Source organism: Lonchura striata, chromosome 8 (assembly GCF_050655825.1).
Source record: "Lonchura striata isolate lonStrDom1 chromosome 8, ASM5065582v1, whole genome shotgun sequence".
Lineage (NCBI taxonomy): Eukaryota > Metazoa > Chordata > Aves > Passeriformes > Estrildidae > Lonchura > Lonchura striata.
In genome coordinates this window covers 4,950,652-5,011,599 of record NC_140710.1, presented here as the reverse complement: position 1 = coordinate 5,011,599, position 60,948 = coordinate 4,950,652, and the positions used below count along the sequence as shown (strand labels likewise).

The following is a 60,948-nucleotide window of genomic DNA, read 5'->3' as shown; positions in this document are numbered from 1 at the left end:
AGTTTGACATGAAACTTTAGTAAACCCAGGAGCTGGAATTTGATGATCCTTGTGGGTCTCTTCCAACTCAGAAGATTCTGTGATTTTATGTAGTTGAGGGAAATTATCTACCTTTGAGGCTTGCACCTCAACATCCAAAAGGCTCAGGTGGGATCGCACGGACACGGATGCATCCCAACAGCCTAACTGCTGTAAGGAGGTTAATGTGATGTGGCTGTGCTCAGGAAATGAGATATTCTTGAGATCTCCTGGCCTGCTGGCAGATATGCAGGACACACTGCCCTCCCTTGGCCGTGGATCTGGGCTGAGGAACTTGCCTTTCCTGAGCATCCCTGTGGCCATGGAAGATTACTGGAACCTGGTACTGGCTGTGATTTATAAACTCAGTCAGAGGTGCAGACTTTGTAGGTGATTCCAACATTCCCTCCAGGAGTTCATGACAAGATTTATGTGAAGCTTCAGCACTGTGTGAAATCAACTGTGAGAAAAATAACTTAGAAGTGATTTTGTCTTTGTATGCAAGAAAGTGATGTAAGAAACCACAGAAATCTGCTAGACTGATTCTTGAGCATGCAATGGAAGACTTTCATCTGGTTTCGCTTGTAAATGAGAGTTTTATGTAAATGTTAGAAAGTCATAATTATGACATAAACCTTTCAGAGAATTTGTACTTCGAGATGTAATGGGGATGTGGGAGCAATCTGGGAACAGAGGCTTGTTTGAAAGAGACATCTCTGACTTACCCCTTTTGAGGTTATGCTCACTCAGAGCCTGTTCCTGGTGCTGTGATTCAGTGTGAGGCTGAGCTCTGCACTGGTCCATGCAGGGATTCTAACAATTGGGATGAAACGGAATTTCCCATTTTCCCCCATCATTTTCCCATTTCTACTATTGTTGTACTTCTTCCTGCCCTTGTGTGGGTTATGTTGTCCTGGCAGAGTCTGACATTGTATTCAACCTTTTTCATGGCCCGGATAACCTCATTAACATTCTCTGTCTCTTTTTTTAGATTACTGAAATTTCATGTTGCAGCAAGATGGAGGTGAGGGGGAGGAAAATCAGCTGTTTCTCAGTATGATAGTGTTCTTATGTTTTGTCTCTTATCAAAATAATTACTATCAGCAAGAAAACTCTCTGTGACTTGGAAGTGCATGTACTCAGAGCACATACCCTTGGAAGAATAGGAGCTGGAAACAGGCAGTGCTTGGGTCACAGTGTCTCAGAGCAGCCACTGGTTGATGGATATCTCCATATTCACATGGAGCCACAGGGCTAGTTCTAAAAAAAAAAAAAAAAATAATGAAACTGTGATCCCAAATATCTCAGCTCTCTTACCTGCCTTGCTCATGGGGTCAGGTCCCCTCACTGTGCACACAAACGTGGGCTGTAGATCACCCTGTGTGCCTGAGCTCTGGGAAGCCCCCAGGGATTATGCCCACAGTGTGTCAAACTCCAGGCAAAGCCAAAATCTTAACACCTGCGCAGGCAATGGGAGGGTTGGGTGTTTGGTGCTGCTGGGGAGTTCCTTCACATCTCCCAGAAACTGCCTGCATCCATGAACTGCTGGAGAAGGCTGAGGAAGGGCTCAGGGAACTCTCCCTTGGAAGCAGAGGTGAATACCAGGGCAGTTACCCACATGGGAAAGTTTTGTGTGCTCTCAGCTTGCTTTGAAAAAAAAAAACTCCTGACATGTCTCCATTTAGAAACTCACTGTCCTGGGGCACAGAACACCTCCTCAGCACTCTGCTAGTTACTTTCTTATGCTTTTTAAAGGAAAAAAAAAAGTCACTTCTGATCTACAGAACCACACAGCAGAGAGTGCGTGTCCCTGAAGAGAATTCCCAGCCCCAGATGTAAAGAAGCCTGGCTGCACACAGTGTTCAGAGCAAGGGGCATTCAAATGATGTCTCAGTTTGCTTGCCTTTCACAATTGCTTCTCAAAAAAAAATATATTATTTGTGCCTAATTCTTACAGATGGGCCTGAGGTGCCTGATTTTGGTTTCTGGCAATCCTGGGCTGGTAGGTGCAGAGGGACATTGGGTTGACATGGAACCGGTTACCTGACCCAGTCCTGTTGTCCTGTGCCAGCTAAACCTCAGAATTAGGTGTGAAAACCTCTGCTGGCTAACAGGGCTCATCTGGCACTCACCTCCCTGATGCTGGGGAGCACGGGGCAGTCACACTGGCAGCACCCTTGGCATGTGGGTTTGGTGAGCAGGAGAGACACCCCATGGCCTTTTCTGGAGTCTGCCTTTTCCTTGGCAGCCTGCAGGTTTTCTCAAGCCAGGATCTACGCCTGGCATTCTTACTCTGTGGTCCCCCGGAAATCAGTTTATGATGACAGGAGCTGAAGTGCTGGGAAGGGAAAGTGTAATAAAAATATTTCAGCACAGATTTGCCATCTTTCTAGTGATTTACAATTTCTGAGGTTGGGCCTTTGAACCAGAACTTTATTTAAAACTGTAATGAAAAGGAAAAACAATCAGAGAGGTGTGGGGTTTTTTTCCCCCTCTCATTTTTCTCTTTTTCTTCTTTTTCTTTTTCTTTTTCTTTTTCTTTTTCTTTTTCTTTTTCTTTTTCTTTTTCTTTTTCTTTTTCTTTTTCTTTTTCTTTTTCTTTTTCTTTTTCTTTTTCTTTTTCTTTTTCTTTTTCTTTTTCTTTCTTTCTTTTTCTTCTTTTTCCTTCTTTCTTTTTACTTTTCTTTTTCCTTCTTTTTCTTTTTCATTTTCTTCTTCTTCTTCTTCATCATCTTCTTTTTTATAATCTTCATTTTGTCTTTTCCTTTTCCTTTTCCTTTTCCTTTTCCTTTTCCTTTTCCTTTTCCCTTTCCTTTTCCTTTTCCTTTTCCTTTTCCTTTTCCTTTTCCTTTTCCTTTTCCTTTTCCTTTTCCTTTTCCTTTTCCTTTTCCTTTTCCTTTTCCTTTTTTTCCTTTTCCTTTTCCTCCTCCTCCTTCTTCTTCTTCTTAATCTTCTTCGTCTTGTTCTTGTTCTTGTTCTTGTTCTTGTTCTTGTTCTTCTTCTTCTTCTTCTTCTTTTTCTTCATCTTCTTTTTCTTCATCTTCTTCATATTTTTTTTCTTCGTCCTTTTCTTCATCTTCTTTTTCTTTTTTCTTTCTTTTCCCCGGTGCAAGCAGGTAGGATTTGAAGCCAGGCTGGGATTGCTGCTGACAGGGGACACCGTGGCAGCCTCCCTGCTATGGGATGGGCTTGTGCAGCTCCGGCTGTCGGTGCCAGCCTGGCCAGCCCCCAGGTAACCTCGGGGAAGTCCAGACAATTTCATTTGCAGTTCTCACTCCTCAGCTTCACCAAACCCATACCCTGACCTTACAGCTGCGGGCGAGATCAAAATGACTTGACAACGGGTTGTTTATTCACGTCCACGAGTCGCTCCCGTGATTAGGAGATAAGGAAGGTGTGCTCCCCGGCCACCGCGGCTGCCGTGGCTGCTGCCACCAGAGGACACTCTTGGATAGCCTATGGATCCTCCCCAGCCCGGCAGGGCTCTCTCCCGCTGCGCTCGGTCTCAGCTCCATCATCCCGCACTCCCGAGTCCCGGCTCCCTCTCCGCTGAGCGCGCTGTCCTTGGCACTCTCTCTCTGGTTCCCCTGGAGCTGCTCCTGCAGCCCCGACCACCCATTTTCCGGGGCAGTTTTATCGCCCAAGGTCCCCGTGTCGCTGTATCCGGTGCTTTGCTCTGTCTCTGTCCCCAGGGGCAGGTAGCCAAGGCACCAATTTGCTGGGAGTGTGTCAAGGACCTGCTCGGAGCTGCAGCACTTGGCACGCTCGGACCAAGAGACATAACCCAGACACAACCTGCCCTGAAGTTTGGAAGCACTCAGAGTAGAGATTTGGGTATGGGCCTGTTTAGGAGATTAAGTTCAGTCTGGGTTCAGATCACTCCAATTCTCCACGTTAAAAAAATAAAAACTTCTATAATTCTATTCCCTGTAATAAGCGTGAAGTGTAAGGTTCATTGCTTTTGAAGTTAGTGCCTTGATGGTTTGTGCAATAAGACTGACATGTCCTTACTTGCTTGAAATAAATTATAATAATAAAATAAACGTGTCAGATTGCTTTTTCAGATGGAAAGAGGCATTCCTTAAGGAGCCTGAGCAGGTGGGTGTGTGTTGTGGTTCTTTTCCTTCTGAGAAAAGCAAGTTGGGTAATTTGTGTGTGTAGTTTAAAGTGCCTCCTCTCAGGGAAGGTCACTTAGGGAGGGCAGCATCCATTGCTGCTGGGAAGAGGTTGTTCTTAGCATCCCACCCCAGGAAGAACATTTTCTCTGTGCTGGCTTTCATACAGGCAGCCTTGGAGAGAAGGGAATGGAAGAGAGACTGTGAACCTTGTCTGGGGCTGGTCACTCATGGTGGCAAAAATGGATTTTGCTCCTTACAAAGGCAGGGCTTCCTTAGGTCCAGATTCAAATGGACAAAACCACTCTTGAATCCCAGTTAAATCCCAGTGGCTGGAACTTTGCTTGGGACCTGTCTCAGTGCTGGCTGCCCCTGGCTGCAGCTACTCTTGGCCTTTGGAGTCACCTAGCAAAGTGATGAGAATTGTCCCTGCTCCAGGCAGCATAGAAACATTTTGCAGGGTTTCATTCTGAGTGTCAAACTGCTTAGTCTGTAAGGAGTTTTGGGATTATTATCATTTTGGAAAGGATGTTCCTTATTCTCTAGGATCCCTCAAGGCATATCTTCTGATTTGCACTGTTGTCTGAAGATCAGGACAGTGTTGTTGCCATCCACTCTTCTGGCTTTCACTGCTAACACACAGGTTTAGAGGAAATATAATTCTGTATCTCTGCTCATGTCACTTGGCATAGCCTTGAATTCAGACTTTAGTCCATCTGAGAATCTGGTCCATCTTGGACACACAGGATTTGTGTGTTTGTTGTAGTGTAGTGTTTGTTTTATGTGGTGGTGTTTCTCCAAACACCTTTGCCAAGTGCTAATACTGCAGCAGAGAGAAAATCCATAGTTGTGCTTTGGTGAGAACCAGCATGTTGAAGAACTCCATGCCTTGTGCATAGACCAACAGGGCTTTAAGCCCCTCTGGGAAGAGTTTTTAGGTGTCAGTTTCCTTTCTTTTTGGGAGATGTTCTCTTCAGACAGTGCCCACAACAATTACTGTAGGAGAATTTCAGTCATAAGTGCTTTTATACTTGAAGTGTTTAAAAAAAAAGGGAAGGTGATTTTAGGAATGAAGAGTAAAAATGGTCTGGCAGTCAAGTGATGTTTGAGGCTGAATGTGGTGCAGGCAGTGTTCCCTATTCCCCAGTAGTATGTCAGGAGGCAGGAGGCAGCAGTCTCTGTTAATTATGCTTATGGTGAGCAGCCAGTGCTTCAGCTGGGACTGACTGTGCTGACTATGATTGATTGAAATTCCAGAGAAGGCTCAAACTCAGTGTGTCTTCTCAAAGTATGCTGAGATGATGATAACAATTCATTAAAGTTTTATATTCTTCATGGTGCTTCGTCCCTTGTGACAGCACAAGCATTTCTGTAATCCAGAGCACGTTGGATTATTCCTAGAACATCAATTTCCTAAAGAGTGTTTTTACTCAGAAAACTGTTTCAAGTCACTGAAAGTGAAACTTTCCTGCAAAGCCCCAGATTTCATGCTCATGTAGCAATCTGGAAATTGATGGAAAGAAAAGGAAGGTGCTGAAACTCATAAGAGAAGCGCCCTTGCCTCCCTGCATCCCACATTGCTTCCTGAAGTGGCCAAGGTGTTTGGCAGGGCCTCCTGGCTCTCACAGAGACACTGAAGGGTCCCATGGCACTGAGGTTTAGGCCATGTGTTGGAAAGGCAGTTTCCTCCTGTAGTTAAAGAAGAAATAGATATTCTGATGTGAGAGTGTCTGCTCTGAGGATAAATTTCTCTGGAGAATTTTCTTGGAGTTGGAAACCATGCTGTGGAAGACAGGCTGTTTTTTAAAGTAATGCTTTTTGTCTGAATTGACCTTTTGCAAATGTCTTTGTAAACATGTGCAATATGCAGACAGAGAGAGACCAGGGCCTCATGGCTGGGATCTGGGGCAGAGGAGCAGGAGGACACCAGGGATCTGCTTTCATGGAGCAAGCACATGGAAGCCCCTCTCTCTGTGCCTCAGTTTCTCCCTTTGCCAAGAGGGAGATTTGGTAACAGATCCTGCCTTGCAGGATGATTCCCACAGTGTGGCATCAGCATCTCTGTAACAGGGCCCCAGCAGAGCAGCTCTTGCAGTAAGATGTGATTTAAATTATTTAGGGTGTTGTCATGTGATCACAACTGATTGAGTTCCTGTGGCTTCACAAGTTGCCATCTGTTATCATCCCCATTATGAATTATGCATTAGCTTAAATCAAGGCTTAAACCAGAGGAGTTCAAACAGAGTCCTCACACAGTGAGACCATAAAACTGTCTTTAGGGTGTTAGTACTGGATCCAAAACATTGCAGCCACCAGAGATCATGCTGGTTTGGTATCAGCTCTCTCTGCTGGTTCAGACCATCCTGGAAGATTCTCTTGTTAGTGGTAGGATTTATGCTGGGCCAGGTGTCACCTGCCTCCTTTGTGATGCAGGCTCATAAAACTGGTCAAAATCCCATTGCCTGTGTTCTGGCCAAGTGGGCAGAAGTGAGACCACAGTCCCACAGCAGAGCCCCAAAGATCTCAGGATTGTGTGGTCAGGGAGCTGCTGCTGAAGGCACAGTGACCACATGCCAAATTGTAGGCTGGCTGGGTGTGAGGCTTTGGGGAGCTGGTGGCTTTGGAAGTGCCACGAGCCCTCCTGTAAAACCTGTCAGTTTATGCATGTGCAGGGGTGTCAAAGTGGCCATTTGCAGTAAAACATATCAAGACCAACTCAGACATTTGTCAGAGTCCACTGGCCTGGAGGTGTCGTGGTCTGAAAGTGGGTTCCTCCAGAGCATTCCTGCTCCTCAAGCTGGGCTGCAGTGCAGCACATATCCAGTGCCCTTTTCCTGTGAAGGAGAGGTGCCTCAAGCCACTCCAGCTCCTGAGTGGGTAACTCTCTCTTAAATCAGTGTGCTGCTGCTCCTCCAAACCTCTGGAAACTGCTGCTGGCCCAGCTATGGAATCTTTCCCTTTTGGTTGTGTAGCTTATATTGGATCTGCATTTAGGGCCTGCTGTCCTTCCAAGGGTGTGATTCCCTGATGCTCCATCCTCTCTCAAGCCACATTTAGAGGCCAGGCTCTGTCTGCCTGTGCTACACCAACACAAGGCAGCCCAGGGTGATGGGGCAGGCCTGGCTCTCACTGCAGCCCTGGGGCATGCTGAATTTATCCATGTTTGCTGGGCAGCAGATTGGGTCAGTGACCTTTTTCTGATGCAGAGGCAGGCAATTTATTACCATCCATTTGAGATCCTGTAAAATAAACAGTTCTCTTTGTGGGAACAGGCATCAGAGATTACTGTAGCTAAATCAAGACTTGCTTGGCGAGTGTGTGCAGTAGGGAACGCAGAAAATTCATGGCATCCCCAGAAGCCAAGTGCTTTCACATAGATTGCCTGGCTGTCCTAGGGAGGACCACTGGGCTCTGTGAGCCAAGCAGGATGGATAGGCAGGGAATGAATGTCTCCTGGCATTAGCAGTGGTTGCCATGATAATTTCTGTTTGAATTTTTGAGTCATAAATCAGTTTGTGTCTGCAAGGACACTTCCAATGGCTCCAGCTTTATCCTAGTGTTGGGAGCTATTTTGCTACAGCTGGAGGGTGCTTGTTCCATCAGCTGGCACCAGGACTGACTCTGGCTCCTGGTTTCTGCCCTTGGATATCTGAGGGCAAAAATTTTTTGGCTTCAGAGGCAGTTGCTCACACAATGTCTCTGCTAGAATTAGAACTGTGTCCCTCCTCTTTAAAGCAGGGCCAGATTCTCTGTCTGCATCTTGATGTGTAAAGCCTTTCCCCTGGGAGGGAGCCAGCCTTCTTTTTTCTCCCAAATTCACAAGTGTCCATACCTCTTGCAGTTTGACAGAGGGCTGAACAGTCTCTTCAGCTGAGACAGGAATTTGGAGTATTTCCTAACCTCTTCTGGAAAGAGGGTGGTGGATAGGACAGCAATAGTGCCATGTTGAGGTTTTTGTAAAATGAGTTGGTGATACCAGAGATCTTCTCTAACATTTTGTCCCTGTGACTTTGCAGTTTGGAGGTAAAGGGAAAGAATGGGGAAGCTCTGGATGCTGGGACCATAATGGGTCAGGAAGAAAGGAGTAAGAAAGCAAAGGAAAAAGACTTGGGATTTAGTGTGGACCACCAAGATGGGAGAAAAGTGAGACAAATTTTTAGACTAAAACCTCAATTTCTCCAAACCATGGGGTGCTGTGCCTGAGGGAGACAGGGAGGGAATGGTTATGCAATTTTACCCTCAATCATGCAAAGGCAAAATACTGGACAAAGGGATTGCCTTAGATATATTGCACTTGGAGCCTGGAAGAGCATTTAATGCAGGGTCTTACAAGATCTTGCCCTCCCTCTGAGGCTGTTTGGCTTGTTTTGAATAGGAGCTCAGTTATGTGCATTAGTAGAAATGACAAATGATACAGGCTCTGGTCATGCACATTTTCAACCAATGTGACTGATGAAAGTTTTTGATTCATCCATTTCACTGAGGGCTCCTCCTGTGCATTAGCAAAGCAGTAAAAATCATTTTAATGACAGTTTTAGGTGCGATGTTTTTCAGACATTACTGAGTACCTTGTTCGTGAAGCATGGCAGAAAACAGGAAGTTTGGTCATTTTGGTGGGAAAGTGATGGAATATTAGAGGAGTAAAAGTAGTTTTTCTATATGAGAGAAACATCTGAAAGCAAAATTCTTTTGGAAGGAGGAACCCTTAAAGCTTTAGTGTGAGAGACAGCAAAGTGAGCCCTTGGGTGTGTGTGACAGACTGACAGCAAGATAACTGGAGTCAGGCTATTGGACTGGGACTGGGAAAAGTGGCATAGCTCCATGGAAATTACAGAGATTTGGCAGTTTATCCCTGCTGAAGATACAGCCGGGGTAGAATTTGCTGACACGAAATTAGCAATCAACTGGTTTGAAATCAGAGCTGAAAGTATGAGAGACGAGTTAAATAAATCTACTTGCCCCCACTTCTTAAAGACTGGAGTCTGCTTATTGCAGCCAAGAGGAGAAGGAGAGAGGCTGTGCAGGAGCCTGCCAAAATCTCTGAGGTGTGAGGGTATTACTGAGTAGAGTGGGAAGACTTGGCACACTTGAAAGGAAGTGGAGTGTGGCACTAAAGCCCATTCCTTGGGAGCAAGAGGGCTGGCTGGGAGGCAGCCTGGCTGACCAAATCTATCTTCCTACCTCATCCTAGCATCACAGCCAGTCCATCCCAGGAGATAACTGGGTGGTCAAAGAGTTACTTTTGAAAAGACTTAGTTTTGTATCTTTATTTTGTTCCTCTCTTTGGGATTTCATTCCCTAAAAACAACAAGGTTGTTGAAGGCTGCATTTGTTAAGCAAGGAGTAAGCAGCTGGGTTTCAAACACTCACTGAGCTGGTCCTTCAGGCAACTCTTTGAGAATTTTGCACCAAAGGAAAAAGGAGAGAAGAAAGGAGAAAGTGGAAGGGAGTGTTTATATTGAAATCTTTATTTAAATCCAAAAGCCTAGAGCAAAGCATCAAAACACAGAGTGCCTCATACAAGCCAAGACAGGGAATAGAATTTCCATTTTATTCCAGATGAGAAGTAGGTCTTGTTATAAAGGGGGTTGGGTGACAAAGCTAAATGTAATTTAAATTTCTACTCCAATCTATTTTTAATTATTCATGTGTAGATTCTTTTGTAGGGTTAACAAGGAATTTGCCAGGAGCCAGGCCACAAAGGCTTGAGTCGTAGTTTTCCAGCAGACATCCTGAAAATACACTGTCACAGGCAATCAGTGTCCTTGGGGAGGTGGCCTGTTAGCAGGGTGTTTACTAATTGGGATCATTCCACAGTGGATAATTGTTTGTGACACCCACGCTGATTGGACCCACAATATCTTCCCATCCTGCAAATGGTCCCTGACAGTTTTGATGAATTTGGAGTTTGGAGTCTGAATAAATCCAAGGAAGGAAAAAAGAAATGCTTCCACTGGAAAATACATGTAGAAGAGCAGAGCTGTGCCCTGGGTCAGCCCCCAGGGATGGAGACACATGAGCACACAGGGAAAGGCCACTGGTGGGTCTTGTCACGCTTTCTGTTTTTTCCTCTTGTGTTAATTAAGAGACTGGAGGAGGACCAGCCATGCCAAAAGAAAATGGGGAGAACTGGTTTATTTTGCACTGGGCAGGGGTGCCCTAACCAAGGACTTTTGGATTTATGGGGAAACTGCAGATTTATTGGAATATCTGAATGAGTTCAGATGTGGGTCAGGCCTTGCTGCCAGACAATAGCAAAAGTGATGCAGGTATGCCCAGCAAACCAGCAGCTCTCTGGGCTGGGAGCAGTATGTTAAGGCTGTAAATACCATTTTGCAGAGGAGTTACAGAGATTTTTAAGATTTTGCTTCTGGGGTCTGGACAAAAGGTGTTTGATATCATTTACTATTATTGACTGATACATGGGAATTTGCTTTTATGGCCAGTTTGACAATCACAGCCTTGCAAGAGCCTGTCCAGCCCCCTGCTCAAAACTTCTCTGTTCTTCTATCCCGAGCATTAATTGAATTTTCACGCATTTGACAGAAACAGAAATGTGGTTGTTGTGTTTTGTCTGGTTTGTATCTGTACTGCATCAAGATGAGCAGGAGAAGCAGAAAGTTTATTCTTTGCAGTTCAGAGCCCAGAGCTGCAGTTGGATTCTGCAAACTCCATGCAAGTGAAAGTGCACAGCATTTCCAGATTTCAGTCTAGGGATGAACTTGCAGGGCTGGTCTCTGGCCATGGATAATGGTAAATATTCTGGGCTTCCCTGCTCCCAAAATGTCCTCAGTGGTCAGTAATTTTCCTGTACATACTTCAGCAAGACTCTAGGAAATGTAGGACTGAACATATATCAGGTCTAATAATCACTGCTGCAATTCCCATATCCACTGCCTGGACCTTTTGGTTGGGAAGTAAAGAATTAAAGAAGCATTACTCTGTAACAAGCTTGGCAAGCCAGGGAAGATATTAGTGCTCTTAAGAGAAACTATATCCATCTCCTGGCTAGTAATAGGCTAAAATAATGGCTAAAGCATAGAAGGCAAGGATTCAAAGGTGTCCAACAGCAAGAGAGCTCATATTCCTGTCCAAAACAAAGGTCAGTCATCCTCTTAATCCAGAAATTGTTCCTGAAGAGAGAGCTCTCCTGCTGCAGTTGTCATGTGTGGTAGTCATGCTCCATTCCACAAGCAAATGAAGTTCCAGATGCAAATTTGCATGGAAAATTATGAGAAGCCATCTAGATCCAAGCTTTGAAAATGGGAACTCTTCATATAATCTCTCATTTCTCCCAGATCTTCCCTGCCCAACCCAGTGTGAGAGGCGTGCCATGGAAGGGAGGCTCACTGGGTGTTTTAATGGTGGTCCTTGTAGAAGTAATCATAGTGAGCTGAGTGGTGGTGTGTGATAGAATAGAAAATCCCTCTTTTCAATGGTCTGATCCAAGTGGAAATAGTCCTCTGAAGGTCTGTCTGGATGCTGCAGAATATTCTCCACAAACTCGTCATGCTGGGGCCTGTGGTTGCACTGGATGAGTTCAACAGAGTTTGGCCAAGTTAGACACTGGGAGAAAAACCAGTGCCTTGTCCTTGAGGCAAAACTGAAGGTGCTTCTCAGGATATCAAAACTGTGACATTGAGTAACAGTGCCAGGCCAGTTGTGTTGGTTCATTATTTATGCAGGTGTGCTGTTCAATTCCATACGAAATCACCAGCACAATGAGAGCTGCACCAGCACAGCGCTGGACAGGTGAGTGGAAATGCACACGACCTGCAGGAGGAGGAGATCCACTGCCACAGAAAGGCAGGTAGTGCCTGGCAGATACTGACCATTTAACACTCTATTTAAGATCTCTCCAGGGAAACCCTCCAATCAAAGAAGAACTGTATTCCCTAAAATAAAACTTGCAGGGTTTTCTCGGGACCTTCGTTAGCCTTGTGTTACGTTGTGGTGCAGTGAGGAAACTTGCCCAAGAGCCATACAGAGAATGAAAAAGTCCAAACTGGAAGCGCCCAGGTGTGCTTTACAGTTGTCCCTTGTATGCAACAAATGGGGTTAATTAACTCTTTCTAAAAATATGCTAAAGGTTTCCCCAGCAGTGGGAGCTGGGACACTGCTCTGGTCATGCAGCACTTCCCCGAAGCCGGCAGGATCACACAGGAGTGGTGTGGTCCAGCTTTCTGGCTCCTATCAGCAGATTAGGACTTAAATGGGATCAAGGACTCAGACTTTGGAGTGGGAGCACTGGTTACATGAGATGATCATTTTTATGGGTCTTAAGAGAGGCAACCCATCTCCTAAAACCCGGCATCCCGCACATTTGCTTAACTCTGATAATCTTCCGGAGCTTTAGGAGATTCACAGGAAAGGGTGGACCTGGAAGGATTCCTGGAGGCTGTCAAATAAGTATCCAGTGTTTCAATTGCAATGAGCTCCAGTGCATCTTCTGTAAATCTGTTTCAAGCTGTGTTTTTGGGGTCAGTGGAACACAGTATAAATCCCAGCTCACTCAAGTCCTTCAGGCAGAGAATTTGTGGAATACATATGGAAATACTTTTGCTTGGTGTTCTCTGCTCTGCACCTCTCCCAAACAGAACTTACAATTGTGTTGCAGAATAAAAGGGAAAAACCTCCGAGCCTGGAGTAATGTATACAATTCAATAATACATGAAATTCAAAGCCGCACATTAATCACATTCATGTTTAACTCTCAGATTTAAACCCCTGCAGGTTGGCTGCCCTTTGTTCTGCTCAGTGGAAGGGGGCATTCCAGCCTTTCCGTGCAGAGTTCAAAAACTGCCTTGGGTAACAAGTGCAATTGACTTTTTAGGCCTCATTGTATTCTCCCTTCGGGGCATAGTGTGAAGCTACTGCACAGGTTGGCCCCTTATCAAGCTGTTCAAAGGGAGAAAAGTTTGGATAGCAAAGGTTTGGCAGGTCACTGAGAGGGGCTGCTCGCAGGTTCAGGAGGCCAAGACAGGAAAAGTGATGATGCTGCAAGTCAGAATCCAGCTGCATTGGCAGGTCTGGGCAGGAAGGGCAAGTTATACAACAGCCTCTCCTTTCCTCCCGCCACCATCCAGCTTCCAAGCCCCTTGTTTTCATTAGTGTCAGCTCATTTGCAGATTTTTGTGAGCAAGATTTTGGATGGGAATGCTTGCCTCTGACATGCCCTTGTGTGTGTTTGATTATTATGAACTGTTCCTGGTGGTTACCTTTGTACCTTTGTCCAGGATTCACTCATCTGAGCGCTGCAGCTTCCTTGCCTCTGGACCCCTGTTCTCCCTCCCTCCTTTCAATCCATTCAAAATGCTGTTGCAGTATGGCTTTATCCCTACCCTTTTCCAGCAGCCTGGCTTTCCAGGGCTCCACACAGGCAAATTAAGCCACAGGGAGCAAAGACTATTCTGCTGCCCTTCAGAAGAGTGCTGCCATAGGAACCTGCCTGCTTGCTAATGCCTACACTTGGTTATAAACACCATGGGGTGCTGTGGCTAACTGGAGAATGAAATTATTTTCAGTAGCTGATTTGCATCAGGGTTATAGTCTGGGCTGATCCAATCACAGCAAGATGTGGCAGCAGATACATTGGGAATTGGGTTGTGGCTGCAGATATATTAGGAGTAGCTTCAGGTGGATGAATCTGGGGGCTGGTAACAGTCCAGCTCTGATACTGTGGATGTTAAGCATGTAGTGAAATCCTCACCAAAACCCCAGTCAGTGACAATTAATCTACAATATTTTGGCTATCAGGGGGTTTAAAATGCATCCACAGAGCTGTAATGTTGTCCAGCTTCCGAATCATGGTTGGGTTGACAGGAATCTTCCAGATGATCTCATTCCAACCTGCTGCCATGGGCAGGGACACCTTCCACTATCCCAGCTTGCTCAGGGCTCCATCCTGGCCTTGAACACTTCAGAGATGGGGCATCCACATCTTTTCTGGGCAGTGCCAGTGTCTCTCCACCCTCATAGCCAAGAATTTCTTCCTAATTTCCAATCTAAACCTGTTCTCTGTCACTTCAAAGCCATTCCCCCTTGTCTTGACATTCCAGGCTCTTATCCAAAGTCCCTCTCCACTTCTCTTGGACCCCCTCTAGACACTGGAGAGTGCTCTAATGTCTCCTAGAGCCTTCTCTTCTCTTGGCTGAATGACTCAGTGTGTGTCCACAGGAGAGGTGCTCAGGCCTTGGGTCCCTGTATGTCAGCCCAGGGAAGGTTGTTCTGTCTGAATGGAGGAGACACAATCCGGATCCCAAGAGTGCTTATAAACATCCCAGAAAGCAGGATATGGAGCAGACAGTTTAGGAGTAAACAGGAGTGACTCAGTGAGACTACCCATCACCAGCCAAATGAGGCTGAACTTTGAAGTTAAATGGTCTGAATTCCGGAGAGTCCGAACATTTTACACGCTGAAGTGAAATGCCAAGTTCAAGGCATATAGGAGGTGTAGTGTTGGATTAAGTTCTCTCCAAACAGTGATGACCTCTTGCTGCTGGGTCATCCAAGGACATTTTCCATGCTAAATTCAGCTTCTGATGGTGCACACCATTAATAGTCATCAAAGAGGTGGAGGAGTATGATCCTGAGAGGACCTCTCCAAAACTTAAAGGAGGAGAATAAAGAAGTCTTTTAACAGGGGGTGGAATTTAAATGTTTGTTAAGATTGAGTGGTAAATTCGTCACTCTCACCTGCAAAATTGTGGGCTGCCAAATTGGGCTGGGCCCAGTTGTGGGCTGAGCCCACCAGCCGACAAAGACAGTGTGGCCTGAAGGACTTTCATGTAGAATACAAATATTGAGGTGCTACAGAGGGCAAAATTTTCTGGTGTTGCCAGTTGAAGAGAGAATATTTTATGCAACAAGACAGAATTCAAACTGCAGTTATAAAGTATATACTGTTCTTGTAGGGCCACACTGGGGTTTTAATAAAAAAAATGGCAAAGTTCCCACTGATAGAGTTTGGCCCACAGCGACTTCAGCTCTGGAAGTGATTCCGCATTATATGGAGAAAGAAGAAAATTTCCAACCTATTAAGCTTTGATCCAATCAACTTTTCCTATTTATGTCAAAAGAATGATGACTGTCCTGTAAGCAGCGTGCAAAAATTTCCAAAAGGCTGGATTACTGAATAGTACTTTGGAGTTGTAGTGAGAGATCACACAAGCGACTTTCCAAACTTACTCCCTGTGCTTCTGCACTATCAAAATATATGGAAAAATGTGGAGCAGGCTTTCCAAAGGCATTAAGCACCCCACTTGAAATCCATATAGAGCCAGGTGCCTAATTTAGGGAGTCCCTGGTGTTTCATAGCTGCCATAAGGAGCAGTGTTATTTAGGACATGGTGAAAGATCTCAGAGAAGTTCTGTTGACTTAAAAAGGAGCAGAACTCAGCTAAGCTTCTGATCTAAAGGTTTTGAGACAGGAGTAGGCATCTATCAGCTGCCCAGTAATAACTTGTATTCTGACCCTGTGACAGTCCACAATAAATGGGAAACAATTAGATTCAGTCTTTTAGTCTGTAACTCATGAGAAAGCGACCCCATATTTGAAAAAAAGGCTCCCCAGGGACATGAGTGTGCATGTGGACTGAAGGAAGCTGCTCTGTGGTAGTTTGTTGCAATCACTCTCATGATTTCTGAGTCAGAGTTCTGAGATACAGCAATTTCCATCTCCTCTAACTTGTCTTGATTCTGCTGTTCCCTCCTTTAAATTAATTTTTCCCTTACAGAAAAGAGGCAAGATTTCTGTCATAGGCCAGTACTGAAATTGTAAGTTTGATGCCCACATACCATTTCCTTTCCCTGTTTCCCTGACTGATGAAGATGAGCTGTATCCCACTTTCCTAAGGAACAAGACCCATGGTGGTGGTTTTCTGCATGCTCTCTCATCTTTGAACAGCACAATTTGCAATTTGGAGCTTTTGTTCATGTCCATAAGGGTTGGATGGATGCTCACTCAACCACTGGATGCTCCTGTCCTTCAAGGAGGGTCACAGCTGGAAGATGTCTTTATGATCAGCCAAACTAACCCAGGTTCTGAAACTGCCACATTTGGTTTAAAATTTATAATTAGTGGACTGTAAAGAGGGGCTCAGTTCCTATTACACTAGGGAGAAAAATAAGAGAACAATTTTTAAGGTTCAATCTGTGGGAAAGGAAACTCCCACAACATTCTAGGGAGGAGAAACCTGAGTCTCTTTGCTTTACACCAAGACAGAGCTGACACATTCTAGAAAGCTGAGTAGGCCTTGCCTGGGACAGGCTCAGCTTCCTGACAGAACTCCCTCAGAGCAGAAAATTGGTTCTAACATCCCAAATGTTTAAAAATATAGATAGGAATAAATTTTGAAGGAGCATGAAGTAAATCTGAGGCAACAGATTATATCTAAAAGGACTTCTTTCTTAAAAGGCAGTGTCTGATGAAAGACTTGCAGTCTCTCTTCTGTTCATATGATGGGAAAAAAATATTCTGGCCACACTGAAGGCAGCCAGATAGTTCACAGAAAGATTCAGTAATTTAACATGATCTTACGTGTACAGAACTTGCTGTTCTTTGACCTAACTCAATCCAGGAGGGTTTTAAAAGGCACGAAATAAGGTGTTTCTAATTAAAAAAACTGAAAAAAGAGAAGTTTTCAAGAAGAAAATAAGTAAACAACAGAAGAACATCGATTGAAGAATTATTTAATTTAAAAAGTTGCCTAATTCTCCCCAGGTTTCGACATGAAAGGTGGATCTGTGGCCAGCTTGGAAAGTGCAATCACTTGGCTACTGGCCCACACACATGGGTAGCAAGTCAACTTCTGCCCTTCCTCCCCAGCACTCTGATGTGCTGCAGCGTGGCAGGAGGAGGCAGATGGATGTGAGCAGGAGCAGAACTGGCAGAGTCAGCACTTGATTGGATGCCATTTTTACAGCTGTTGGATGTTTGTGTTTGGGAAGGGAAAGCTGATTCCTGAGTTTAAGACAAGGATAATTCCAGTCCTCCCAGTGCCTCAAGACGGGAGTGATCAGGAGGGAGTCACAAAGCCTTTGAGATTTTGCACAGCTCTTAAGGTGGCAGACTGGGAGAAAGGCTCTTTTTCTTGGTAAATCTTTGGAGGGGAAAGCATGTAGGATATTTTAAAAATAGGTTTTGTTTAGGGAAAAACTTATTTGATCTCGAGTTTCACTGCAATTTTGATCATTCTCTCTGGCATCTGGTGCCCATTTAAAAGATACAAAGTAAGGAATCAGTTAAAAGCATGCACAAGCAAATGTGAAATTTGTGCTAGAACAGTGCACTTGGGGATTTTAATACAATAATTGACCCCTTCCTTGTTTGTCTGCCTAATGCTCACTTTGTTCTCTCTAGATCTCACATGATATTGAATTTACTGGCTAGAGAAGGGCTGCAGACTAGAGAAAACAGAAAAAATGCTGAGAAGGCAAAATAAGAGGTTAGTGAAAAAAAATCTTGTTTTCTCTGGGCAAACAGTACTTATTCTCTTTGTGATCAACACCAGACACTTTCCAGCAATGGTTTCTTGTTTTTCACTCCACCCTGAAAGAGTTCTTATAACCAGAACTATTGTTTCAGTGGCTTTACAGATTTGACAAAAAAAAATCCAGAGAGCCATACAATCCATGTCAGATAACAGTCAATCAGTGCTGAAAACCTGCCACCTCACAACTTCCCAGCTACCAAAGAGATTTACAGACAGTGGGGACAGACAAAAGCTCTCTTCCTCTTACTCTGTGTGTTTGTCGTGCTGCAGGCTTTTTATGTTTTCAAGGTAGATCTTAAATTTGTATTGGAAAAGGAAGCTGGTGAATATTTTGTGCCTGGCAGGCTGGGAGGGAGAAACGACTCCTGGGTGAATTGTTGTGCTCAATACAAAATAAATTATCTGTGCTGCAGAAGCCCCGGTGCTTCTCTGTGATGTGGGCACTGTGAAGCTTTCATGCTGCCACTAGAGCTGGAAATGTTTGTTCTTTGGCCCAGAAGATGCAAATTTTTGTGGCACCTGAGAATATAGAGTGCTGGTGCCATGTCTCAGAGCCAGGGTAGAGCTGGGGATGGACTTCACTGAACTGCTCTGAAAGAGGAAACAGGGACAAACCCCAAAGTTTCAGTGGGGTCATTTCAGTGGTGTCTTCTTGTCTCCACCCTTTGCTGGTGTCCCATTGCACCAGACTGTTCCCTCCCAGCTAGATCTGCCTTTTCTAGGCAAGACTGCTTCAGTCAAGGAATGCAAGATTTTGGTATTTCCTATTCTAACACTTGGACTAATGTTTATGTGTCTGGCCTCTGATTCAGTTCTGTGCTTCTCAGGTGCCAAGTAGCTATCTGGATCTTGTAACCAGGCTTTCCTTAGGCTGGCAGCACAAGTTCCCATCATGAGCTCATTCCTATCTATAGCCATGCAGCCTCTTTGTTTCTCAGCCTGTTGGTTTTACCTGTCCCCAGGAGCAAGAGTTGGGCAGAGGAAGGATTGCACAGCCAGGCCCAGATGCATTTGTGTGGCTGGGGAATCCCGAGTTCTGAGGTCTGATAATTAAGTGTTTCATTATGCCTGACACTGTGGTGGAGCCTGGAAAAATATGTGATGTGTGTTAGAGCACTTTCATGTGCTGGAGCACAGAACTCTGCTAGAAACTAACACTGGGGGAGAGCTGAGTCTGCTGTGTTGGATTAAACCTGGTTCTAAAAGGTCTAAACCTTGTTCTGAAAGGATCCAGTGGGTCCTGAGTGAGGACAAGGGACAACTGATGGCAGCTTGTCCCACCACAGGCTGCTCCACCTGCAGCCTCTTCCTCAGCCTCTTCCTCAGGAACTTCCTCAGGAACTCAGAAAAGTGGAATGAGCTGAAAAAAGAACAGAACTATCCTTGGGGGAGCAGAAGAAGACAAAAGAGGATGCTGAGGAGGGCCAGAAAGTCCCAGGGAGCTGGAAGACTGTCAGAAGGAAAAGACATGACTGGAAGAGTCCTGAAGACTTAAATGCCGGAGGAGATTTTCTTTGCAGCTTTAGATGAACTGAAAGGCATTTGAGCATGGCTGGTTCCCTGTCAGCTCCTTATCACTGTATCCAGGCATCTCTCCAGAGCCTATCAGCAAAAAGAGATTTCTCCATGAATCATTTACACTGAGAAATTCTGCTGCAGAGACCATCTCTGCATGACACCCTTTGGTCCTGTGCAGCTCTACTGTTCTACATCACATCTGCCATCAAAATCTCTTTTGTCCTGAGCGAGACCCTGCTCATCACGATCAAAACAGTCTCATTCTAGAAAGAACAAAATTTAATTTTTTGAGAATTAAATGACAAACTGTTCCAGCAGAAGGAATTAAATCTTAGAAATGGAGTCAGGTTGTGCTGGAGTCAGTCACATCAGAATTGAATTTTCCCAAGTGCCAGCTGGGTTTATGGGTTGTAGGAGAAAGAAAAGCCTTATATGATGCTGAGAATTCCCTGTCCAGGTGCCCATGTGTGGACAGGTGAGCTGGATAATCATTGTTAGATAAAAGCTAAAGGGTGTTCTGTGGTTGGAAGGAAACACTGTGCAGCTTTTCTTTTACACTAGTGGAAATAACTTCTGGTCTCTGCTTTTCTATTCAGCCTGACATTTATTGCTCACAAACAATGGAAATAGCTCACATTTAAAGTGCTTGCTCATCTTAAAACCAAGACCCAATCAAAAAGGAACTCTTTGAAAGAAGTTTTCAGCAATAATTTATTTCACTATAATATGAACAAGCTTGAACTGAAACTTTTATGACCTATGACTTGTCAGATTTTTCTTCACATACCTTACCCTTTAGCACATTTTTCATGATAATACAAACCAATCTGTTTATTATTTTCAATTTAAAAAAGTAAAAAAAGTACTGCATCCTCATGAAAATTGCTTCATTGTTGGGCTGTTTGAGTGGTCAGTGTAATATATCATTGTTTGATCTGGCAGAACCATCTATTTATAAGCTAGTATGTGTCAAACTATTTTTTTGGCAAAACTGGGAAGACACCTGGTTTAGTTTAGATTCCTCGCTATGTAATTCCAAACATCGCTCAGTCCTCTTGGATGGAAAACGTGGGCTGGGATCCAGACTTAGGAGTGCTGCTGTCATTCACAAGATGCTCAAGGGCCTCTGCTCTCAAGGTTCATGAGATCATAAATTCTTTTTTTTCAATTTTTCTTTTTTTTTCATAGTACAAGTCTAGGCATGAGCCCAGTGCAGGGCACACACGAAATGTGAGCGAGGCGCAGCCAGCCCCGCCTGCTGTTTCAGAGTTGCCTGGATTGACCAACAGAGCAGCAGCAAGGCAGCCACTGCAGGTTTGCTGGTGAGATCAGGAGGAGTGGCTCACCTTTGCAGAGCTGACATAAAACTTGGGCAGGCAGCGCAATCCTGGGCCAATATTGGGAATAGAAATTAGAAACGCAGTAATTCTGCAGCTAAGTACATTTAAGGGAACTGGTGATTGATTTGCTGTTGAAAGGCACGATTCAATAGCAATGCAATAATGCCTTTACAGAGGTGTCTTTGTAGTTTGTTCGTTCCCCCTTGTTATATATGACATGTTATATATGACATTTTATATATGACATACTGTAGCAGTACTGTATTTTAATACAGTTCCCCTTTTGAGTCAGCTAGATCGTGTTATTAGAAAAGATGCAGGCTGTGCCTGTCACTGTTCCATGGTTGTAAAGCTTAAGAGCTTTATATTGATGGATTCATATTGATTTCAGCTGTAATTGGTTACAGATCTCATAAAGGGTGCTGGGATCATCACTGTCAAGTGATTGGTGTGATGAGAGTTGTAGTGTGCAGTACTCCGTGTGTGTTCAGCACTTCCATAAATGTAGTAGTAAAGATGAGGGAGAAGGCAAGGTGAGGGCCAGAGGAAGCAAGGAGGAGGAGGAGGAGAGAGGGAAAAGGAAGGCACAGACCCTGACCATAGACTGCTCCTGGTCAGACCCATGAAACTGGTCCTTTCTGTCCAGAAACATCGGAGCATTCAATCAGCACCAGGACCAGTCTTTAGCAGCCTTTGTTTTGCCTCTGTGGTGGATCTTCTGCCTTCTACCCGAGAAAGAGCCCTTTGCAAGGAGCTGACCAGTTGTCTAAATAGGCTCCAGCCCCTCTTGATTATTTTCTCTTCATCCTCCTGGTGAGGGACATAGGTGGTCTGGAAAACAGAGGCCAAGTGAAACTGTTCATGCCCAGAGCAGCTAAGCAAAACTATGCTTTGAGGCCAACTTATTTTTCATAATTTATCTTGTAATGTAAGCCAGTTCAGTAGTTTCAGGCAAACTTATTTAAAGCCTTAAAGGGCAAAGGACTTGTATATTTAACCACAGGCTAAGTCTGACTTAAGTACACTGAAGTCAGCAATGACTGTTACTTCAGTGGCTTCCTATGTCCTGTTAGGCAAAGTCCTTCTACTCCTGCAGCCCATCTTTAGACCCCTCAGTAATGCAACCTTGACAGTGCTCTGGAAGGAAGAAATGGAGCTTGGATGTGAGTGGTTATTTGTGATATCTGAACATTTATCAATGTAGTGAGTACCCCTGCATTGCCATTTCCAGCATGTGTGGGGCACTGAGTTATGTGCTGAGTGAAGAGTTGGTCACTCAACCCCAGCACTGACCTCAGCCAGCTTGCTGAGGGCTCAGAAAGGCTGCCGGGAGAAATGGCAAAGAGGAAAGGATGCCTGAAGTATTTCCCTTCTTGATTTCTCAGGGTTCCTTCAGGCTGGGTTTAACCAGCTTGCTGAGGTGCTCCACAGCCCAAAGTGTCCCGGAGATCCATGGTGCTGCTCCGCTCCCCAAGGCAGCCAGGGGGTCACAGCAGGGACAGACCACAAGAGTAAAACCTGATGAAGTGGGAGAGGTACACTTTAAACCTTCTTTTGCCCAGGGTTAAACCTTCTTTAATCCTCCTGTAGCCCTTCTAATCCACCTCTTCCAATTTCATACTAGAAGACAACTTAGGACGAGGGAAGGGGATTCTTCAGCTCTCCTGTTGAAGGTTCCAGGACCAGAAGGAACATTACTCCTGTCACAGAAGGTTGTTTTCCAATGGTCTTAAAACTCTGTGCATATTTTATTTTGTGTGCCTTTAATGCAAATTTCAGAAACTGTCAGGTTATATGGAGTTTGTGTCTTGTCTTCTTGGACTCTGATATCTGTAACACATCCAGCTTGAACTGTAGGTAGCTAAGTGGTTTGCTGGATCTGGCCCTAAATATTTCTGCTCAAAATATGAAGTGTCACCTTGCTGTTAATGGAGCATCTTCTCTGATAGGGCCATTATTTTTCTTAGCTGTCTACTACCAATTCCAGGCTATTTAAATAAAGTTACATGGATATGCATGGCAAATACATCCATTTAAAACCAGTCAGCAACTGTGCCAGCACAGCCTCTGATGGTTTTTGAATCTGAAAAGGTTTATAAGAACTGATAGAAGGTAAAAGAAAATATTATTATGAAGAGCCAGTAAAGGGACTACATTTTCTCCTTTTGTATTAGAGATTCTTTCCTGTAGCTCATGCAGAAGGAGTGGGACAGGCCATCCCCACTAAATCATTCCTTTGAGCATATGTTGGGTTTGAGAGAGAACAGAATGTTGTGGACTTGACCCATTTCATACTGACTCTGTGTGCAGCGAGAATTCAGTCCTTAGACAGGGGCACACTTTGACTTTTTCTTTTTCCTGTGCTAGTAGATCACTGTAGAAGCAGCATTTAACATCTACTTAAAAACAAACAAACAAAAAAACCCCAAAAAACCAAAAAACGCCCCCCCAAAACAAAACAAAACAAAAAACCCTAGAAAAATTGTGAATATCCTCTATGGCTTTTAAACGCAATATTTAATTTTTAAAAACTTCTGTGTCCAGAACCTGGGACTATTGCAGACTTCAATAAATTAGCATTCCTTAATAAATGTGCCTTGAGCTGTTTCTTAGACTGTTGCCATTCTGTCCTTGGTGGACATAGATGTCCTTCCACTTCATGTAAGGAATGGCATTTTATTTCTTGTTTTGCCAGTTTTCAGGAACCCCAAGATCTTTGTTTCTGAACCTCAGAATTTTGAAATACTGTGTCACCTTTATCACTTTAGGATAAAGGTTGAAAACTTCTAACTTCTCAGAAAAACTGTGCTGGCACCTACCCAACAGTTAGAGAGAAGAGATTCAGAGTAATAGGGATATTAACTGAAGAGTTGCAACAGTTTTAAGAATGCCTTTTTACCCTGCAGTAAATTACACATCTTTGTTCTACTCCCTTAATAGTTCTGGATTCTCTGCTTCCTGTTGTACCTATCTGTTACAGTTAATGAGCTCTTTTATATTCATCCTTAATTTCATAAGGGTAAAGAGGATGCAGGCTGTGGGAACAACTAAAATATTTTGTCTTCCATATCCTATATGGAATCCCAATACAGGATCCTTCCTGCTCCTGAATGTCTGTTTGCTGAGCCCTGACAATGAACACTATTTCCAGTTCTGTACATCTCTTAGAAAAAAGTAGGGCCTGTTCCAGTGGTGAAGGCATACATTTATTTTATGAGTGTGTTACACAAAACACCACAAGCTAGTAGATTCTGATTTTTATTTGGTGGTAATCTTGATCAATAGCAGCTAAACCATTTACAGAAGAAAAATAAATGGAAAGAAAATTTCACATTTATATTCCAGCTGTGCAGAGGGATCTTGGGTTTTTCCCCATTCTCTCCTCCCAGAGCTTGTCAGCAGTAGGAATTCATAGTAATAAAAGCCAGACTTATTTCCAGTGCAGGTGTTTCTGGAGTGATTGTAATCTTTTTGATTAACTGCATCTGCAAGAGATCTCATCATTACAAGCAGAGCAGAAGTTATGAAGAAAGGTGCCCCTAAAGTAGTGAGCTGGCAATTAAAATAATATGATATGCTTTGGCACATGGGATTGGATGGGAATTTTGGAAACACATAAAGGTAGGTCTGAAGATGTCGTTATGCCACCAAAATCTTTGAAGCCTGCAGCAACATAATGGATTGGCAAAGGCAAAGGAGCCTGATGTGATTAGGTAGTGCTGAAACCCAACTTTTGGAGATTAAGCTGCATTACTAAGATCAGGGGCCCTTATCAAACTCAGTCCCAGCAGATTGCCCTAAGTTATCAGGGAAATGGCTGCAGAAAAATGCTGATTTTGTCAAAACAGCATTTCACTGTTTGTGGAAGTTCCTAGGATGACAGCCTTGGAGGCTGGGGCTTGGTTTCATCATGCCAAGTGGCAACTTAAGGTTTGGGACCCTTACAAACTGAGTGGTCTCACTATGTATTTGGAACAACAAGATTTAATTGAAAGGGAAGTTGATTAACAGTTGCTAATCAAGGCCACATTTTCTTCTAGCCTCTCAGTTGGGGCATGCAAAATATTTATGAATGGTTGTCATTCCAAGCTGAGGTTTTAGAGAAAGCAGGGAAAATTTGCACAAGTAAAATGCATGTGCTGTAATGTGCCTGGAAGTTTTCATAGCCCTTACAACCACAGCCTAAGTAGGACTGTCACAAAAGGGTGGGACTGGGAAAGGTGGAACAGTCTGATGACAGCACTGTCCCTTTCTGCTCACCTCTGCTGCTGCTGGTATAACTTTTTCCAGAACTTTCTTGGTTGCCTGGACAGAGATTTCTTTCCCCTGATGCTCATCTTTACACTGATCCCTCCAGTCATAACAGGATATCATCCCTTACAGAAACCTTTTGGGGTGAGAAGTTACTTCATACATGCAGATCCAAAAATGGGTGCTTATCAGGATGTGCGTCAGGGCTTGAACCTCTGAGTGCCAGTCCAAACCCCTGTTTCTGATATAACCCATCCTGCTTTGTGGTGTAAAATCAGCTGGCACCTGGATGTGTGGCCCAAAGAATTAAACTTTCTCAGCCAGGGGCATGGCAGTGCTTTGGCTTTCCCATCATTACTTGCAGAGATACAAATGAAAGGATTCAGTGTCCTGCAGCCATGACCCCAAGTCAAAAGGCTGTCTAAGTTGTTACTGGAGGAGATCCAGTCGTAGGAAGAAAAATTCTTGCCAAATCAGCTAGAGAAAGTTGACTGAAGTGTGTTTGAACAGACAGATTGTTCAACCATCTATGCAGCTGGCTCAGTAGAGGAAACAGTTATTCCTGGGTAATTGGAAGCAACTATGTGTATGTATGTATAAAAAATAATAATATATATTGAACAATCTTTCAAACTGTCACCGATTCTCTCAGTGAGGAGGCTGAATTCCAGGGGTAGTAGAGGGAAGAACTCAAACCTAGAAATTCAGGGTTGGTACCCCAATAATCCCCTATTTTGTCATAGGAGTCTGTGACACCCAGCTGTCCCTATTCTGTCCTGCCTTAAAAAGCTGTACCAGATTTCCTCTGCCTCATCATATATTATCAAATAGGGAAGGCCTTTTGGTTTAGTGAACCTGGTTGCTAAATCCAGGATGGGATTTCATCAACAGCTGAACATCGATGCAGAACCACGGCGTGGACTTGCTAGCAAAACATTTCAAATTCCCCATTCGGCACTAATTTGCATTTCGGGGCTTGGCAGCAGCACCAGATTTTGTATTTTCTTTGGGACAGCACAAGAAAAAATTCTGTTCTTTTGAAGAATTTACCCTTCCCTGCCAACCTTCTCTGCTGGGCACATGGCAGGACACTGATGCTCTGGCTCTGGCTTCAGTGGAGACTGAAGGGTTAAACTGAGCCCCAAGCACTTGTTCTTACAGCATACCCTGCACTCCTCACTCTCCAGGATTTATGGTCATCCAGTCACTTGTTTAAAAGATTATTGGAAAAATATGTAAATGAAAGTTAATAAATGTAGCAGAGTGGTGTAAAAGCAGACTTATTAGCAACAGGATGCAAGGCTCTGCACATGCTACATTTCTGTTGCTGGAAACACCATCAAAGAGCTTTCCAAGACTGCAAGGCCCAGATGGATTTCACATCTTTATGCACCAGCCCTGAGCCAAAGCTGAATTCACAGGTGAAGCTGACACCACAGCACATGGGGAGTTGTCTGGGTTGTGTGTGTGTCCCTCACCTCAGCTGCAGTTCTGGCTCCTGGGAGAAGTGGGGGAGGTCTCCTCAGAAAAGTGGTTTTGGATAGGGCAATAATAATAATAATAATAATAATAATAATAATAATAATAATAATAATAATTGGTGCAAGGGACAGATTTGCTTCTACATTGGGAATTTAATGAGGATTTGGCTTTAAGGCTGAAAATACACATCACAACTATTCTTTTTCCAGGCCCACTGGAACTTTTCCTCCTCTAGAAGTTAAACATCTTCTGCCAGCAGCCTGTGGGGCAGTGCATTAACCATGCTCTTTTCTTCCTTTGCTGGCAAAGAAGCTGTAGACTTAAATAGCAAAACACCAGTGCCACAAACCCCATCTGCTTTCAGCACCCACAGGAATCATGGCAAGGGTTTCTCTTGCCACCTGCCTGGGCAGCAGGACATGGAGCAGAAAGAGCAGAAACCCATTTTCCCCAGAGGTTCTGCTGTCCCTATTACAGGCTCTGCTCTCCTGAGGGAGCAATCCTCCAACTGTGTAGCTGATGGAGAGATCTCACAGACACAATATTCCACACTGACAATCAAAGACAGGTCTGTGGGTATATTCAAGTTTTTGGGAACAGGTCCATATGGCAAAATTTGGGAGTTGTTATTATTTCAGTGTTAAACAGTTAGGTGTACTTGAACTATACTCTGCAGAACCCCTCTTAGATCCCAAAACAGATGCTGTCAGCATACCAGACTGGCTTCTGTAGCCTGGAGATGTAGCCAGAGGCCCCACTAAATTGCCTGTCTGTACTGGTGTTTGCTCTGCGCTTGCCCAAACACCCCAGATCCCTGCTGCATGGGGAGCAGAGTGTTTGGGCTGCTGCAGAACCCAGCCCTGCCCTGCTCTTTGTGCTGGGAAGGTGCCCCAGCCCTCCAGCAGGCTCTGTGCCCAGATCACCAGTTTTCCAGGGATCCTGCTGTTCACATTCATCCTCTTGATCAGGAACCAGATAGGCGTGTTCAAGACACCTTAAATCCTGCCTTTGGAAACCTCAGACTGAGAGAGCCCTTACAAAAATAAGCCCTCAAACAATAACAACAAAACCAGCATGTGACTAAAAGCTGGAGTGAGGCACTGCCAGGATTTCTCTTGGCAACCCGTCACTCCAAGAATCTGCTTCTTGCCACACTTGTGCAAGGCACATTATTGAACATTTCCTGACTATTTGCCCAGGATGCTGTAAATGCTGTCCAAATAGCAGGGTCTTGCCTGCTGCTTTGATACATCTGGCTAAATTGCATTAAGCAGCACGCCAGAGGCTGATGGAGTCCCCACAGGACGTGCTCCGTCTGTCAGGCTCTCCAAAGAGCCCGGGTGATGAATGATAGTGCTAACATTAAACAGCCTGCCTGGGATGTTTTTCAAGTGTCCCTCCCCAGCAGCCTGCCTGCTGCCCTGTCTTCCAGGAGATAACCCAGCACAACAGAACATTACCTCATTAAACAAGCTGGCTCTAATTAAAAACAGACAGGGCATCACCTCCCCTGTGTTAGCCTGAAGGGTCCACTCTGCCCTTTAAATTCCACTTTGGAAGATTAATATCCATGCACGTTGTGAAGAGTGACATTCTTAGAAGCAGTCAGCTCAGAGCAAATGTTGGATGTGATGAAAGTGAGCATCAACAACAAAAATTGCAGTCACAGGGGCTTCAGATGTTTGTGCCATACCCTGAGAGAGTTACGTGGATGTGTGAGGGAGCTCTCCATCCCCAGCTTAGGAGAAATGGAGAGATGTGATTTTGTGCAAATCCCACATTAATACCACCCAGGCATATTGTTTAAACCCAGGTTCTCTATCACTACACTATACCTTTATAAATATATATAATATATATCTATACAAATATATATATGTATATATTTTCACAGGAGACTCACAGCAGAACTTTCTACAAACATCCTGCCACGTCAGCTCCTCTGTTCCTCTCATTACTTCAAGTTTCAGGATAAAGAGAGGCCAGGTAAGAGATGCATTTGGCTGGCCCCTGAATGGATGGAAAGGAAAAGGGGAAAATGAATCATATCCATGAACTCAGAGCTCACTTTCCATGGCACTCAGGTTTTTCTTCCCTGATGGCTCTCTGGTTTGTTTTAAGCCAAAGGTTTTAAGTTCAAAAATGACTTAATTTGGAATAATTTGAGGCAAGCCAGTAGCCTTATTTAAGTCAATTACTACTTAGTTTGGCTTTTATTCCTACAGAACATTTGACACAGAGCACTGCCATGATTTGTGCAGAATTCCCATTGCAGGAGTGGCCTGACACATTGAAAGTACTTTTTACTTCAGAATTTTACTGCTGCTACCTGACTGGCAAATCTAATCCTTGTTTGGATTGTGTGTTCAGTTAATATTGAAGTGGTCAGTGGCAGAGATGTGAATACCTATGGATTAACACTTCTTTCAGGTCCAGAAGCATCATGCTTTAAGAATAGCCTTTTTAAAGAATATTTGCTAACCTGAAACAGGTGCAATCCATTTGATTGGCAGTTTCACAGTTACTCAAATTACAGTTAAGTTACTATGATTTGTGTGCTTAACTTTTTTTTTCTTCCATTAATAAGATGATGCTTGAAGTCACAAAAAGCTGCCTTAGCAGCCAGTGAACTGGAAAATCAGCACAAAAGATGCATTTTAAATTGTCAAACATCATGTAAAAAGTCAAATGCAGTTACCTTTGGGGGGAAAAGCTCAACAGGGTTGTTTGGAGGAGCATGGCAGGGGAAAAAAGTAAATATCTATAGTAGGGGAAAAAAGCTTAAATATCTATAGTAATTTTTGATCTTAAACCCTTCAGTTTAAACTAAAGAGAGCCAGAGAGCCACCAGGGAAGAAAAATGGTGACTTAACTAGACCTAGTCTGTGACCTGAAGAAATGTCTGTCTGAAATGCAGGTGATGTAGGCATTAGTTTTAGGTCATGGTGCCACCTGCACTTTGGCAGTATTTCGTGAAAATTGCTGTACAAAAACCACGTACTTGGTCAAGGTGGGGGGACACATTGCAGCTTAATTAGCTGGTGTCTTGGACAAAACAGCCAGAACCACTCAGTATGGTCTGTAATTTCATCACACATTTAGTGGAAACAAGTACCCTGGAAGAAAGATTCTCATCCTCTGTGCCTGCCTCTCCCCCAGGAAATGTTTGGCTCAGAACCTAAGCAAGGGAATTGAGATTTAAAACTGAAACATCAGACTTAATGCTCACCTTAATGTGCACATGGGAACAGGAGAATGGATTTAATGAGGGAGAAGCAGTTTGGATCCTTGCCCAAATTTTAGTCCCCAGTATCATGGCTTGAGAATGATCAGGTGCAATTAAAAAAAAGTTTCTTATTTCTGTGTTCTCCAATATCTATTTCCTGCCAGTGTTCAAACTGAGACTGTCATGTACTCCAAGAATATCTGTTTTCTAGCAAGACCTAAAGTATCAGGGAGATATTATCCTGGTATCTTTTTATCAGGAGGTCATCACTCCAGTTATGGAAGGTCATTTGGGAGGGCAGGCAGCCGTAGCAAAGCTGGCAGACCCTTGAGCTGCTTCAGGCAGGAGTTTCAGCAAAATTTCACTGAGTTCTTGAACCTTACAGCTCCACATGGACTCCCACCCCTCCATTTATAGTGGTGTTCAGACTTGCAGTCAAGTTCTTTTAATTCATAAAGCATTCTTGTTGTTATGAGTATGATCTGGAACTCTTCATGATGCTTTCAAGTGTAACAGGTTTAAAAAACAAAACAAACCCAGGCAATAAATGGCTTTCTCAGTTTGCTCCTTGAGTAGTCTGCAATAGTCATAAAATCAAAGAGGAAATCATAAAATCCAATATTCACACACGTTATTAACTAAGTGGAAATGGCTTTTAAAAACTCTCTACCTCCATCTGTGCTGTATCCTTGGGAGTTCCTTAAGGGCTCCCTTAAGGGATATAAGTGGCAAAAGTTGTGGTAGACTGGAGTAAACTTCTCTTCTTCACTGGCAAGACCCTCACCTCCATCCTAAAACTGACTTGTTCCATATTCTCACCATTTCACACAAGGAGGTAACTAACTTAAACTGCCACAAGGAGATAATTGCAAGTTAAACTGCTTGCTGCTGTGGAAGTTGCTAGAGGAGAATTTGCTGGTCTCAGAGTGTTTGAGCAGATCAGTTCATTTGGCCCAACAGAAATCACATGCTACGTGCCTGTCCCTTGGAAATATGTGCATCTAGTTTGCAAATTCACCTTGAGTTAATGGTAAGCTGTTGCTCTTCTCTTTCATTCTGCAGCCATAATAATAATGAAGCCATGACATGCCAATTCCTAAAACATCCTTTCTCCATTCTCAAAACTAGGTCACCTTCCACCATTTGACTGTCTTACATTCTAAAATTAAATGAAAATTTTTGATCAAGATGTTGTTTCTTCTTTGCTTCATCAACTCCTCTAGGAGATGAGATGATTTTCTCAGTAATGGAATACAGTGCCAAAGGACATTCCTTCAATGTGCCATTTTCCAAGCTGATGGCTAACACAGTGTTTTAGCAGCTCCTTTTTGTGCACAAGGAGGGGTGATGAGATGTAGAAGGATGGAACAAAGCAAATGTTGCCTGACAAATGTTTCCTGGGAGCAGGACGAGGAGGATGCTCCATCCTACAAAGAGGAGTATGGAAAGTCATAGCAGGCCATGTCATTCAGCTGTGTCCTGACAAAAACAGATGTTGGGCACACCCAACGTTCCAGTACACCAGGAGACAGTGCTTTCACAGCTCTCCCTCAGAGCTGCCTCTTGGCCATTTTTTCTTTTTTATTAATGCTTCTGTTAATACATTAAACTGCTAAGCAAGTTCCAAACTCTTAGGAATTCTGTACTAGCAAGGTTTCCAGAAGTCCTGTTTCTCTCCAAATGAGTGAACTCCACCTGAGCATCTGGCACCTTGTGCACTCAATGGGAGCTCAGGAACAGCCTTGGCCTGCGAAGCTGCATGGAGATGTTTGTCACTGCACCTCATGGGCAAACTCCTGTAATCCACACTCCCTTCATGCAGAAACTGCTCCATCCCACCTAAGAAGCTTCTTTGAATGTAGTCATGTTCTGGTGTCAACTTCTTTGACGCCTTTAAACAATGTAAGACCTGCAAATGGAGTTGAGCAGAGAATGTTTATTTCCTTGGCAAAAAATTGTGAATCTCAAGCTTTTCCCCTGCTGGGAGTCATTACAAAACCAGAAACAGCTCACAATAGCCTGAACTTATTCCCCTGGGTAAAGCCCATCTTCCATCCTGGCCAGGCCTCACTCAGGATATTCTGAGTTGTCTTGGTATTTAGTAACAGATGCATTTCTGGAGAGTTTTAACAAAGATATTTTCCAGCAGAAGACATGTCAGAATGGTCCTAACCAGACTTTACAATAGAGCCAATCAGTCATAAGTTTTGGGAGGTTTGATGGTTAATTCCAACTTCCAGCTCTGCTGCAGGAAGAATTTCACACAGCTGGGATTGATTAAATAAGAAACTTGAGATGACACCATTGCAGGCCTAAACATTAATGGCAACAGATCTCTCTCCTCTCAACACCAAAGGTAAAAGTCAAAGTAGGCTTGGCTATGTCTTGCACATTTGCAGATCCAGGATGTGTCAGGCTGTACTGCACAAATCCCTGAGCAAAGCCTCAGAGATGTTTTTTTTTTATTTACAGAATTAAATGGGCACCTCTCTCCCTCAGTGTCTCACTGGTGCTTAGATACCCTATTTAAACACCAGAATGTCAATTCCCACAATCCCCTTCCAAAGGGAAAAATACTCTAATTCCTCACAAGTCCTCTAGGACATAAACAGAGCACTAACCTTCAGATAGAAAAAGTTACTTTCCTAAGAGAGCTTTTCCAGAGAACGAAATAGTTCCTGACTGTAGACAGAGAATTTAGCCATATAAACTCACTTTGGGGTCTGTAGTACAGGATATGAACATGAATGGAAGATTAGAAATACGAGTTGAGAATAAAAGCTCTCCCTAAATCTCCCTTATTGTATAAGCTGCTATGAATTAAAACCCTTTCAGCCTGATTTTTAGTCGTCAACTTAATTATTCAGGAACATTTTCCAGACCAGTGTTTTTTACAAGTATTTTAACAACCTGCAAATCAGGAAACTGTAAATCAGAGAAATGAACTGAAATCAGCAATCACAAGGCAGGAGGCCCCTGGCTGAGGCTGTGGCAGTGAATAGTGGCAGCCCTGCTCCCTTGTTTGCCAACACTGGGAATGACTGCTGGGGACAGGATGGAGTTAAAATCCACCACAGCCTGGCACCTGACAAGGCTGAGAGAGTTTGACTGCAGTGCCCTGAGGCAGAACACACTCAAATCTGTGAAAGATGTGGCATTGCAACACTCTGGGTTTGTGTTCTCTCCTTTTTCCTCTCCAAGCAGGATGAACCTACAACTAAAACTCCTCTGCAAGTGTCCTCTTCCTTTCCCCAGAATGAAGCAGTTCTGCTTCACTTTCATACACCAAATTGAGGCAACAGGTTTATAAACCATATTTGCAGGGCAAACCATAAGTTTTAGTGCCAAAAAAGCACAGCTGTGTGTTTTCTAGAGGTGCACTCCATCATCAGCCTGGGTCAGCCTCACCTCAAGGCAAAATTCTGATCTCTATTCCATGTTGTAAGTATGGCATTAGTTTTGCTGTAAAGTTTTTTTTTTTTTTTTGGTAGTCAAGTGAGAAAATTTATTCACAAGTATTGAATACTGAGGGATTCTTATTCAGCCTTTGCAGATATGGTTGAGTGGCAGCCCTTGGGTTCAGTGGTCAGCGACCTGTAAGGCAGATGTCTAGTCTTTGACAAAAGATTCATGTGCCAGAAACCAAAATCACAACTGGCATAGCAGAAAAGTGAGCTAGTGAGGTCCTTGCTCTGCTCTGTTCTTTCTGGGAGAGAAGTGATTAAGTTATTAGAAAAATCTCCTTTAAAGTATGGTACAATGAAAAAAAAAAAAAACCAAGTAAAAATAAACAACAGTTTTATTTTTTCCTTACAAAAAATGTCAAAAGAGGACTGACATTGTTCCACTTACCCCAGAAAACGTAATTTAAACCTTGCAGAACCACTTATGTAGCCAGATACCTGGAGCTGCAATAGTGCTTACTCACACTTGGCTATAACCCCAGCCAGGAATGCATAAAAGGTGAGCTCCTGGAAAGTCCAGAAAAGGATGAGAGGAAGACAAATAGATTGTGAGTTTTACTCTCTTCTGAATGACAATATTTCTTCTATGATTCTGAGAAGAATATTTCTATTGTTTCTGAGAGTCTTTTCCCCCCACTTTTCATTCTTTCTCCAGAGTTCTCCTCAGGCTTTGCAAGTTTCTGTTGTAGCACAGAATAGGTCAGTGTTTTCTAAATCTAAATGGTGGCTTTCCTTGCTGAACTTCCTTCCATAAGGAAAATACATTGGGGTTACCAGGAGGGCTGGCAGCAATTTCCTAAACAGCCTTTTGAAAGTTAAAAAAACAATTAAAAATAATAGCAAATAACAAACACAAAGATATTCTGTACTCCCATCTTCCTTGCACAGAAATGCTGGCAGCTACTGCAGGGAGCTGCAAAAATCATCATTATACTCCAGGCAGCTTGAAACCAAGTAATATGCATTCACAAAAGGTTTTCATTTTGGAGCTATTGTGCCTGGCCTGTTTGGGAGGAGGGGAGAAAGAGACCTATTGTCTCTTAAAAAGCAAAACAGTGGCCTGGTTTTAGCTGTGCAGGAATGGAGTGGTCTGTGTGCTATTACAGTCAAGATATCCCCTCTGCAGATCTCACTCCCTGCTCCACTGAGTTTGCAACTGGTTTGCCAAATCCCCACAGGGCAAGAGGCCTTGCACTCCAGCTGCTGGAGAGGGAATATCCCCCACTGCTCAGCATGATAGAAGAGTAATAAAAACATCATTTCTAATAGGAAAATGAGGCTTGCAGAAGCAAATGGAGGCTGGCTGACTTAACAGAGAAAGGGCTTTGAGAAGGACAAAGCCATCCTGAGCAAGCTTGGGGATGAAAACTTGAAAAGAACAAGTGTCCCAGAATCCCTCAAATGTAGGCAGATAGTGAACCTTTATAGGCATTTGTAATTGCAAATTGTATTGGCATTGTAATAGTATAGGCAGTGTAATTGTTGTCTAAAGTCCTGTTAAACTTTTAATAGACGCTACAATTCTTTATGAAAATGTTGTCTAGGATCTTTCTAGAAGAAAAAATACTTCTCTATTCAAGCAATTACTGCAACTTTTCTCAGCCTCTCTTTTGTTCCTGACTACTCTAAACAAAAACAACTTTTAAAGAAAACTACTGGTTGTAGGCACAAAGCATCCAAAGAATTTCAGCTCTGTCTTTGTCAAGCACTTAACATTGATCAAAACAGTGAACACAGACCTGTTGAATGACACTTTTATAAGTCAACTCTTCATTATGCAGCCTTGCTTTGGCACCCTTAAAAATATATAGGAAAGATTGTACCCACACTACAAACTCAATAATTATTTCATCATGGACTACCTTGCCCAAGCCTATTCATAGAAGCTCTCATCATGTTCCAGAGAAATGTTTCTGGAAGGGAAGAAATTCCCAGAGAAGGGAGAAAATGGGAATTTGTTGCCTGGGCTGGGAACAAAAGCTCGAGGTGCTGATCCTGAAGCGCTCTCTCTGCAGTTGCCTCCTGCTCTTGAGCTGTCTCCAGGAGTTGTTCAGCATCCATGTGTTTCACCAGTGAATCTTGGGAATAACAACATCCTCAGTGGGCTTCTCCACCCTTATCTGTGCAGGAAGTCCCTTTGCAGGGAATTGCTGTTGGCAGGGAAAATGTCAGCACAGCTCAGCCCATGAGATCACCCTGAGTTACCCCTTGGCTCTGCTGGGATCCCAGGCTGCCTTTTTGGAGGAGAGCAAGGAATTGCTCCCTTTCTATTGTTTTGGTACTATTAGGTCAGATAATAATCCTGCTTCATATCTTGATAAAAAGAGAGGAAGTATTCAAGGGGTCTTACCCAGTCTTTTTTAGGTGAAATACACAATTGAAAATCCTTGTTCTCGAGTTTTCCTCAGCATAAGGAACTCAGAGAGCTGTATTTTTAAAATGTTTTGGACATTTTGAGTGCACTGTCCTCTTGCAGTAAGTGCTGCTGTCCCAAAACTCAAGAAATAAGATGTGGCACCAGCTATAAACAGAAGTGATTCAAACTAGTTTGTGAGCATCTCTGCTTACGTGAATTTAGTCCTAAAAGTATTTTTATAATTTAAAAGAGTTATTGCCTTTTCTCCACTTAAATAATCTCAGCTATACCTAAATATTGATCAAATAATTAAGGAACAAAGATGTTAATCCTTTGCATTTGTGCTCAGCTGTTTTCAATGAAGAACCTTAAGTGTAGCATCAGAACAATTTGGACTCCTGGGATGTGTAAGCACATGGTGTCTCTTTCCAAACAAGATTCACAGAAGTTGTCTCATTTGAAGCACCAGGACAGCAAAAAAATAATAATCCTATAAAGAAAAGGAAACAAACTGTAGGATTTCATATGTTTTTCATTGGTCAAAACATGATCGTACTAAGAAAATGGGCAGGTTGAAAACGAATGTTTTCAGCTTCTCAATGCTAGTATTAAACTCCTGTCTCTGAAACTGTAGGAATTTTTCCTGTGAAACAGCAACAGCTACTTCAGCAATGAACATTAAAGGATCTATTATGACACTGAAATGAACTGGTCTGCTTGCATTCAGCTGAGCACAATGGTATAGGCATGCCCTGGTTGTTCATTGTAATGGTGTTTCTAAACCCAGATATATATATATATAATATATGAATGTATAAAATATAGAAACGTATCAAGTGTTATGAAACATCCCCTCTCTTCCTTGTGAGATACACATGCAGACCTGTGCCTTTTCCACTGAAGGAAAATGAAGGAATCTGGGTGTATTTCTGGCATCCAAAGCGAACAATGTGAAAATATCTTTGGATCAAGGTTGGTGCTTTGTTGCTCCAGATTATTTCACGTTCAAACATTTTGTGAACCTTGCCTCAAACACTTTGCATCTCAGACTACATCCAGCCTGGCTGTCACAGACACTTGGCACCAAAGTCCTTGAAGATGCATTGCATATCCGTGATGTTCTGGAAGGTGCTTCTGTGACTGCAAGAACAATGTTGGTAGGAGAGATGGGGCTAGAAGTGTTTCTTAAGTCAGATATTTTGTAGGACAATGGGCAAATGAAGCTCAGTTAAACACTGGGAAAAACCTTCAAACAAACAAATCCCCAGCAAGTCAGTTCTATGGACAGAGGAGCTCAGGGAGAGGACAGGGAACTTCTGGGCTGATATGGCCAGAAAGCCTCCAAATTATATAAAATGGGGAAGTCTCTCACCTTGCTTTGATTGTTTGAAAAATTAGTATCTCCAACTTATTCTTACAATACAGGAAAGAAGTGTTAAGACAAAGGACTGGACATTGCAAAAAGCCAGAGTACAAAATTCTCTTCAGAAATATACTGAGTTGAAAAGACTCAAAGGCATGAAATGGGTAAAGTTTTTATCATGAGGGACAGGATTCAGAAGTTCTTGGTTTTGAAGATATCAGTGAATCAGTGAATGTCTCTCTTTTTTTTTTTTCCTCCTCTTTTTCCCAGAATAGAAGGATAACAGAGTTTGTTTTGTCCATAATGGTTTGTATGGACTTACATCAGAAACAGTAGCCTTCTGATGAAATTAAAACTGCATCCTATGTGGAATTTGTAAGAATTCTGTGTGACCTTCTGATGATAAATGCTAGAGATGAGCTAGTTCTGCAATATCTAACAGCTGTGAAAAGCAGTAGAACATTTGTAAGATTAGATGGAGCTGATGTCAGCCAGTCTGACACTTTTATTTACTCAAAGGACAAGGTGATATCCAAAGAGTCTTGAGACTGTTGCTCAGTGTATGACATCAGAAGCAAACAACACAACAAAATTCATGAGCCAATCAGACAAGACAAAATAATTGACATATCCAAAACCCACAGATGTTGCTGATCTTAGCTGAGATCAGGTCTGAGGTTTTAGAAACCTGTTGATAGTGAATGAGGTATTTTTTTTGAAACATAGAAAGGGAATTTGCCACTGAAACTTTTTGTATAGAGGCTGAGAGGGCTGTTGCAGAGACAATTGTTTGTCTCAGAATAAGGCACTTTATGCTGAGGATTACAATACAAGTGGAGGACGAGTTAAATGACACATCAGATAATAAAACACAATAGAGATGACAGGGGAGATGAGAGGGATTAATAATGTGAATGCACTTTACAAGAGTATCCATGTGTGGAGAAATGAGTGAGCAGGACTAAGGATCAAAGTAGAAATTACAGTGTAACTTTAAAGAAATAGAGAAAATACTGTGATCTCTTCAATAGTGAGGTGGAAAAAAAAGACACTGGCTGTAATCCAGAGAGCTCAGCTGTTTTGTAGAAATACCACATTTTGAGGAGCTTTGAGAGACAATTACAATTCTCAGGACCAATAAAGCACCAGGGGCTGATAGTGTTCCTGCTGCATTATTGAAAACAGGAGGGCCTACACAGACTCAAAGGCTTTTGAAGCTGATTTGGTTTGGAAGCTTGAATAAATTCCGAGTGAATATGCCCAATTCTCTAGAAGGGAGAAACCAGAATGGAAGAAATGTTGCAGTATTTTCCCTTCTTTGTACAGCCTAATATGCCCAAACTGCTTTATAAAAAAGCTGGTTTTGTTCACAGAGAGGAGAGACTTCATCCATTAAGAGCTCAGGAGAGAACAGGAATGTGATCAGGATATATATATATTTACATATTTATTTGTTTGTTTGTTTATTTATCTGAGTGTATGTTTGCTCTCTAGCTTTTAAGGAGCTTTAATAAATCTTGTGTATTTGTCACAAATTGACTTCCAGCAGAAAAAGAGTCTGGCACACCTTGAAAATCTAATTAGAAAGGTGCAAATATGAATTGATTGTAATGGCAAACATTGCACATTCTGCTTTATTTGACCTCAGTAAAGGGTTAAGTCAGAGAGATGTTCAAGTATTATTCCTGTAACCTTTCATATGACTGGGTGGGATTAATGCATTCATTGTTACATTCTCAGAATGGTGTGAATTTGAATGGTTTACATTTCCTTTTTGACCATTGTGGTGAGTTAACTGTCATGAGAGAGAAGAAATACAGTTCAGAAGAGAGTTGTAGACCAGAAGGTACTGCAAATAAAAAACCAAACTCCAAACAGTGCTTAAATTTGAAGGAAATAAAGCCCAGTTTATTAGCTTAAGATCACCTTGGGAATGCCTTTCTGGGAGTCAGTAAATACTCTAGATTATGTTGATGTTAAAGGGTTTGAACACCTCAGAGGAAACTAAGGCTTGTTAAGAGTGACAATGATGTTATTTTTTCTGCAGGTAACATTTAGGTCCAAAAGAGTTAGAGAGACCAGTTAGAGTTAGCTTCAAGTTGTTGGATCTCTACTTAGATGGAAGAATTGTCACTAAATAGCTTAACAAAGCCCTGGGAGAGGTTTTTTGAGAATGTAGGGGAAAATGTGTGGAGAAGATTTAATAAAGATGAGCTTGAAGTCTGTAAAGAACCTATTATAGTAAAGGTAATGAAATCCCTGGCCAGTGTGTTGGCAGAGCCAGCATTTAGGATGATGGAAGACAGAACAGCCAAACATTTCTTGAAAGGCTGTTCTCATGGTATTTGACCTGGGTGCTGATCAAAGAGGCAGCATGACTGAGCATGACCAAGGGCCCTTAATGTGAATTAGTAACAATGGAGAAAAAAATGCCCTAATGGAAAAAAAATAATGCCCTTGACAGTCTTAGCAAACTATGGAAAGAGCCAGGGAATTTTTGGGCCTGTAGAGCTAGTAAATAAGTAACTAGCCCTGCATTAAAAGCTGGATGTCATAACAGGGTTTCTATAATGGCAAATATAATGCAGTTAAAGTGCAATGGGAATTTTGCATGGAGTAGGTCAGAAGGTAGACCTGACCCAAATATTAGACATCAATGAAGGAGAGAAAATGAGAGCAAATCTGCTTGGGAAGATCTAAAAGAGTTATAACTGTTGAACCAAGAACTGTGAAAGGAAGCAATTTGGCTGGAAGGATTCTGATCACTGCAGCTTTGGTTTTCATGTGAATTCTTACATAAAAAATTGTCTCAGCTGGAGATAAAGAGCTGTAAATGCACCACACTGGGGTAATTCTGATATGACTGTTTGACCTTTATCTGTTTCTTCACTCACATTTGTATTCTAACCTTCTCAACTGCTAGCACAATATTTTTATGACTTGGACTTACTCTTTATGCAGTTCACTTGTAGGAGCACTTCTGTCCTTAGCTAGCCTGAAAATTGCAGGGATTCTGGGATGCGAGCCAAAGTTCTCTGAAGCTCCTGGAAACACTTGTGGATGAGGCTCTGTCATGTGGCTGTTTGTCAGGTCTGAAGGTATTCACGATTTTCTGCCACGTTCAGACTTTAGATGCTGACCTAGATTGGTAGGACTGACCCCTTTATATTTTCACTTTCTCAAACCTTTTTATTCTACATTGGTGTGCAATCAAACCAACATTAAGTAATTGTTTGGTGTCCTGAGACTATGTGTGATTACATCTTGGGGGAGATAATGGAGACATTTTCCAACTCCAGAAATACTTTGGGTTAAATTCCTTGACGTGCTGTGATTGTGTAGGTAAGTCATCCTTTCCAGAACCCTTGCCAGGCAAAAAAAAAAACCAAAAAACCAAAAAAACCCCCCCAAAAACAAAACAACAAACCCCAAACCCCTTATCACATGTATTTATGTATTTATTACACATGTATGAATTATGTACAGATACAAGAACTTTCATACCTGCACAAAAAGCTCAGCTCACTGCACTGTGATTTCCCAAAGCTTATTGCATTGTGATTGCCCTCTCAGCTCACCCTGGCTCTTTGCTCAAGCTCTGTCCCAGCCCCTCCTGCAGTGACTTTTCAGCTCAGAACTTTTCTCCAAATCCCACTTCCTCTTCATGGATTTAAAGGACAAGTTGTTCTCCCTCCAGTGGCTTTTGTTCCCATGACTCTTTCTCAGACTTTTGCATTAGCCATTAGTATCCTGCTGCCCCTGATAGCTCATTGAACTTGGTCTTGAATCAATGGTCTTGTTTTGAGCCGATTAGGAAAGATTTCCTTTCCTTTATCAAAGCTAAACAAAAACAAGGAAATTAAATTAAATACAAAACTATGTTGGAATAACAGTAGGGCTGAGACTTGAGGCAGGAAGCTCAAAGATAAGGCTGATGATGTGCCCAGAAGTGCTGCAGGAATGAAGGCCAGAATGTCAGCCACGATCCAGCATTTTTGTGGGGTTCCATCAGCTGTCTACCAGAGCAGTGACTGCCTGGAGTAAGAAAATAGCATCCCTGGACTGGGCTGGGAGGGAGGGGATGTGTAATTTCCCCCTGTGCTGTTCACCAACCCTCTCTGCAGTCTGGGAGCTGATACCTCAATGCACTGAGGGGAGTGTGTGCTCTGGGAGCAAAGGAGAGGAGCCACAGACAGGAGGTCTCAAAGGGCCTCTCATCACTGTCCTCAGACTGTCCATCCCTTGTGAATTGATGAGAGAATTTCTCTTGAGCATTTCAGCCTGCTTCTAGGGTAAGAAACATTGCTAAACTGAGCATCCTTTTCTAATGTTGATCAACAGCTTTATTGCTCATCCTTCTCTGATACTTCTTTTTGTAGCCTTATACAGGGCTGTAAAATATCCAGGGCAAATATCCATTTATTCTATCCTTCTCTCAGTTCCCTTGATGAGAACTGAAAACTGTGTCTACATCTGATGCTAAAGGAGTTGGATTATTGCTCTGCTGGAAAACATCATGTTAGTAACTCGAGTATATTTACTTGACTTCAGCTGGAAATCAGTTATGAAGTGTCCATCCATCCTGCTTCTTATGGAGATTGTTCACACTTCCCCTCCATGCTGGTGTCTGATGAAATGATAGAGAAATAACTGGGTGTGATGGCTTTAAATATAATGAACTGCCCCATAGTTTCACTTCCTACAATTTCTGTCCTAAGTAGGAGATATGATGCTCATATTCTCATCAGCAGACTGAGAGCCAAGTTTAAAGCTGAAGAAGGTCCAAGAAAGTAAAGCTCTTCACTCTGCTAGCAGGTACTTGGGCATAGAAACACAGGGGAAGGCAGGAGGAGTGAGAAATGCAGAGTAAGAACTGCAGATCCTTTGAACTTCCACCTGTTTTCTAAGACGTGGTAAATCTTCCTTTTTAAAACACGAGTCTCTCCATCGTTCTTAATTTATGTGATCTCATTTCAATTGCACTGATTCTAAATATTTATTTGGCTATTTATTTTTAAATAATGTATTTCTAATTCTCTCAAGAAAGAGAATATTCAATTAAAATTCAAGGCAGGGCCCTCTGTTGGATCACTGCTGACAGAGAGCTGTAAGGACAAAAAACCCACAGCTCAGGTAATAAAGATGAAAGGAGCTCAAAACATGAACTAACTTCTTCACTTGCTGTAATTCAGTGTGGTTTGTTTCTTTCAGATTAATTGAACACTGTCAACTTCCAGTCATTTTTATCAGGAGGTATTGCAGATAATCTTTTTCTCAATTAACCATTTTGGCAAAATATCTGAGGGGGTACTACAGACAGTTTCATACCTCATACAAATGATCTATAATAATTTAAAATGTAATGTTGCTGGACTGCTGGCTGGTCAAAATATGCTGGGGTAAGTTTGGAGAATAGATGTCCCCATCCAGCAAAGTTCAGCACCCTGGAAGTGGTCACAGGACTTAAAACTTCTGCAGCTGACAGCAGAGTGTCAGGGCTCAGCCCTGCAAGTGCTGACTGTGCCCAAAACCAGCCCTGCTTGGAGCTCTGACACCTCCCTGTGCAGAGCAGGTGTTGGCAGGAGCTGGAGGTTCTTTGCCCCTGTTATCTGTAGCTGTTATCAGGTGAAGCCCCTGCCAGAAGGATGGAGAGTATAAAAGAACACATTCCAGTGACCCCTAAATTATAAAGATGCCTCAAGCTCGGGACCACCTGGAAGATGATGTTAGGAGGGAAACAGAGATGACTGATGGATTTCTCCTTTTTTAGTGTCCTGATTGCTGTTGTCACTCCAAATGCCAGCCCTTCACAGCCTTATCCTCTCCATCTCAGCATCAGTTTAACAGCATGGATGGCTTCCTTTGCCTGTGGCCATTTAGGGCTCATCCATCTGGAAAGACCTGCCACAATGCATGTGAGAACTCACCTGGGCAGGAAGCAATACCAGGCACTTTGCCTTAATGATTGACAGAATCCCTGTGATCACAGCAACACAAGCTGATATCCTGTGTGCTTTTCTGTCCTACCCCCGACTGGGGTACATCCTGTGTGTTTGTATTTGCTGTTTTCTGCCTTCACTGGAACAGAGGAGAGAGTTGTAAAAACTCTGTTTTGATTGATTCCTCTCCCTGTGTAAACTGCTGTCTTTTCCTTCGTGGTATTTGTCCACAAAAGATCTTCTGAAGCTGAAGGATAGGTGTGTTTTTCAGAAGATAAGAACACCTTGTTTTTCTTTGTTTTCCCTGACTCCAGTGCTGGAAGAGAGGTCCCTGATCTTTCTCCCTGATCTTTCTCTCCCTGGTGCTCCTTCTCTCAATATCAGATTTCCTTGGCATGATTTGAAATTCCCTTTTATAGTTTTTTTTTTTGTTTGTTTGTTTTTTTTTTTTTAGTTTTTATTCACCTTTTTATGCACACAATGTAAAGAAGACACCAAAGAGGAGACCAGCAGCAGAACTACCCAGTGGAGAAGTGGAGATGACTGACCCAAACAAAAATTGTGCTCCTTCCTCTGGCACAGGAAAAAAAAGAGAAAAGGAATCACATGGGAAGTATCTCAAAGCAAAACCATTGAGAATTTATGAATTAGATTCTCCAGAATACTCTTGCTGCGAGTTGGTGACCAATAAAGCTCTTTAAACAGCAGTATCATGTGACAAGTGCAGAGTCTGAGACTGTTCCCCATTTGGTTTTGGTTATTTAATACAACAGAAAGCTCTTCAATGAAAGACCTTAAGGAAGAACATATTGTTGATCTGAAAAAGCCAATAAACAACTGGCAGCCATGCATGGTATTTTCATGCTAAACCAAGATAAAAAGATTCCTGCCCCGTTCTCCCCCATGCCCCCTTGTTTCTTTTTGGGATAATGTGAACATATGTTTTTGTCCCCATGAAAGGGACATTATTTTGATCAAGGCTTTGGCATGTCCAGCGAGCCTAAAGCAATTTTTGCATTTGCAAATAACAAAAATAATTTTTTTTAAGATTGGCAGTCTCCCACCCTCGCATGGAGCAAACCACCTCACAGCTTTGACTGTGACACACAGGCCAGTGAGCCACAGGGAGTCTGCACAGCACTGCTGAAACCTGATTGTCTCCTCAAAAAGAGTTTTGTAACCAAAGCAATGGCTCTCCTCCTCCACAGTCACATCCAGGAAGCTCTCATGCTTCACACCAAATAATAATTAGCCTGCCACGGCCTTTGTGACACTTGAAAATGTCTGTACCAGTACCTAAAGACTCATCACCAACTTTCCTTTATTTCCAATTAAAATAAACATGTATTAAGTAAATATTCACTGTCAGGTTCGAAATGGGAATTACTGCTGTGAGCTGTTTGTCAGGCCTTGTTCTGGGACGTGTTGCTTATGATCTGCCCGGGTGTTTGTTACATTTGCCCCTGTAAGAGTGTTTGGATATTTCATCAATCATGCATGCAAGTTCCTTTGTCGTCTTTTGAAGGAGTGATGTGGTTTCATTTATAAAAACCATGTTGAGAACATGCTTCCTTTTAAAAAGTGAAACCTCTTCTTAGCAGTGCTTCATCTGGAAGTGGCAGGGACAGAAAACAACTTTAGCTTGTCTTGGGGATGATTTTTCTACTCCGTAAAGTTTTTCAGTTCTCCATGCAAGCAGCCAAGGAAGCCTTCTTGAAGGAGCCTGGTAGTAATTAGGTCACTCTGTGTGGATGCCACAAACTGTGAGCAGTTCTGACAAAATCCAGGTCTAAACATATGCTTGGACATCTTCCACTGTGCAGAGATGGGAAGAAGGGTTTCAGTGCTCTAGAACATTCCCAAAGATACACAAGATAGTTTTAAGGAAGATGTGAAGGAATTCTGGTGTTAATGGATCATCCCCACAGAGTCTCTGTGTGACTGTCCTTAGGTATTGAGGGAACAGATTATTTCTGCTTTTAGCCTCAGGCAATTTAATTTATTCACTGAAGGGGTGGTGAGGCATTGGAATGGGCTTCCCTGGGAAGTGATGGAGTCATCATCCCTGGAAGTGTTCAAGAAACACCTGTTACCTCTTTGGTGAGTAGATTGCAAAGAACGGCTTATAGGGAAATTCCTAATTAAAAAAATGAGTTAATGAGTTCATCTGAGTTCACCATGAGTTTATGAGACTAATGAACTAATCCCAAGCAGTGACTGTGACACTTCTGTGATTGCCCCTCCACCTTGATTACTATTTCAATCCAGAACTTGATGGAAATCTGGGTGGGGCAGAACTAGAAAATAAAAGGTGCTGTGAGATGCCATGTGTCTTGGCACAGGCTTTTGGCACTGGGGCTGGGAGGCTGTGCATCAGCCCAACTACATGAGCTCATGTCTGTGCAGTTCACATGCTCCCACTTTGCAGTGAAACAGGAGAGGGTGCCTTGGCATCACATGAAGAAGCTTTTTGGGCCCTTTCAAATGTCAGCTTTCCCCCTGGAGACTTGTTAAGCACAAAATGACAGTGTCCCCAGGTCACACATTACTCAGAAGCAACATGAGGCCCCCAGATGTGCTGTGCCTCCAGCTCACAGGATGTTCTTTGTCCAGGAGATGTGGCTCCAGTTTTGGGGTTGGTTTTGTTTTAGTGCTTAAAAAGGGCAGGAGCCAGCACACTGATTTGACTTGAACTTGAGGCATCACTCTTAAACACAAAGATTCTCCCATTTCTCATTCTAGCTTGAGCTCTTGAGAAGATCTCATTCTCTTCCTTCAGTTCAGTTTGAAATTGTTGTAGCATATGGACGTGTTTAGGGATTGCAAGAAGGATCACCATGCTTTGTAATAAGTGAAGATTTAAAAACTGAGTGTTCTTCCAGCTGTATATGTGTGAGAGGCAGATCCACTTACAGATTTATCAGGCATGAGAACACACAGAGAGGTGCTTGTACTCCATCCAAAGCTCCTCATAAAGCAGTTTAGTTTGCACAGCTCTGAGTTTTCACTGTGAGTTCATCTTCCTAGAGTGCTCCACAGCTTCACACACAGTGTTTTTTTTCCAGTTAACTCCATTGATTTAATTGGTTTGGTTGCTTTTTCCTGCCCCAGTGCATCCATATGGCATAAGTTTTTTTTTTTTTTTTTTTTTCCTGTCACATAGATATAAAATAATGAAGTCAGGCTCAGGGATATGCCAGAGAAAACACAGCGTGCCTCATATGAACTCAAGATGTCAGCTGGCTCTGTGGAAAAAGGAAGATGGATTTTGGCCCAGTTAAAGGTACTCCATTAAGGGACATATGAGGGACATTGCAGGTTTGCTCTGGGATACCATCAACAATGAGAGGAGACATTGATTGGCTTCTGTAAATGAAGCTTTTCTATGAGAGAATGAATCCTGAATTCTGAAATTTCTATGAATTGCTTAGGACTTCCAGGGAAGTGTCCTCAGTCCATCTCTATTTCCAAAGCAAGTGTTGTTGTGCCACCTGGTTTGGGGGCTCTCTGCAGCCACTTCTCATCACTCCTGCTAATTGGATTTTTTGATCAAACCTTTGTCTGTGCTGCTGCTCATAGACACAATAACTGTCTGTGGCCAAGGAGAGGGGTAGAGTTATTTGGTTTGTGAAAAAGAATATGGGACCAAGAAGGAGTTCCAAAGGTAAGAGGAAAGGACTCAGAATATAGTTAAGTTTTCCAAGAATTTGTGATTCTGGAACAAGTAGCAGAGCCAGCAGGATTTATATTAAATGTATTAAGAAATATATCCCCAATTCAAGTGAACATTGTTAATTCTCTGGTAGAAAGAGACATGGTGAGGCTTTTTCCAATAAACATCACTAATTTGGATAAAATAAACCATCTGTGGGGCTACAGTCAGTAAAACTGGCCTGGTTTAAGAAAGCTCACTGCAATAGTGACCCAATGAACTGTGCATCAGGGGCAGGATTCAGTCTCTCCATCACCAGGCTCCAATGGCCCAGCATATGGAAATGTTCAGCTTTCTCACTGTTCTTGTCTGGCTAACAGGCTTGACTTGTGTGAGTAGAAATCTAGAAAACATCTTAAAATCCTATGAGAACCCCCAAAATTTTTCAAGGCATGTGTTCATAGGGAACATATGTCAGGGATTATGTCTTTGTCTTCCGTATAATCTCTGCAGAATGTTATAATGGATCAGTTTTTATCTCTCTTTACACACCCCAAATTAGCAGCCAAATCTAGAGTTTGGAAATAAAATGGGCTCTTTCCTGTTAAAATTCATTATTGCAATAAAAACCCCCGAACACATTAACTTCTCAGCTCTTTTGTACCAGGTCATTAATTGCTCAAAATCTCCTGGTATTGTCACAGAATTAATGATTGCTCTTTCAGAACACCCAGTCTCAGTGGAATTACTGTGCTAGAAGAACCCACTGGTTTGAGTTATTTTATTTTTATCCAAAGCCATCTGTCCTAGTGCTGAAGCATCAGATCCTTTCAGCTATGAAATTCTCAGCTGGCACAAGATCTCCCCACCATTTTACCAAGTTAATTGATGGCACTCATGTCCAAGAGGAAGGTGGTAAGTGCCATCTGATGTGCCTGACATAGGGATCTCCATGAGGAAATCTCAGTGAAGTAACCTTTCAGTCCTCTCTTCTGTTCTGCCTTTCAGAGGATATGAAGCCTACAGGAGCAGAATCTGTATTAGATATGGGGCATTAATAAAGATTTCCTCTTGGAGAAATTGGCAGTAAGAATTCAGCACAAACTGATCAAGTAAATCTCAGAAGTCACTTGTACAGCCCCAAGGAACATTAAATTAAATATACTCCACATGGAAGATGGGTAAAACAGAAGAGGCCAGCTCCTATTTTTATAATGGGTTTAATTCTGAATTTAACCACTATTCAGATTTGCTTGTTTTTAAATTAGTCCCATCCCCTTCCCAGATTATTTTTTAAAACTTATTCACTGTGTCACAGGAACTTGCTGTAGGTCCATGATTTCATTGCTCCTAGAAGTGGACTAGGGATGGAAATTGAGAGTCAAGGATGAAAACCAGTGGAATTCAATATCATTCTGAGCTTGAGTTTTGGCACTGGTGAATCCATACACAGAGATTTCTTTGAAATAACTCCTCTGTGAATGTTGGTTATGCAAAGAAACTCTGATATTATGCACCAGAAGAAACATATTCAAGCGTCAGTGCAGACACTGAAGTTTAGTCTGAAATGTATGCTGATATTTTTTAAACCCACTCCAAAACCTACAGAAAAAGTTAGGTATTTTAAGCAATATTTTAGAATATTTTAAAAGGAAGAAAAGAGCTTATAATTAACATCTCTCTTAGTCTCCTGTTTTTTCTTTTAATTTAAAAACATCTGGAATCCAGTGTTGACAGATAAACCCCTTAATCTCTTTACTTACATTAAATGTGCTCTCCAAATCCTATTTTTCACTTCTAATTTAGTGGCATTTGAAAAGGCTGTGTGGGGAAAGTGAGCCAAAGGCCAAATTATTTGCAGGAGGATTGGTGCAGCGACTTCATTGTTGGAAACACACCTGAAGAACGAAGTGGTGCCCACAGACAAACCTCCTTTGGGCTGCCCACCTCTGCCTTGGCAGCTGGTGGGGGGTGAAATCTTCTATGATGTCTTGGTTTGAAAAGAGAGGTGTCTGCTAAGGAAGGCAGGAGCCTTCCTTGAAATGTAAAATGCAAACCCCCTCCCTCAGAATTATTATGATTTAGAATTAAAGGGGCTCTCAGGCAAAGATGTGGGAAGAGGAATAACAGTTATTTACTAGGAAAATTAAAAATACAAATGCAATAGTAAAAACAAAACAAACAAAAAAACCCCAAAAAACCAAACAGTACCAGAGTCAGAGCAGGCTCTGACCCCCTGTGTGTCAGGGAGTGGCAGCAGTCCCATCCCAGGGTGGCTCAGCCCTCCTGCAGTGCCAGCTGTGCTGCTGCTGGAGCAGGATCCTGCACATGGGGGGAGTTTTCCTCTGGAGCTCCAGGGCTGGGGGAGATGGGCCTGGGCTTCCTCTGGGAATGCAGTGGGGAGAAAGCTGCTCCCCTGGGAATGCAGGGGGAAGAAAGCTGCTCCTCTGGGAATGCAGGGGGAAGAAAGCTGCTCCTCTGGGAATGCAGGGGGAAGGAAGCTGCTCCTCTGGGAATGCAGGGGGCAAAGGCTGCTGTGCTGTTCCCAGGTCAGATTGTATCCAGGTAGGAATGTTTGGCTCCTCCCCTGGGCAGAGCATCTCCCCGTGGGATGATGGAATTTTCTCAGCCATGCAGGGACACTCACTGGCCATGAACAGAAGATCTTTCCCAGAGGGAGGATTGGTTGTGGAAGAGATAAAGAAACTGCCCAATGAACAGAAGATAACTGCCCCAGCTCTGACAGACGGTGACAGAACACACACCCCCAGCCCAAGGCACCCATGCACAAAACCCAGGCTGCAAGAGGGTTTATAACTAAGCTGTGTTCAATTCATGGTCCCTTTATAGGTTCCTGTGCAAAATTAGTGCTGCATGGACAATTCCTCACTGGCCTTTGGCGATTTGGAGCTGCTGTGGATGAACTCAAAGCAGCCCCATCCTCATGGGAATCACTTGTAAGGTTGCCAAGGAAAGCAAACTGTTTAGTGGCAGTCACTTTCCAAGGGGCTGTGGGAGGTCGTTTGGCATCTGACACTGTTAATATCTGACATTAATGGAAGGCTGGGTGACAAAAATCTGGCATAAAATTGCATTTAGAGCTGTGAAATTCAAGATTACTTGCTAGGCATAAGCCTATGTTTTCTGGCATGTTCCTCCCATGACAAACAAGCAGGAACCATCCTGTTGATATTCATCTCCTAAGAAATTATTTTGTTTAATCATCTTTGCTTGGTGGCAAATGGCTGTCAGAGGTGACTTTGTCCAAAGTAAATCTGCTTTTTCTCTTCATTGGAAACAGGCACATAAATCCCTTATGATGCTGTGAAATGTAAAGGACACACCCCAGTGCTGTTGGGAATGGTTTGGATTTCCTTGCTGCTTCTGGAGTTTTTTTCCTTAAAGCACCATCTCCTGGAATCAAGAGGTCCTGTGGTGCTTTTGGAATTAAAATTTTGTGGAACTGCAAGCTACAGGAAAATGCTAAAAACCATGTGAACCATATATAACAAAAGGCAAGTATTGGGAATATGGTGGTTATTGGTTTTGTTGGTCTGTACATGGAATAATTTCTTTGGGAGTTGCAGAAGGATTGAGTGTCCTGACACTTGAGTGCTTGGAGTTTCCAAGGCTGGGGGAACAATCCTCCATGGAGTGGAGGGAGAGCAAACCCCTGTTCCTGAGACACATGGTAGAGAATGGAGAATGTCAAGACACCTGCACTGACATTTTTAAGGCAAAAATCTCAATTTTCAGTGTTCTGTCCCACACTTCATAAATGAATAATTGTGAGACATTTTAAAGAGTCTTCACTTCTACTTCAAGTCAGAAGGTATGTCAGTAAGAAACAGTGACCAGAACTGAAGAAATAGGAAAAAATCCTTATGGATGTTATTTCAAATTCCAAAATTAATTTGTTTGGCCTATGTTCAAAAGCTTCCCATGTCAGCTTTGTGGAAACACTTGGGTGCCAGTGTTTTACTACCAAATGAAGATTTTAAAGCTCCAATACTTTCAGTGAGTCACTGGAAGTGAATTTAGTAATTTGGAATATTTAATTCAGATTTTGCACTGTGTTAAGCACTGCAGTCATTCAGGTGACAACATCATAAACCTGAGTTTTTTCCATTTCCCTTAGAGAACAGTGGAATATTAGTCAATAAACAGGGTCTGGCATTCAGAGGAAAAAAGACTCAGAATTCTCTAACTTGAAACAGTGGAAATTTTAGACAGTGAAGCTATTCCAGGAAACAGTGAGCTACTGTGTTTGTAATATTCATAATTTGGAAGGACCCAGAAGGGTACTGCTAATGCATCTCAAGCTGTTCCCAGGGAGCTGACAGAGAGAATGTTAGAGAAGCTGCAGGCAGCTCTTGTTTTTAATAGAGATTTTATGTGTACAAACATATATCTCTTGCTGGTATCCCTGCAGCTAAGATGTTAAGAACAAAGCCCTGCTCATCTGAAAGCACCCTTCGCAAATATTTAGATCTGGATGGCAGCAGATTCAGTAGGGAAGCTGGAAGTTCTGACAACTCCAGGTTTATCAAGCAACTAACACTTAATCCATGCCAGCTGCCTGTGGTTTCCTTCCTACCACTGCCAAACCAATACTAAATATATGTTTCATATTAGAAATAAATCTTTTAGTATGCTACAACATGGTCATGTCTCTTAAAGTACGTAAAAGAGCGAGGAATCAGACTAAACTGTGGATTGTGGACAGTTTTCCTTCAGAACAGAATTTTGTTTTTCTTAAATTGGGCTATTTTTATAGTTATTGTCACCATCCATGACTTACTGGGACATGAATGGGGAGGGAAGAAGACTGGAGTAGGGCCTGGCGTGGTGGTGAGGATGTGTCTGGGAGGGAGGGAGAGCAGGTATGGAAGGATTTAGGAATTTGCTGATGTAGGGCATGAACAAGGGTGGCTGTTGAGGCCATAATCCAGCATTACCCTCCCCACTCTCATTCCTTTCACTTCCTGCTGACCTGTGTGCATGGTGGCCTAAACAATTATTTTGTCTCTGTTTCCCAAGAGGCATTTCTCCCTCGTTTTCTCAGGGTGAGCTGAGCTGAGCCGACTCCAGAGGCTCCAGACCTGATGGTGCTTCCCAAACCCTGCAGCTCCATGCTGGTCAGGAGGGATGAGTAGGTATGAGGTGAGGAACTGGAAAGAGTCAGAGCTAAGCCCAGGCCTGCTTCATTCTGGGCTTGGTTACATAAATCCTACACTGCCCTTTCTGCATGGAGACAGTGTCCATGTGAAATTCCAGAAACAACACCACCGGTGCTCAGCAAGGGTGGACCTGACACAGGATCTCTGTGATGGCGCAGGGGTGGAGCAGGAGAGCCATGGAGACCAGTGCCTTTTGTAAATCCCTCTCTAAAGCAGCAGGTTACATAATGGTTGTGAGCAATCCTGGTGTTTACACGAGCCATTACTGAGCTCTTTGGCAAGTGCCCACCTGCCACAGCTCAGCCAACACAACCAGCCAAGCGCTGATCTCACATCCCCACAGCCCCACTGAAATGGATTTATCTGCATCTGAGTGAGGTCAGGAGCTGGCCCAGGATCCACAGGAATGGTCAGAGTTCGTGTGTGAAGCTGCTCACAAATCCCTGCCTCTCTGCTGCTCTTGCAGGCTCTGAATCCTATTAAGGCTGCTTTGCCACAGCTTTTGGGTTGATCTAGCAATTGAAAAATATTATTCCTAGTTGTCAAAACAGAAAAAAAAAAGTGAAAAAAATATGGATTTCACATCCCTGCACAGAGCTTCTGGCTGCTAGCATTCTTTCTTCACTTGTAATGACAAATAATACTAACCTTAAGCATTTTGCTTGGCACTTGGGATTGTGTTTTCTGCTGTCATTACTCAGCTCAGAACAGGGAACAGTTTGTAATTGCTGTTTTGGTTTTTTTACCTGTCTCATGTCCAAAAACAAGGCTAAAGGAGAGGATTAAAGGCTTTATTTGCATGGGAATAAAAGCCACATCAGTCACGGGATCCTGGAGACCAGGAAACATCTTGTTTTGGAAGACAGTAGAAAGTATCTCTGTTATCTCACAGAGTATTGTGAGCTGTGGGAGGGTCCTTGATCAGCCAAGCACTATGCTTTTCTTCAAAATTATTTTATCTTACGTTGTGTCCTTTTTTTCACATCTAACCACGCAAAATTCGCTCCCAGGGTTTTGTTTTCCTAAGGGCCTGCAAGCAAATAAGAGAGAGAAGCAGAACAGAATAGAAAAGAGGAGTTCCTGAGTTCAGGTTCTGCCTGGGTGTGGCACCAGTGATACCAGCACCACCAAGGTTCTAGAATCAGGCCAAAGAGATTGTCACAAGGCCAGAGAGGTGGTCATAATGTGACAGCAATAGGTTGTCTGCTGCTGTGTCATTTGTCACCTTCTCTGGATGAACTCAGTGGGCAGATAAATGTGCAGTGCTAACAGGGACAGACCTCCCTGATTGTTGAGCCCCTTCTCTGCACGCTGCAGGATGGACAGCCACGTGCTGCAATTTCATTCATAAATTCTTCAGGCCCAAGTCAGTTTGCACAGTCCAGTGATATCCTGCAATTTCAGCACAGGGTGGTCCTTTCAGTTTTCAGAATAACACTACAGAGTGTCTTTTAACAAAATGGATGTGATATAAGCAATTGCTGCATTGAATATTTCACTGCTAGACTTGTAAATATGCAAACCCATCTGGCTGGACCATATTTTAAGAGTAGGGATGCTAACTGATGTTATTAGGAAGCATGGGAACATTATGATGTGCTGTAAATTGAACAGGGATGTTCTGCACAAAGAACTTTCCATCCCAGCCACATTGGAGGCAGTTCTAGGAGCAGTTTCTTCTCTTTCAAGGAGAAAATGATACAAAAGCTAAACCTAAAAAATCTTCATGGAGACTGACCCAGCTATCACCCCCCAGCTCTCTGATTTTGCAATAAAGCAGAAGCTGATCAAACCCCGTGGAGCTCTTCAGGGTGCAGGGAAGTCTCCCACGTACCACAGATATTTACTGAACAACTTCAATATCTTGAATCAAAACAAATGGGGCAGCTTTATCAGTAGACTTTCCCTGCTTTTCTAATCCTGTTTCTCATGCAAGCTCATTGTAATAATCCAGGCTGGATGTTGTCCAGGCACCTGGTGGATGTTGTCATTCTTCCATTGACTTGACAATGGAGGTGTGGGCCAAGAGTGAGAACCTGGAAGAATAATTGCCATGACCAAGAGGGGTGGGAAAAGGCATCGCTGGCAGTTTTGGAGGTAGTAATTACTAAGAGCCATGCAGAATCCTGTCCATCTCTTTCTGGGTGATTGAAAGGACTCAGCTCTGCATGCCATCACTGGGGTTTTTGGCTTGGAGAGGCATTTGGAAGTTCATTCATTACTTGTTAGAATCCCTCCCAGTTCAGCTGTGCTGAAAGCGAAATATTTACATTAGAAATAACATCCTCACTGCCAGTAACTGAGCTGCCCATTGTAGAACCTGTGAGGGAAATGAAGTCTTTATAGTGCTCTTTGCTCTGCCATTTTGTTGATCACTCAGACTTTACTCCCTCGGTACTCTAATACATGTGTGACCTTCAAAATAAACCCTGAGCATGGCAGCAGAGCCAGCTTTTTTTTGCTATATAGAATTAGAGTTTCACATACTTCCCTTTTGAACACCACTTGAATTTGTGACCGGGTTTGGACCTTGGCTGTGTCCTCTCTCTTCAGACTTTCTTACTTTCTGCAGATTTATTTTGCCCTCCTAACATGATTTGAGTCCAAACACTACATCACAAATGTGGGCTTTTCGGCAGCTCTCCAGCTCTCTGTTGAACCTTTCTCTTTTGCCTTGCTTTTAATAATTCCAGTCTATGTGGACAGAGCTGCTGTTGCTTTTAAGGCATGTCTTGTTGAAGCTTTGCAGGCTCCTTCAGATTTGCCCAGGACTCTGTTATAAAAGGAGAAACTAAATCTCTTATCCATTCCCCTTCCAAATCTGTGTGTTTCTCTTATTTCCAAACACTTCATTTAGAAAGCTGGCCAGAGAAGCCTGAGCTAATGCCACGTGCCTCATGCAGTTCTGTTGTTTAGTCCAGGCAAGCTTTGCTTTTGTAAACTTTTTTAGAGATCTAGAATTAAATGTGAAACATGAGTCGAACAGTTTTTGAATGTGTTTAACTTGGAACACTTCGTAGTTATGATGTCCTGATTCAATACAGGAGAATGTACTTTTTTTGCCCTTGAACAGCTTTGGAAGATGGTTATCAACTGGATAGATATGGACTTACTCATCTTGCTCCTGATTCATTCGCTTTGGTTGCTCCAACTTCAGCAAGAGAAACCAGGAAACTTGGCCAAAGAAACTCGGCCAAAGAAACTCACATTTCTATGACTTCCAAAAAAAGCCTGGATCTGCAGGAAATGTACCCTTTTTTGAAGGAGTTTAGAGCAGACAGGCACAGAATCCACTTTGGCCCACCATTGTAGCAGAAATGTTTTATGCAGACCAGGTATGAGGGAATTGAGCACAGCCATGTTGGAAAGCTCTTGTCTGACCCATAAACCTGTAGACAAACTCCATCAGTGTTTGATATCTGCAGAGCCACAGGGTGATTTGAAAGATCCTTTTGGACCAGATTTCTTTAGCCTGGTTCTCTCACCTCAAGGGTGTCTTTGTACCAGACAAGTCCCATTTATACTCCAGTATCTGATCTGTTTGCAGCCCTGTTGACAAATGCTGCCTTTTTATCCCTCCGGTTTCATCTTAAGTTTTGTCTTGCACTGTCAGAGCTGTTGTGCATCAAGTGAACATCAACAGTGTTTGCTTCTGGTCAGCCCTGCTCTGCAGAGCGAGAGGATGTCCTGGCTTTTACGGTTTAGGTAAACTCCATCAAAGAGTGCATTCCAACCCTCAGGGAAAATTGCCTTCTTATGGCCCCTCCAGTGCCTCTGGAGCTGGTGTGTGCTGGGCCAGACAATGGTGCCAGTCTCTGCCCTCATGTTAAAGAGATTTGCACCACAGGTAAACATTGCTTATCATGACTTCCTCTCTTCCGAGTGCGGCACGGAGAACTCGTTTTGGCATGGAAAAAAATAATGGTAATCTACAGCCCCCATATCTGTCCTCTATCAAGGTCAGAGCATTCCTGACCCAAGTTCTGGCTCTGATGCCTTGGAGGTCTGTGTGTGCTCTCTGGTTTAAAGGTTTTCTGCAAAAAAAAAAAAAAAAAAAGCTATTCAAAACTCGGAATGAAAACACAGAAAAAGCAGGGCATGGTCTGTTATCCTAAGTCAGCTCGTGGAAACTTGCTGCCAATTGACCAATATTTTCCACTCATCTGAGATAGTGATGGAAGTCAATGTTCATTTATTACCTCAGCTGGCCTAAAATGTCACCAGTGCTTGTTTATCTCGGCTATGCACCTCATGCAGCTACAAGCTGTAGCCTTGGCTGCTTGACAGTGCAAAGCCAAGAGGGACTCTGTCTGAAGTCATGTTTTATTCAGTTGCCTCTGGCCAGACTCGTTCTGTTACCCTTGTACAGTCACGTTATTTGTAATAGTTGGCCAAAGATGTGCCTGTGTGCATCAGGAACGGCTCAGAAAGCCACAGTGGAAGTCCAGGACCTGGTGTCCCCACCAGGAGAAAAGAAGTTGTGTCCATGTGAATGGCTCTCTACTGGTTATCTGCAGGTGCTGGGTCCTCTTGTGAATACTTCTGGCCTTATCTGCACTGTCTGTGTGGAAGAACAGTGCTAATCTGATCAGCTTTGGCAAGTTACCAAGTGAGACCTCTTGTCATAATCCAGACTTTTGGTTTGGTACTCGCTTGGCTTTCAACAAAAAGGTTCTCTTTTGTGGGAACAGAGTTTATGTGCAAAAGCTCTGATTAAACCATTTAGTTACTCTTTTTTAAACAACAAACCTGTGTTTGGTTGTTACAGTAGAATATTGATATTGATGTTTCAGCCTAAAAGCAAGTTTAAAACATCTTGTTTTGGAATTTCATATTTTTTCTCCCACTGACAATCATTCAGATCCCAGCTCTGGACACAGAGATGTTTTCTCCTCATTTTTGGAGCTATGGACACACTTCAGACTCTGAACGTGCAGAGTTTTTCCTACCCTATAGATTTTGTCCTTTAAGAGATGGACAAAAGTTAAATCTATGGCTCCTCCAGATTTTGCCAAAGTTTGGATTTATGCACAGACAGAAGAGCTGGAATTTTACTCTTGTGATTAGGTACTGCTCTGCATTTAACCTATGCATGTTTTTGAAATGGATCTAATACTAAGGCAACCAGAAACAGAGACTCTACAGGTTGGGCTTCCCTGAGGACCTTGTTTGAGATGGAGAAGTTCAAATGTTCTCTTGGAGAGGAGTCCAACACATTTCCTGCCTAAGAAGCCTTCACTCTTTAAGCTATGAGAATGGCTTAGTTACTTCTATATATTTTTAAAAAAAAATTTGAATGTATGGGAGTAAAATTCCCATTTTGGCTCAGAGAGTTCAGGGTTTTTGCCACTGCTTCTATTATTACTTCATTATGTTCTTTCTCTTCATGATTCTTTTGCATCATATTGTTGAGTTATGACCCCCCGTGTCTGGTCTGCAAGATCATTGCTTTGCATTTGTGACCAGCACTCTCCAAATTTCAGATCTTTGGTTTTAGCAGCCCTTAAATCTCTTGTAGTTTATTACACTGTTCATTTGAATATCCTTCTTGGTTGTTCTATGCTTAATCCCTTCAAAGATTTTCCTTTTTGCTTGTATGAGTGTCACATCACTTTGTGGTCAGCATGTGAACAGACCAAGTCATCACCAAACCGGCCCATGGCTCTGGATTCGTGAGGTACCTTCACTGTGGAAGGTGAAGATTTGCAGAGTGAGATGCTGAAGGGATTGATGGCTGTTTACCAGATCAGTCTCACCCCATAATTAAGTAAGGATGTTTTTTTAACCTGGGTGGTGGAGTTCTGCAGGGGTCACTGGTGGGGTGCTTGTCACCCATGATGTTTATCACCTAAGGTTTTTCAAAACAGACTGAGAACCTCCGTCATGGGAGAGTTACAATAGTGTGTTTGTCACTCTGTCTGCTGGCAGCTGTGGCATGAACAAGACAGGACATCATGGAGGGGGTGGGTGGGGGTTTTCTCTTGCAATATTTTCTGTCTTAGTCTTGTGTGGTCCTTGCCAATGTGTGTTTATTTCGCTCTTCACATCCAGTGTGGTCTTCTTCTTTATTCAGAGAAATAAATTTCTGCCTGTCTAAAAGTGCCTTTTCACCTGCACAAAGTTGAAGAACAGAAACAATGTTAATTTGAGACAGAAACAGAAGTTTTGGGTCCTCTACCTTTGCTTTCTTCCAATGATCCTGAAATTATTTTATTAATTCTTCTAGCATAGGGAGAAAGAAAACATGAGGCTTAGATTCATGCACACATGGCAAGCATAGCTGTGATATTAAGTCATGTAGTCTTTTATGGGAAATCCCTGGATGCTTGCTGGAATATTTTGAAATTCTGTTATCACCGAATGGGTAAGATTGGAAGGGGCCACAGTGGGTCCTCTGGTCCAGTCTCCCTGTTCAATGGAACTCCATTATCAATATTCAGTCCAAATATATCATCTATCTATCTATCTATCTATCTATCTATCTATCTATCTATCTAGTTAGCTATTGGGGCACAGAAGGGGAAATAATGAAAGAAACCAGAATAGATACCTCCTGCATCACCTGGTGACCTGGAAAAAAGCTTAAAATGTTGTTTGAACTCAGGAAATTTCAGGTCAGGGCTGTAGTGCTCCATCATTGTCCTTCCTCATCATTACAGATTTATCTGCTACGTCTAACTCCAGTAACAGTCAGAATAACATTTTCTTGGTGACAGCATAATTTTTCTCCTTTCTTGCTTTTCACTGGACAAATACAACTTGCAACCACGGCCCCAGGGAGCCAGTAAAATGTAAAACATGGAGTGGTGGCTGTGCTTGGGTAAGCACAGGTTTGTCTCAGAACCTTTTGTCCATATTTGTCCTCTAAAATCAGAATTTGTAGTAATCCATCCCTTCCCTAAAACTGTCCCTGCCTGGCTAATGTTTGAGACATGAAATGAAAGGATGGATCACTCCTGAGGAGCAGAGCTGTGTCTGGTACTGACTAGTGGTCTGGTGGTAAATAAAATCTTGGTTAATAAAATCTAGTGGTGAATAAAATCTGGGTAAACCAACCCAAATTCAAAGCAGAGTAAACCCCACATTTTCTTTCAACTACACTGCTGGTATTGAAGTGTGGTCTGCCTCTGCTGTGGTAATTTTACTGGTGAGGAACTGGGGAAGTAGGAAACTGTAAACCCATTTGGTTCAGATAATCTCTTACATGAACTCTGCTGTTGAAGAGAAGGGAAAAAAACCCATAAACTATTTATTTAGAAAGTGCAGCTTGTTCCCATTTGTGACCAAACATATTAAGAAGACTGAGCTTTGTGGGGGCATTTTTGAATGGAGGAGGAGAGAACCCTGTAATCACAAAAGCCTGTGAAATGAGATTCCTTTTCCTAAGGAAAAGAGCCCACTAAGAAATTTAATGTACAAGTCATGTAGCACCATAATATTGACCTCTCTACTGACAGTTGGTTCAGCTCCCCTTCTCCTGCAGAGCTTTTTTCTTCAGTGTTTATTGCTCTTCTTTCATGGATTCTCCTCTGTTTTTATCTCTCTCATCTCCTCCATTTGGAGCATGAGGGAAATGAGGAGAGGAGTTCTCCTTTTAACTCCATCTCCCTGTGATCTCCCAAAAAAACTGATGTAGGCTGTCACCTCAGGCTGGAAGAGAGGCAGCTGTCACCTCAGGCAGTGGGAAGGGATCAGCAGCTGGGTACAGGGAGTGATGGGCTGGACCTCTGCAGCAACAAGAGAGGTCTTAGTCACACCAAATGTTTGTTGTTGTGACAGAACAACCGCAATCCCAACGTTTACAGTAGGAAATGCTAGGTAAAAAAATTATGGTCTGGACTGTACAGGAAAGTAGAGTTTGACAAAGTGTTTCCTTGGGTCTTAAAAGCTACAGAACTCTTCATTTATTGGAGGAGAATTAGTGTGAGGCAATATAAAAATGTTAACTGCAGAGGCTTTCAGAGGAGCTTTAAAGCTAGGAACTTAGCTGCCAAACAACCCATCATCTCTATTGCAGGAAAATGCAATGGAAGAATTTATTTTCTGCTGCTAAATTTCACTCTTGCACTTCTGGGAGGAGTTGACATTTTTTATGCTGGATTAAGGTGTTCCATACCTCAGAGAAGAAATGCAAGGGCCCCATTTTTGGGAAATGCACTCCCCTGTGCCAGTTCACTTGTACTAAAAGTGAATATGGGCCCTTTGGTGGCTTAAACCCACCACAAAACTCAGCAGGAATAAGGGATTGCAAAGAGTAAATGTCATATTGAGTAATGACTGCTGAAAGAGAGGGCTCTGTTCTTAACCTAGTTAGGAAAAATTGAGGGATAATATTATGGAAGGGGGAAGAGGACATTTCATGAGATACTCCTAGAATAGTTGTGTGTTGGGATGGCTTTTCAAAGGAGCTGATTTAACCAATTCCTTCATCCCCACAAATGTTACATAAGAACCACTGGCAAAACTAACACACACACACACTTCTTGTACAAAGGACTAAAAACCCAACCCAGATGTTTACAAAGCAACCACAAAAGACCGGAAGAAAAACAAACATACAGAGATGTTTTAAATGCAGAGCAACCAACAAACACAGGAAAAAAAAAAAAAAATTCCATGTTCCTGGCAGTGGGTTTTGAACATACTGAAGCCATTTGGGGCAACCCTTCTTTATACTTCCCCCATGGCAGGTTTGAATTATCAGTTATGTTTTCATTCATCACTTAAAGTCAAAGACTTCATCTTTCAATATAGGCCTACTCTTCTCTAAAAAGACAGATGGAGAAGGTGTAGCAAATCTTCATCCATTGCTTGATGATTGGACCTAATTTGTTTACCCTGCTTTCCCCTACTTCCCTTCTCCTGACAGAAGCTTTACAGCGAGGACATAAAAGAGGATGCTCTCATCTCACTTGTGTTCCTCTGTGAGCAGAACTGGCTCCTACTTCCCACTGGCCTCCCAGTTCCCTAGGAACGCTTGAAATTGGTATCTAAAACTGAACTGGACCACTGTGCAAATTGCCTTATGGCCACTCACTTCAGGCTGACCTTTTGGGCTCTTTTCTGGGGACTTCTTGGTTCTTTAAAAGGTGAGAGAAGATCTGAGTGGAAACACTTTACTCTCGGGTTGAAATGCTTTTCTGTGACACTGACAAGAGAAAGAGGATGGTTGTGCCAACATGGACCCTTGCAAAGCTGCTCCTGAGAGTGTGGATTGCACTGAGTGAGGAGACTGGTTTCTGCACCACCTTTTTTGATGAAAGTCACTCCCCTCATGATTTTTAGGTCAGAAGAGCTTTTTTCCCCCTCTGAGGTATTTCTATGTCTCCTTTGTTTCCTCAGTGTGAATAGCTTGGAAAAATGCATTGCATTTGTACAATTCATGCAGTCACTCCTAAAATGCAGCTTACATTTTCCAGATGGCTTAATAACAAACTGATTTAATATCCTTTGCACTTATATAAAAGTATTAAAGGATCTCACAGATTCTTGTGCCTGGATGAGGTGGTTCTGAACTGAGGATTACCAAATACAAGTCTAATTTGGAGCCA

General features: G+C 42.8%; 1 long non-coding RNA gene across 1 annotated transcript; it reads left to right on the top strand.

Moving 5' to 3' along the window:
- The first annotated feature begins 17,099 nt into the window (after positions 1 to 17,099).
- LOC110477319 (uncharacterized) lies at positions 17,100 to 43,918 on the top strand. The gene is made up of 4 exons (XR_014957014.1): positions 17,100 to 17,227; positions 17,494 to 17,578; positions 28,112 to 28,203; positions 43,020 to 43,918. It is a non-coding gene; the product is annotated as an uncharacterized LOC110477319 (long non-coding RNA).
- The last annotated feature ends 17,030 nt before the right edge of the window (positions 43,919 to 60,948 follow it).